This window comes from Manis pentadactyla, chromosome 17, assembly GCF_030020395.1.
Source record: "Manis pentadactyla isolate mManPen7 chromosome 17, mManPen7.hap1, whole genome shotgun sequence".
In the NCBI taxonomy this organism is placed as follows: Eukaryota; Metazoa; Chordata; class Mammalia; order Pholidota; family Manidae; genus Manis; species Manis pentadactyla.
In genome coordinates, this window is record NC_080035.1 from 35,813,583 (window position 1) to 35,885,671 (window position 72,089).

The following is a 72,089-nucleotide window of genomic DNA, read 5'->3' on the forward strand; positions in this document are numbered from 1 at the left end:
CACATCCCCCACCCTTAGTGCCCACTAAGCCCACACACTTCCTTTTGCATCCTGGCCCCGTTCCTCCAGACTGGGGGATGGTTAGCCTTTCCCTTTGCCAAAGCCAATCCCTCTGTCTTACCCCTTCACAACATCTGTCCCTGTCCCTTCAGGAATATAACTCCATCAAGCATTCCCTCTTGCTCCTGAATTTCCCCCCTTCTAACTGTGCTTGCACTTTTTGTGCTCATCAAATTCCCTCCTCCTAAAAAGAAATCTCCTGGCCGCATATATATTCTTCTTCAGGAGACACCACACTGTCTCCTTCATCTCCTGCTCAACAAAATTCCCCAATATGGGGCAACTACTTACTGGTTTCCCTTTACTTTTTACTTTCAATTTCTGTTGTCCAGATTCTTGCTCTTAAACAATAACCACTTGCTCCCAAGTTATCCAAGCTTTTGGCCACAATTTACTCCATTTTTTTACATTAACTTATTAGTAATGTATTTGACAACCTTCTCAATTCTCAAAAATTCTATTTTTTGTTTGTTTCAGCCTTGCAATCTTCTGTCACATTTCACTGATAGTTTCTTTTCAGGTGTTTTTAACTCCTGGCTTTAGGAAGGTAGGGTTAGGTTAGCTATCTTCTGAGCTCATTTGAAAATTGCTGGTTTTGTGTGAAAGACTGACATTTTTCAAGGTGTGGAAATGAGGCCCTTTAGGGGAAAAAAAGTCTTCAGTCAGAATCAGGTGTTTGTGTAAAACAATTACACTTCAAGTAATGCTACCGAGTAAAGTCACCTGAAGGGTGCCAATTTCAAAGGTAGTTAGTCCACTGTCACCTAGATGTGGACTTTGATGATTTGAACTACAGCGATTATCATATTATTTTTAATAACATTTAGTTTCATACCCCATTTTCTTAATTGGAGAATTAAGTGAGCCCTGTTTCCTAGTCAAGAATCTAGGAGAGTATTTTAATAGGTTTTCTGAATGCTAATAGGACCAATGAGTAGTATTTCCATGCTCACAACCTGAAGGCTCCATATTCCTCAGCTGAGACCATCCCATTAGAGGCAATTGCTTTTCTGAATGGAGCCACCTTCTACAGGGAGTCTAGGAGAACCTGAGCAGAGTTGCCCCGACTATTAGATTCAGTCCTAATGCAAAGCTAAAAGCAGCTCTTTAGTTGCACACCACAAGTCAGTCAATAATTTGAACTACTCTGGAAATTAGCCAAACTATATCCACAAAACTGGAGCTGGCCAGAAAGCCACAGAAAGGTGAAGCTCTGCACCCCTGGCAGTCCTGACGGCATTGCTGGCTTCAGGGCACCTCACTCTTGTGTTTCCAGCTGGCATGGTTTTGGCTGGCCAAAGTCTCCCTCATTTCCGCAGATCTTTATCCCCCTCCATACATTAAAGATGGGATACGCTGTATGAAAAACCACCAAGAAACTGCCAGTTTAAAGTTTCCAGCAGCTTCATCCTTTGCACATCATTATTTGCTGATCTCACAGATGAAAAAAAGAGTTTATGTTAAACTTAGTAGTCATATCCAAACCATAACTAATGTCAGATGATGTTTCACGAGATGGTGCCCTGAGTTAAATTATTTCACTGAATAAGTAAATACATAAATGATTACATTAAAAAGTTACATCTAGTATAAAATGAAATATATATTACAATATATAGAAATATGAATAGAAGTATACACTGGATACATGTATTCAATATGTATATGTGTATAGATGCAATATAAAATCATTATGTGAATAAAAAATGGGTATCTGCCACATTTTTTCCTAAAGAGAGTACTTGGTTTCCAAGAAATTTATGCTGCAGCAGCCTTGTAATAATAAATAAGGATTTGAGAGTTAGAATGTGATTCAGAGATATCCAGAGTCTATAATTTATCCCCAAGTAGAAGGAGTCAATATAAATTCTGTGAATTTCATTGTCTGCTGCCAGAAAACCTATTTAATTATGAATAAGAAATGCTTAGGAATGTTGCCTCTTTAGGGATTACAATCCTTATTTGGAACACAAGACCTTGTAAGCCCTTAAAAAAAATCACCCATCCTAAGTAGATCACTGTCATCTCAGTTCATCATTAGGGAACGCTGAACAGGAGTCACCCCAGGGCTCTTAGTATATTGAAAAGACAGTCATAAGAATGCAGTGAGGTTTCCTTGCATTCTCAGAGATTTTGGTTCCTGGACCTGTTTTAGTTATTTGTTCACTTGAATTGGCTTGGTATGATTTTCATATTATGAATTGGATCCAGCTATTCAATAGTAATTTAGACAACACTTAAAAATGAAGCTTTTTTACTGCAAAGATATGTCCTCTGAATATGTTCTCCACCATAATATGTCAAAGGACTTCAATTAAAAACATGATATAAGTACAAAGATATTTTATCCCTTTCTGACTCAACACTCCCAGGCATATTCCCAAAAACCAAGAAGTTTCCAAACTCTGCTTGAGTTTCAGTGATCACAGAGTACAAATGGGAGCCTATTTATCTCAGATATTATCTGATAAGTTGGTTAGGTGGCCTCCATGACCAGAAATATTTTGCATGGGTTTAAATGTGCACATAGTACGTATCATAGTCAGAACGTATTCAGCTTCAAATCACAGAACGTGTCTGAACCAGAACTTCTCAACCAGTGTGCCACAGTGTGCCATGAATGGATGGCAGCACCTAATCTTAGGCACCAGCGTAGTGGCCAGGAGAGGCCGCCTGAGGCAATCCAGATCCCTAAGCAACTTACTTGTCTTTGCCTTGAGGAACCTTATCTTTTTACTCCAGTGTGCCTTAAAAATATGATTTTACAAGTAGCTGTGATATGTAAAGACTGAAAGGCAAATAATAGACATTACTTTTTACTAAAACAAGACGTTTGGAAGGAGGCTCATCAGAATTGACTCTAGGATGGGGTCCATGGCTCAGTAACACTCTCAAGGACCTAATCTTATTTTTTTCTTCTATTTCACCACAGCATGTTGAGATTCATCTCCATGCTTATCCCCTCAAGGTTGCAAGATAGCTGGCAAAGCTAGACTCCATCATCTCAAATAAGAGCATCCACAGCAGGAGGGAGGGAAGGGGTCAAAAGCAATCTTTTTTGCCATATGGCCCTCCTTTATATGATGGAGAGAAACTCTTCCTGATAGTGCCCTACTGCACATTGCACTACATATTTACATTGTATTGACTTAGGGTTACTTTCATGTGGACATTGGCACAGCCAGTATCCTGAATGGCTTGGGCCTTCATGATCCATTCATGGAGGTGGGCATATTGCCAGGAAACAGAATAAAGCAGGAGTGCAGTTAACAAGAATACAGGAGAATGACTGCTGGATAAGCATGAGCCTCTGCTGCCAGGAGATTAATCAAAAAAAGGAGCAAATGTTGCTTATAATTTTAAAAGTCAAAACCAATCTCAAATTGAAGGGAATATATAAGTTTTTAAGTCTGACCGTCCTTTTCTCAACCTCTAAATTTACCTGCTTCCATTTTTTTAATAGAAAATTTGGAGTTTTCATTAATGTACAAATAAGGTTTTAATATATTGTTGTAGCCATAGCAATATTCACAAAAATATTTGCAAAACAAATATCCTAGAAGACCTTTATCTAAAACATACAAAGAACTGTTAAAACAGTAATAAAACAACTCATTTTTTTTTTACTGGGCAAAGATTCTGAACAGACATCTCACCAAAAATGTTATATAGATGGCAAATACGCACATGAAAAGTTGCTCACAGTATTTGTCGTCAGGGAAACTAAGCAACAGGCTGCCACACACACCCATGAAATTGGCAAAAATCCAAACACCTGACATTATCAATAGCTAGAGATGATGATGTGGAACAATAAGAACTCCTATTCTGCTGTCGGGAATGAAAAATGGTAGGACGGCTTTAGAAAACAATTTGGCAGCTTTGTAAAAAGCCAAATATAGTCTACAGACCAACAATTATGCCCTTAAGTATTTAACCCATCAATTAGAAAGCTTATGTCCACACAAAAATCTGCATGGAAATGTTTATAGCACCTTTATTTATAATCACCAAAAATTGGAACATGCTTTAGTAAGTGACTGGATAAACAAACTGTGGTACATCCATATGACTGAAAACTATTCAGCCATAAAAAGGAATGAGCCATCAAGCCATATAAAAACATGGAGGCATTTAAACGTATATTGCCAAGTGAAAGTAGTCAGCTTGAAAAGACTATAGAGATAGCCAACCAATTTGGACTGCCAGTAGTTAGGAGAAGAGAAGAGGGTTGGATAGGAGAAGCCCAGGGGACTATTTTTTTAGAGTAGTGAAATTCTTCTGTAGTGTAATGGTGGTTAATGATGCTATGCATTTGTCAAAACCTACAGAACCTCAAAAGCAAAAAGTGAACATTTACTACATCACACGTAAAAAGAGAAATGCAAATTAAAATGAGATGCTACAATGCTCCAACAAAAGGCCAAAATCCAGACACTGAAAACATCAAATGCTGGTGAGAATGTGGAGTCACAGGAACTTTCATACATTGCTGGTAGGAAAGCAAAAGGATATAGCCACTTGGGTAGACAGTTTTCCAGTTTCTTATAAAATATATTCATATGATATGATCCAGGATTCACATTCCTTGATATTTATCCAAAAGAGTTGAAAGTGTATGTCTACACAAAAACCTACTGAAACTTGAAAGCAGCCAAGATGTTCTTCAGAGAGTAAACTGTGGTATATCTAGATAATGGAATATTACTTAGCATATAAAAGAAATGAACTATAGAACTATGAAAAGACATTCAGGAACCTTAAATGTTTATTACTAATAAAAGAATCCACTCTAAAAAGTCCACATACTGTACAACTCGAACTATATGATATTCTGGAGGTAAAACTATGGAGATAGTAAAAAGATGAATCAGTACTCTCCTCTTCAGGAGAGAGAATGAACAGGTAGAGAAAAGGAATTTTAGTAGAGTGAAAATACTCTGCATGATACCATAATGATAGATACATGCCATCATATATTTGTCCAAACCTATAGAATGTACAACACCAAGAACAAACCATGATGTAACCTATGGACTTTGGGTGATTAAGATGTGTCATATAGTCCATCAGTTGTAATAAATATACCACTCTAATGTGGAATATTGATACTAGGGGAAGCTATGCAGGTGTAGGAGGAGGAAATATATGGGAATGTCTTTTGCTCAATTTTGCTGTGAACCTAATAGCTCTTCAAATATTATCTTAAAAAAATTTTTTTAAGACATTGAGTTTATGTAGATTTAAAAACTTCATTCAAGAACTCAGGAAGCCCTATGACAGAATACAGACTGTGGCAGAAAGAATCTGTGTAACCAATGTGTGGCATAATCTCACTGAAGGAGGATGGGCAGAAGGTGCTGCCCTAAGTAATTTAGAAATGGATGGTGACCCCAGGGCTAAAGACAAGAGGAACTGTACATAAGAAGGTGCTCCAGTTGATAGAGTTCTTTTTTTTCATAGAAGTACAATAATTCTGAAAGGACTACACACTTATATTGAAATTAAACAATTAAGGAAGTACATGGCAGATTGTAGGAACTAAATTTCTCACTGTTGACATCAAAGATTACACACAATCAAGAAAAGAAAGCTGGACTGATCCATGTGGCAATGGATTAAAACTGGAGGCATATTTACCTTGACATAGATACAGGTGGCTACATACAGAAATATTTAAAGGCATGTGTAGATAGATAGATAGATAGATAGATAGATAGATAGATAGATAGATAGATAGATAGATAGATATGCAAATTTGTATTTCCTTTCTTTGCCAACAGAGGGGGTGTCTTGCCTGAGGGTTTCAGCCCTGGGCAAGTTCACTATGGATTCAGTGAGACCAAGAAATGACAGTGGAACATTCTTGGGGTGAAAGCATTTATACCCAACTTTATTCCCATGGTGGCAGGTCAATCACTAGAATCCCGTCCACTCAGAGCGAGTCTGCATGCAGCAAGCTGGTCTCTGCCTCTGGGCCTCAATGCCCCCGCAGCTGTCTCAGTCTCTGTCCTTGCCGCTGCCACCACTCCAGCCTCTACTCTCCTGCAGCCCTGTAGCAGGTCAGAGCACTGGGCGGAGCTCTTTATATACAGTCAGTAACAATGCATTGCTCACATGTGGGTAGTGAGCAAGCTGACCAGGGCCAGGTGAGAATCCTGGCCACAGGAACCTTCACTTTCTCCACACATCACCCTAGCCAGGTAACTGTGAGCAACGTCAACAGGGGTGTCATGTAAATAATGGGTACCATTGATATGATGTGATAAAAATGGTACTTTGTAGTCTTCTACCCAAAATCCATATCCCCATGACAAAAACATGAGTTAAATATCACTTGAGGGACAGTCTACAGAACACCTGACTAGTACTCCTCAAAACTGTCAACATCATCGAAAAAAGGAACATGTGAGAACCATCACAGTCCAGAGGAGCCTAGGGGGACATGCTGACCAAATGTGATGTGGTGTCCTGGGTGGGATCCTCAAGGAGAAAAGGGGCATCAGATACAAACAGAAGATGTTAATAGAACTCCCTCTACTATCTTCCTAATTTTTCTGTAAACCTAAAATTATTCCCAACTTTTTAAAGTTTGTATACTAACAAAATGGGAGAAAGTAGTGTTGCTACTTTGAGAAGAGATTACTTACTAAATTAATCATGAAGTCTCAAACCACACACAAAAATCAGATTAATGAAGACTGGCAGGGAGTAGAGTGCAGTGAACAAGACTATATAGTTCCAGACCTGAGTTATAGTGTGCCCTGCTAACTACAGGTTTGACACTCACACAAACCCTTTAATCCTTCTGTACCTTGGTATTTCCTCCTAGAAATTGTGGAAATTCGGTGCCTTTCTGAAACAATTCTATAAACAAGCAACAGACATAACCAAAACCAGTAAGAATGCCAATGGGTTAACTCTATCATATTACACATAACTTGGAAAGTACTTAATGGCTTTGTCAACTAATGCTGATTTTAATTCTATTTAATGAAGCTATTTTTTTTGAAATTTGGATAGTAAGTTTGAACACGAAGGAACAATGCTGCTTTATTCTGGTGAATAATAGTATCTCCTTTAAACTTATACTTTTCTCTTGAAAGCATACAAGATAGGGGTAAAAGAGAGAAGACTTTTTATATTGTTCACATATTTCTGAATATCATATTTTAAATAATATCCCTTTTAGCCACATAAGATGTTGTGCTGCATTGAGAAACTAAGACACTAGGGTATAAAAGCTAAGTGTGACATCAGTTTTCAGTACAAATTAAAAAATCAGATTTTCCTTTTTGAAAGAAAAAGGCATGATGGTATAGATTCAATGGAAGTCTTTCATGACTCACTTCTCTTAATTTGGTGGCCTATACCCCAGGAGGACCACAAGGCTACTTAGGAGGCCCACATGGAAGGAAGTCAAATGAGCAGCCCCGAACTGGAGTCAGAACACCTGCCCCTTTCATTACTTAACTAGCAGTTTCACCTTGAGCAAATATTTTTAATCTTGCTGAATTTCTTGTTTGAAAAATGAGGTGCTGGATAAGAAGTCATATTAAACAAATGCATGTCAAAAATGCTGTGGATTTGCTCCTCTGTCTTGAAGAGCAAAGGCTAGGGATGGGGACATTGCCAGTGCAGAGCTGGCTGAGCTAACCCTTGACCTCTAACGAGAGTGACATGGTTAACAGTCCAGACTTGGAGAGGCCACAGCCCACCTTGAGGGCAGAGGAAATGGTCCAGGAGCAATTGTTTCCATATGCATTTCCAGAGATGAGACACAGGAGTGCTTTGGAGCTGGCAGGAAAGGGAAGCAATTTATCCCCTTTCACTTCCTTCAGAAAGCTTCCTGGGGAGTTCATGACCTTGGTCTATCCAACACCTTTCTCTGTGTTGATTCTTGGAAAGGAGTCAGAAGCACCCTTATGAGTTAAGGACATTTAATTTTGAACTTCACGATATAAACCTTGTTTAGTTATAGCTTGTAAATCAATCTCAGCTTTAACAAACTCTGTTAATTTGGAAGAGAAATTTTGTCTATGATATTATTAGGCAATGCACATGAATGCCATAAACAGTGAAGTATTTAGTTATTGCACTTTGTTTAGTCACAAGTAATGTTCACCCTAGTAATAATTTTTGAGGCTTTGCCCATTGTATTATTTAGTCCAATTGCAAATCAGCATGTAAAAATTAGCCATACATTTGCTTCTTTCAATTAAGCATATGAGTGTCCAAACAATGTCATGTCTAATACACATGGAGGAACATTCATTTTCTGACTTTTCTTTATATTATTTTCCTACACACAGGTTCATATCAACCCACTCCCTCCCAACATAGAAAAGGAGGAAACTGAACCCCCACTAATAACATACATTTTTTTCAAATTCTCATAATATTATGTATACCAAAATATGCCACCTTGCAAATATAATTAGAATGTCCCATTTAACATCCCAGAATACAAATAACTGATTGATATATAACAGCCATGTTGGAGGCAATAAAACATGCTTGATTTTGCATGAACATAATTAAAGTTGTGGCTTGGCTGTTTTCAAAACTAAATGTGTATCAGTAGGGAACACAAAAATCAGTGTCTTCCTTTAGACTAACCAGTGTCACTTCCAGTGCAGAAAAGGACATTTTCATCAATATATATTTTGGAGATTGAGAAGTTAACATCTTGTTATTGGGCAAACATCTTTAAGTAGGTGTTTTTCAATTTCCATAGAAATTGTTCTATAGAAATTAATTGGAAAACACTATAACCTTAAGCTTTGCATTAAACAAGTACCTCTTAAGGAAAAGGTGCCATGAGACAGAGAGAAAATATTATAAAATCAAAATTATGTTAAAAATGAAACAACAGAGCTGATATATTCTAATGGGTAGTATAGGGCATTCCAGAGCATTGTGCATAGTAAACCACATCTTTTAAACAGGTTACTGAAACAAATCTCAAAGGAACAAGATGTCACCAGGGAAGACAGGGACCTGAGATAGTTTCTGCCAATATCTGGGGAATGATTCTTTCGGGAGACTGTAGGTGTACCATTCAGCTCCTCTTAACCCCTGGGGTTTGGACAGGAGATATAACCAGGTATAGCATTCTACAGTCTTTAATAAAGGAAAACCTAAGTCTTTTAATATATTTTAAACAGGATGTTACTTTTCTAGATTGAGCATGTCATGTACACGGTGAGAGGTACATTGTTCTCTCCTGAAAACAGACCTACAAAGTAAGACTGCTGAGAAAAGAAGTAATAGGGAGTGACAACTAGAGAATTGGATTGCCTTAGTTACCAGATGTCTAGATTTTTTATTTATTTATTTTTTTAGTGTATTGGTTTTTTTGTCTTGTTTTATTTTATAAGACTTGTGTGGAAGAACAAGATCATCAAATGTGAATGGCAATGAACTGATTCCGTAGGAATGGTTCTTAAAAAGAATAGTCACCTACATTAGGACAGCTTACTGAATCCTAATAAAGAAAGTGAACATTTAAAAATCATGGTACAAGATAACATTAATCAAGACATGAATATAGGTCAAATATGATGTTTTCTTGAGAGATACTCTTAACTACTTCCTCAGCTCCCTCCTGAATACTTGTATTCAGGTACTTAAACATTATTTCAGTAAACACTCAAATATTTCATCAGTCTCTCCCCAACACACAAACACAAATATGTCATAATATGATGTTGAAGCTAGATGAAGGCAGTTTTTATAAAGAAATTAAGAAACATGGGTTCATATGAATTAAGTAACTCCATGATGACACTCGGCTTTTAGGGACCTTCTAAATGACTGGAAACATTGAATTCATCATAAATATGTTTCACTTCATTTCTTGATAATTCCAGAGTATTCATTAATGTGCCAGCTAACTAGTACCTAAATGCAACCATTATGCAAAATTGCTTATTTGAAAATATACACTTGGAAAAGAAACTTGCATGTGGGTTCTGTTTTAAGATGAGTCATCTTGATTTAAACATAAATAACTAGGGACAATGCTATTAACAAATTTAAATGTATAGTATGTTTCAAAAAGTGAAAAGTCACAGAAAATTTCAAAAGCTGCTTTTCTTTATGTTTGTCATTTGGGGAAAGTTTTCTTTTGTCTGGACAAGGTTAATAATCCCTTTTTCTTCTAGTTTCAGCAGTAACTATGTTAACAAGGGCCAATCTAGCCAATCTCAAAGTTCTCACTAGCCAATCTCAGAGTTCAACAAAAAACATATAACTATTCAAAACCACTAAGAAATAAGGCAGGAGAGGGTTGAAGTACTTACATGTGATGTCATCACATCTCTGAAATACATTCTCATTCTCTCTCTCTCTCTCTCTCTCTCTCTCTCTCTCTCTCTCTCTCACACACACACACACACACACACACACACAGTTTTACTTATCCTTCTACTGATGTTATTCTTAGGAAAACTTTCCCAGGGTGGCCAGGCTAGCCAAGTTTGTTTCCCAGAACAAGTTCCAGAAGGTATTAACAGGAGAGGGGTGACTACAAATAATCAAATAAATTTGAGACATGTTAGCTTAATTAGAGTTAACTGTCTCCTTTGCTACAGGCTTCCCTGAGCCTTTAATACACTGATAGACTTATGACTCTCCAAGAGGTCTACAAATCACACTATGCTGCAATGGCCAAAATTAACTGCTACAGAATCTTCACGTTTTCCCTCTTTCTGAGGCAGTTCTCCTAGCACTGCTATGAGGTGGAAATAAATAACAAAGCCCATAATAAACTATCTTTTCAGAGTCACTCTGGGTCGCAGTTGTGTGCCCCGACTTTCTTGGAGGTTTGTCTTGTTCTTTGAGGATAGTCAAAAGGTTTGAAATGCCCTTGCTGTCTGAGTCCTATTGGGAGCCCCCAGCGCTACCACCCCTCCCATCAGAGAGGTGTGTCTCCAGACCCTCCTGCTTTATTTCCTCCCCAGACCTTGTTGGAACCGTATGGGTGGAAGAAACAAGGGGAGAGGATGGGAAGGGTGTCTGGAGATTAATGACTCACCTGCTTCATCTCACTAAGGGACAGATACCGTTTCACATGAACTATTTCTCTGACCATGTACTGTTCACTATGACAAATGTATCTCGGGAAATTTTAAAATAAAGCATAAAATGTAAATACATATATTTACTTTATTACTTAACATAGATACCTCAACTTATGTATCAACTTATACCTCAACTCTAGGGGAAAATTTCATCATATTCTGTAGAGAAAATCCCAAGATATAAGATGACATTACAGCTTCCCTTCTCATCCAAATTAGATAATCACAAATGGAACATTAAGAAATTTTATATTCAAAGACCAAAGCTCATACAAAATAAAACAGGAGTTGAGGAGAATTAACTTATCTTTCTTTTTCATAGTGTTTTCAATCACATCAATGACATTTTTCCTATGAATTCATAGATATTCTTTATTAAGGGTTGTACCTTATTTGCATAACTTGTTTTATATCTCTTGGCAAGCTCCAAGCCATCTCAGTTTGTATATTTGCATGTAACTCTGATCGCAGGCAATGTGCTCATTTTGATACAGTGGGTATGGTGCAATTAATCAAGGTAGGAGATGTAGGCACAGAATTTACCATGAGGTTGGCCATGATCCTAGAGCATCTTTCTGTTCTGTGCTTAGCAGAATTCCTGCCTTTAGTATAATCTAATATTTATTGAATTAATTGAAGATAATTATAAAGCAACTGATCACATATCAGTATTATCAACTTTGGATTTTTTATTTAAAATTCACTTCTTTGGTTTGCCTCAATTGGGCTCAGATTCTAACTCATTATGTGAGTCTTTTAATGGACATTCACTATTCTGGCTTATGCACCTTATAGTTGACATTAACTGATCTGCAGGCTAGAAAATTTGTAGATTTCTGTATTTTCTCACCATTATTCCAGTTATACCCAAACCTTTTTCCACTTTTTTCAAGTAATACCACCAAAAAAAGCAATCAATTTCTATTAAGCATTATGTGTTATAATTTTAAGCACTTTTACTAACATCAAGTATCAATTTAAATGATTCTTAAAAACATAATGATCACAGTTTTTTACATTCAGAAGACCTAGTTAGAGAGCATGAGAATTTGAAAGTATTGATTGCATTTGAGAAAATTCCAGAAGTAACAAGCTACCACTGCCATGGAACATATACTATGTGGTAATATAATGCAGTGAAAACATCTTTAGTAATACTAGGATATAAAATTAGTAAACTAACAAAAACCAAAGTCCTTGAAGAGCTAATGACAAATTCACAGAACTGAAATGGAAGGGCTCAGTGTACCTGATATGCTACATAATGACTGTAGTTATGTTTTATAACCAATAAGTAAGACACTAAATACATGCATACCAATTTATATTTCATGATATGCTTACTGGAGAGAAATGGCTTAATAAGGGTTTTATCTATGAGTCCACTCTTCCAATTGCTATTCAGAAAAGGCAATTTTCTTTGTGGTCTAAAGCCACATGCCAAGCACATCTACCAATCCCTGTAATATCATGTTTGTAACATATTTCCCTTATCTTTATTCTCTTTAGCATATTTATTTCAAATTCCATTTACTATGTCCTACCTATTCCAGGAATTTTCTTTCTACTGTAAACTTTATTTCAATTTCTGATTTTAACGCCTTCAAAATATTCCTGAACTTAATTACTGACCTCTAGTCTTATGTATACTATTTAACTTTGATTTGTTATTAAGAACAGCCCGGTTAGAGGGCTCCTCCATGTCTCGCCATGCCCTTTGGAAATGTCTGCATTGTACTTCCAGGCTCTTAGTTTCTTCCTACTCAAAGCCCAGCCCTAGGATCAACAGCATAGGCCATCACCTGAGTTTGATTGCCAGGCCTTGCCCCATATCTACTGAGTCTGAATCAGCATTTTAACGATATCACTGAATAACTTGTGTGCCTATTGAAGTTTGAGAGGCAGTGTTCTAGAACACTCTTCAAGGATTATTAAAAATCACTGACTACATGCTTTTTAGAAACACTTTTCAGTACATACTTGAATGTCCCTGACATTCTACTACCCAAGCTTTTAGAGGGGATGGACCAGATGAGACCAAACCAGCAAATATATCCCTTGTCTACATTTCCCTAGAGCCACATCAACCTGAATGACACTTGGATACTTACGTGTGTGGAGACTTCTTCAAATGGCCAGTTATAATTCATTCAGGAAATAATCTCTAGGCTGTCATTCTGTTTCCTTTTTGACTGAGTGTTACTCTGTTTTTTATGTTTAACCTGTATTCACTCTAGCAGCATTTTATTTATGGTTGAAGTAAATTCCCTTTCTTTGGACTATTTCTTCCCCAATTTGTGAAATCTGGCCAGTATGCAATATGCAAATATAAATATTCAAAATAGTCAGGTGTGGGCTATGCATAGCATAAAAGAACTGGTGTGGGTGCACTGGCTTGGAATATACAGCCTTCTTTACTTTTTAACTGTTAAATGGGCAGCACTGCTATCTTGCCAATCAGTTTCAACCCTGGGCAAGTTCACTATGGATTCAGTGTGACCAAGTTCACTATGGATTCAGTAGAACGGTCTTGGGGTGAAAGGGTTATACCTAAATTTATTATTTCCATGGTGGCAGGTCAAACAATAAAATCCCGTTCACTCTGAGTGAGTCTGCATGCAACAAGCCTGTCTCCCTCTGGGCCTCTCTACCCACACAGCCATCCTCAGCGCTGCCACCACTCCAGCCTCTGCTCTGCTCTCCTGCAGCCTTGCAGCCCTGCCACCGTGTCACCCAGAGAATTGGGCAGGGCTCTTTATATAGAGTCAATACTGATGCATTGCCCACATCTGTGTAGTGAGCTAGCCAACCAGGGCCAGATGAGAATCCTGGCCACAGGAACCTTCATTTTATCCACAACTGTGCATCCTAGTTATTTGTGCTATTTATATGAGTGCATGTGTATATTCAGTAACCGTAACTCCTAGGAAGTCAAAGAATTGCACCAGTCCATTTCTCCAGTAACTAGCAGAGGGCTTAATACAGAGTGCACACTCAAAAAAAAATTTATACTTTCACTTTTCATTCTAAAACACAAAGGATTAAAATGGTGTTAAGTTAAGGAGAGGTAATAGATATTTTGGGGTTTATAATACATGCAATATAACAAACTCAAACATCTTTTGATGGAACTATCACTTCATTCCAAAAAATGAAAAAAAAAACACTACTGAGGCAGGAAAATAAATCTGAAAACAAGGAGTGGAAATAGTTTTGCTAATTGCTTCTCTTTGACATTTAAACACTGACTAACATTACAGTCAGGTAGTGGTAAATCAAGCTCATGGAAATACCAAGTTTTATGTTTAGAAATATAATTCCCTCTCACTCTGAAAAATCACATTTGATAACTGACATAGAATGTACTTCAAAACACAAGTGAGTCATCAGACATCAAATAAAAACACCCACCAGCTCTGATGCAGATCTTAAAACCCCCAGCTAATAAACACGGTTTAAAGGCCTAATAGCCTCCAGCAGCTGGGAGAACATAAGGGGGTGGAAGAAAAATGCTTCCCCTTTCCCATAACCCTGTTCTCCAATAGTTTCCCATGCTGCCCACCCACTCAGTTAATTTACCGAAAGCTTACTTACATAGAGGACAGGAATAAGAACTCCCCAGTGCAATAAAACTCAGACAGTGATGAAATTAGAGGAATAAGCAGACTTTCAACCAGGTATGTGACATTTCACACTTCTGAAAAGTCTTCAGCCAGGTAAAGGCACCATACTGCCTCTTATATTAGCCTTGATGGCAAACAGCTGGAGCTCAGCTGAATTCACACATCTCAAAGTGACAGCACTGGCTTTGGGCGACCTAGGCTGAGCCCTTCACAGCTGGAAAGAGTGTAAACCAAATACAAAATGTGGGCAGAATTCCTAAGAAATCCTTTGCATTCATTCATTATATCTCCCAAATATGCCCTATGCCCATAACAGATTATACTAGTAGCCTGTCTAATCACCTCCAAGCACCCACACAAATCCCAAAGATGTCAGCATGTGTTTTACTGCCCATGTTTCTACTGAAAATCCTGCCTAGGTGGCAGTATCTAAAAATACTCCCAAACCCTGTTGCTTTTTCTGAAGAGTGCTGCTGTGCAGTGGAATTCCAGAAAGATTGTTTTGCCTGTTCTGCTCATTAAGGTCAATTTACTTTATGTTAAACATCATTCACGATGCATATGTGTGTGTGTTTTCAATTCATCCTGGAAAAGGTAGAACAGGAAAGTAATAACTTGCATTCACATGCCATTTATTTTCCTCTATTGATATCAAAGGAATTAGACAAAATGACCTAATTCCATATTCTAATGCTCCTGTGAATTAAAAAGGAAAGTAACATTTCCCCCCTTTTTTTTAATATAGGAGGGTCTGAACCTGCTGTTTCCAGTCATATCCACAATCAGGCTGTGCTATCTTCCAGCACACAGGCTCACTGCCCAAGATCTAGTCCCCAGCTGAGCCAGTACGAGGGGCTGGATCTTGTTTAAAAGGATTTTTTTTTTTCTTGACTCCTTGCAATTTCTTAACAGGATTAATTTACCTTTTCTTTATTTTTTGTCTTTCCCCCCATCCCCACCCCCACCCCCATTTCTAACTCTGGATCTCCATTTACTATCAACTTCTGAGCACTTCCGGGCTTTGACACCTTTGCCCTCTGGCTGCATGCTGCTTACTATTCCTCTGAGGATCAGGCCTGGAAATTTAACATATGGAGCTAATGAGAAAAACCTGTTTTATAAAAAGGATGAGAGTTTGAAGAAAGTTTTAAAAGGAGTCATGTACACAGAGTGCTTGCTACTGCTGAGTAAAACATGTTGCTTTAGCATCCTCTTTAAGAAGTAGGACTTCGGTGAGTTTCAGGAAGGAATCATTGCTGTGGCAAAAAGAAGATATAATAATGCTTAAGACAAAAAGCTTTTCATTTTAACTAGAGATAAGGTGTCTAAACTTTCATTCAGTTAGAGCCATTTTACTTGGTCTTAGAAAATACACGTGCAGTGCAAAGAATGCCCTATCACATTCTCAGTTCTCTAAGTGTGTGGCCTATTAATAATGCTGAAGTGCCTCATGTAATCATATTAATTTTTCATTTCAATTCAATTAAGAGCACTAAATATCTGCAAAATGCAAAGCCCACACAATGGAGTACCAAGATGTACTAGTCTTCAAATAAGATTTTAATCCAATAAGAGAGGTGGAGGATCCCACTGGGGAGGGTGGTGCTGGCGGGAAAATGTTCTAGCAGGAGTTTGGTTATGACTAATAGCTGTGTAATTATTTATAAATTAATATTAAACTTTTATTGAATACTTATCATATGTCAGCCTCTGAGAGGACACAAAGGCCAACAAGAGAAGATACAATGATATGATGATGACAACTATAATAGTAGTGGTGGCAGTGAGGATTTGGAACTTATGTGGTTATTATTCAGTCTTTCACAAGGGGTACAGGTAAAGGGGAGCCTTGGCAAGTTTTTCAGAAGTGTTCTAGGAAGGTCATCAGTACTTAGGTTGGGCTAGAAGAGGAAAGTTAGAGGCTACTGAGAACCTATTTTGATAGTTCTGGTGAAAAGTAATGAACCTCTACATTCCAAGTAGTCATGGAAAGGGTGAAATAAATTGTATTCTTTTTTGAAATTGGCATGTGCCTATCAGTTTTTGAGAATAAAATATTCAGCCATGGTCCTAAGATTGGTGGGAGAACAAGGGTTTGAATGGGACACATCTGGGCTTGATTTCTGGTTCTGCCACATAGCTGCATAATGTTAGACAAGACAATTTACCTCCTTAAGCTTCAATTTCCTTATCTATCTATACATATATATAAGTAGTTATATACATGTCAAGGGGTCATTTTGGGATGAATAACTATATAAAAGGTGTAGCACAGTCCAAGACATTTAACAAGTTCTCCAAAATAATAGCTACTATCAATGCCATGCTACAGCTTTTATTCTCACATGTTGGCTTTGTAATGCCATGCGCCAAGACGGAACAATTGGATGGGGATAAACCTGTCTTTGCAATTGGGTCTCACTGATCTGTTCAGATTATTAGCCAGAGGATCTGTCATATGGTTATGCTAAAATAAATATTGAAACAACTGAAAGAATAGATAAAAGAGATTGAAGATCTGGGTCCCTAAACTCAGCTGCTAAAAGGGATGAAGCAGGTAAAATGTGAGTGTAAATAAAATTAATATCTGATGGGACCTAATGAGTCTGTGCTATAACTAATGGAATTCAACTTTAAATTTTTTTGCTGGCCAAATAAAATGCCTGGAGTATCTGAGCTTGCAGCTCTTTATCAAGTGTAGTATCATTTTGACTGTGATACAGTTAAGAAATAGATTTTAAAAATCTGTCACAACAGCACATATATAAATATATCTGAAACAAAATCTCTCAAAACAATACTTAAAACATATGAATCTTATTGATTTTTCTCCATTTTATTCTGGTTCATTCCATTCCACTCATTTTCTTTACATTAATTTCTATCTTATCCTAGCCTATTTCATTCAAATAAAATTCCAGGCAAGATATTCTAAATGTCATTTTTTTACCTCTAATGGGTCACAACCCAGCTTTTGAAATTCTGGTTTATAACAGTGGATTAAAAAAAATTTTGTTTGTAATCCCATCAGTAAACATTTTTGAAATGTTTGAAAAAAAGCATAGGTATAGGTATACATCTGCTATTAATCTGCTTATTAACTGTTAAGCAACCAACTTTTTAGATAAAAGTATAAGCAGAAGTTATATAATTTCCCTTGACACCTCATAGGGGCCACTAGTCACTCCCCAACTGAACACTTTGAGGCCTAAGTTAAACTCAAAGCTTAGAATTTCTTATCTTTAAACTGGGAATGATAGTATCTATTTCATAGATTTGTTGGGACAATTTAATTAAATACTGTGTTTAAAGCAAATAATGCAGCACTTGACCTCCCCACAAGAAAACAATGTTATTTTAAAATTCATATTAATTAAACGAACATGTATGGACTACCTACTATGTGCCAGACACTGAAAGGATACAAAGATCTGTAAAAGACATGATGATGACAAAGTAGATGAAGAGGATGACGAACAGCAAAGAGACATATATAATCTAGTAGGAAAGCCAAATTATAGGCAGAATATAACATGTCTTACCATGCATTAATTAAGACATATTTAGCACTGTTCCTAAATTTAGTGTGAAATAATATTTTTGAATACAGGGATGTAATCATAAATGAATTAATTAATTAATTAATAAATGAATGAATGAAATGAGCTCCAGCTATGACCATGGTCCTGCCACAAAAAGAAGTAACATATTGCAGACCCCTCAATTAATGTCAATTCCCATCAAAGACAAAATATAAATATGATTAATGACTTTCCCACAGTAAGTTTTGAAATTAAAAATGCCACATCAAATGTGTACATTTCTAAAAAGAGTAAAAGGAAATCACAACTCTTTGTTTTGAACAGATTATTTCACTTGCATCAAACCATTATGGAGAGGAAATAATGGCAGTTAAACTTCTATTCTTCTGAGTAATCACAGAGCGAAGGAATCTAGCCAAATACCAGTTAGGAAAGTTAAGGTCATATATCAATAGCCCAACAGTTTCTTCAAATAAATTGAAAATTAATTTTAATACTTTTAGAGATGTCACTTTATAAATCAACAGACAAGGCTATTTTATTACTAGTTCTTTTCACATAAATATAAAAGGCCATCTCCAAACATATGTTCATGTTTTTGTCTCCTCTCTCTTACCACTCTTTTCTATTTCAAAGCTGATAGAAAACCTCCTTAAATAGGTCTCACATTATGGAGAATGCAGAAATGGGTTTCAGATTTACTTTTTGATGCAGTAAATTATGTTTTATCATTCAGAGGATGCAACCTATAAAGTGACACATTGTAGCCAGAGAGAAAAGTGGCATTTTTCAATTGCTATTGGCTTTAGCTCTGTTTTTATTAACCCTCTTGCTGGTAAATCTAAATGCAAGCTCTATGGAATGAGAAGTGAAATAATAACTTTCTTCAGTGCAATTCAGGCAATGGAGAATGATTTTTCCATTTGTGGAAATGTCATCTAGGATGTAACCTGCAATGGCAATTTGTCAAGAAAATAAATCCATCACCAAACTGGGTAATGCCAGTAAAGAGTGAGGCATGTATGTATTTTCGAAGTTACCATTTGACCCTACGTGGCCCCAAGATTATCAGTCTCCCTTCATCCCTCCCACTCCTGCATTTTCCCAGCTTCCTTTCTCCCTTTGTCAAAGAGGCTGGCAACTGTATTTCTCTATGCAGCATGTGGAATGCATGCTATAGCCTTCAAAGCACTATCCCAAATACATTCTCATTCACTATAATAATCCTGTGAGGTTGACAAAATGGGATTATTATCTCTGTTCAATAAAAGGGGAAACTGAAGCCATGATTAAGTGACTTGTCTAAGCTCATGCATCTAGAATGAGGCAAATGTATGGATAACACCTCTTTTTGGATCACTGCTTTTAGACTGACACTCAATGAAGCACTAGGGAAAAATAAAAGGAGCCATAAAACCCAAGAAACCTTGAGCCTGTGAATACTGCCTTACCACTTACTTACTACTATGTCATTGTTTGATTACTTTTGAGCAATTAATTTATTTTAGAAAGTGTATCAGTTATCTATTACTACAATGATGCTGTGTAACAAGCCTTCCCCAAATTCAGTGGCTGAAAACATCTTGACTGCTCATGAGTTTCTGCTGATCATGCCTGGATCCCCGTCCACATTTAGGTGTTAACTGAACATAGGTTGGTTTAGGATGGTATCAGCTGGGACAAGTGGATTCTCCTCCACCCAGAGATCCTCCACGTAGAATCCCCTCCTCTCTGTGTGGAGGAGAATCCAGCAGGTTAGCTGGTCTTGTTGACAGAGTAATGACAGCGTTCCAAGGGAGTGAGTGAGGTACAGAAGACCTCTTTCAGGCCAAGGCTCCAAACAAGACCACCATCACGGACATCACACTCTGTTGGCAAAGCAGATGAAGACAGCCCAGGTTTAAAAGGTGAAAAATAATAGACTCTACCTCTTAATGGGGAGAGCTAAAAAGTTACATAATAAAGGAGCATGGCGACTGGGTAGGGAGTCATTGAAGCCACTTCTGTAATCAGTATAATACAGAAAAAACCCTTATCATCTCCACTGTACCAAGGGTTTGGGGGCAAGGATGACTAAACCACTGCTTTAACATGTAGAAGTTTATAGTCTGGTAAGAGAGATAAATAGAATGTCATTACAATACAGAGCAATACAAGTAGAGAGGCGTGAAAAAAAAAAAACGATCTGCAAAGCTCAAGAGTGTAAGATGTATCTTTCTTAATTTTTCTGTAACCAAATTTATGTCTTGAGTCCTACCTTAATCTATAGCCAGATTCAATCAATTCTAGGTAGCAAATCAATCGCAATTTTCCTAAATTAATTCAGTGTCTTCTTAGTGAGGTCAGAGTTTCCCTCTCTCCTCCTTGGCATGGCTTCAGGGTCCCAGACCTTGTCCTTAAGGGTCTCTTACTGGTATCTACGGAGATTTAGTATCCAGTGTGGTCCTCATCCTAAATACACAGATCCTTCCTCAGCCTTAAGGGGTTAGTACCTAAACTCAAATATGTATGACTATTGTCACAAATGTTAGATTATACAATTTATTCACCTGGGACTGAAGATGAGATAATAAAAAAGACCACGTAAATTTTATTTTGCACTAATATTTAATATGTAAATATTCATGGATATGATGATTTTGATATGTAAGTATAATTTCAGAGTGAAAAGATATTTATTTATTAGAAAGCTACATGAAATTGAATATGGAAAGAACACTGAGCTAGGAGTTAAAAGAACATGAACTCTAGCCCATATTTCATCATTAATAAGCCATGTGGCTCTAGCAAAGTCCTTTTGCTACTCTGGCCTTCATTTACTCACTTCTTTATTGAAGGAGTTGGACTAGAGAAATATTTTAATCCCTCTCAGCATTCAAATCCCATAGTTCTTAAGACATTGAAAAGAGCCATTTGTGGTATTAGGGAGAAAGACAGAGAGAGAGACAGAGAATCAAAAGAAAAATCTAATATTGCAGATTATAGGACATCTGAGGATGATTTATTAGCCTACCTGAGCTAATAGTTGGATTGAATAATACATATTTTAATATTACATAGGGACATTTCTTGTTATGAAAGGTAAGTTTTAGAACACTACATACTCCATTATAGTACGAATATTCAAGGTAAAGTAACAGTTTACTGTGATTATCTTAATTAATAATGTCCATCTCTACTCTTCAATGTTAACATACTTGTCAATAACTAAAATATAGAAGGAAAGGAAGTCATTCTTAGGTCTTTAATATGAACCATAAATGCCAACACAGTCTAATTTGAAATATTATTATTATTTTATAATATAGTCATGAATCATTCCTAATGGATTTACAACTGTTGAAATTATTTACTAATTAAGGGGACATATTTCAATACTGACAAATACTACTTATTGACCATATGATTGGTTTCTCAATTTTAATACCATACAGTTATTTTGAGAATATTTAGTAGCCATAATCAACTATGACACAAATGAATTAGACCATGATTAATGCTGTTTTAATGTAACCATAAGTAAATAAAATTTCTAGCTAAATTTGGGAGAAAAGCTCTGGGCAGAGAACATCTAATATTATTGAAAATGTTGTGAGCTCTCTACTTATCTCTAGCTACACATCTTATAATCTCATATTAAAAAGCATTAACTCTGGGTTTTTTGTAACCTTGACCTTGGAAACAGACTATGGCTCATGCTCTAGTTGTCAATTTTTAAATCCCACTACTCCATGCCTTTAAGATTGACCACTTTGAAACATCCATGGTGCATCTTACTTAGTCTGCTGCCAGTATTTATCAGGCAAGCTTAAAAAAAGAAGTATAAGAATGGTATCAAAGCTAATTATCAGACACAGTTCTTACCAATTTTATAAAGCTATTGTCTTGTCAAAGATGAGGAAAGACAGCTGCCTTTTACTATTTCTCCCTTCAAGAACAGCTAAAAACCTAGCAAACTGGTGCTGCAGATGGGAGAACCCATTTAGCTGATACAGGCATGGTTGATTTTTTAAAAGAAAAAAAGATGTAGATAAAAACACTCCCAACCCCACCCACGGGTGACAGTTTGGAAGGGACTGGGTATTGCCATACCTTTGGCAGACATTCAATAAATATAGGATAATGATGAATTAAATACCAACAATTGGTGTTATAAAAGTTACTCCCATCCTCCAATAAAACAAAGCACCGAAAAGCCATTTTGCTTTGATTTCAGGAATGTATTTAGGTAACCATGCCATTTGTCTGCCTTTTACTTTTGTTTTCTCTCATCCTCTTTATTTCCTTTGGTTACTTAGGCTACACTGTAATGGTCTCAGGCATTTGGATTTGTTGGGGCCCTCGGCCACCCCAAGCTTGCTGAAGTATAAGCTAAACAGGAATTTCTGCATGCCACAAGGCACATGCATCTGTGAGTAAAATAGTAACTTTCTCCCAAGTATCCACTGAGAAAAGGGCTCCACTACTGGGAAGGAGCGGTTGGCTAACAGTGGAGTCATTTCCCCTCAAAGACAAATTTCCTGAAAAATAAAATGGGTGAAAGTGGGTTGGTGGTCTGTCCTTCTTCATGTACCTGTTAGGATGGAAATTGCCCGTGTACAAATGCATTCTTCAGAAGTAATGTCCCCTGAGGAGCCAGTTCAAATTCCCTGGGTTGCATAGGTAAGCAGATTGCCTCGGTCTCTCGCATCTCTTTAAAGGCCTAGAGCCACATGGTCTGATCAAAGTTAGAATGCTCTTAAGCAGAGATATGTTGTGTAAACCACAGTAAATCTATGTAGCAGATTACAATGCAACTATAAGAATCCATAACATAGAAGAATATATATTGGAGATGAAATAGTTTGAGATAAATTGTTAAGGCTACAAAATCTGTTGATTCAATTTTTGTAAAAACTCTAATAGGCCAATAGAACTCTTATTTCCTCTTATCTAAGGTACATTATTCTATATATTGATTGTAAGAGCTATTCTAGTTTTAGAAGATGTTAAGTTGAGGTTAAATATGCATTTTAGAAACAAGATAATATTGTCTGATATATATAGGGCATGTTATATGTTCTTATGTTGAATGCTACCAATTACATTGTAATATATGATGTCACACTTGGCAAATAGGTAAATATTAAATAATATGTATTATCATTTTATTATTTATTATATGTTTTATAACTATATCTTACATTTTCTGTCAAGATGGGCATGAAATCACATTTGAGGGTTTTTTCTTGACCTCCTTCAGTGTTCTTGAGTTTTTTCTGCCTTGGCAGGTATCACTCTTAGAATTAGGAAAAACATGTTTAAACTTCTAAAAAATGAATACATAGGCTACTAAATAAATTAACCAGCCAATAGACTTGCAATTTTTTTCTTCTCTCCTGATGACAACAATGAGATAGAAGGACTGTGGGAGCACAGCCCTGATCTCTGCCTTGCAAATCCCACTCTCTGGGGCTCTGCAGAGCCCAACGTGCTATCTTTGCAGAGAATGGGGAAGGGGGAATTAAATCAGGAGACAGTGAGAAACAGGCACAGTGGCCCAAAGCAGGCTGTTTCCCCACCAGTGGAGCATGGCAGCCTGCCATGGTCGGGTTCGGGCCCATGCCAGCGACCATCCCTGTGGGCACCGCAGCCCCTCCAGGAGCGGGTGGTTCTCACAGGCTGGCTGCCCCTCTGTCAGCAGCAGGAATGGAGACAGCTGCTTGCTGGCTGCAGGCTGCAGCAGCCTGGACAGCTTCTGAAGCACAGGAATCACATCTCCTCCTCTTCTCAGAACACAACTACAAAACCCGAGTGGGAGAACCCTGCAACGAGCCTGACCAGTCCCTCCCGACTTCCAGAATGAGGACAGCCAGAGTTCTCCTCTTCAGACTGCTGGCTGTCTCTCATCTGTCTTCTCTCCACCCATTCCTTAGTCACTTCCCCTTTCATCTACTGGTAAACCCCCAATATCTTCCAAATGTACCCTCCCTACCTGACCTTGAGGTTCATCATACCACTTCTATGAATCAGGATAGGTTGTTTTTTTTTTAAGGGAGAGAATAAAGGTGGATTGTTAAAGAAAAAGAAGGAATTTAGACATGCTATTGAGTATAGATATGTACTTTCAGAATGGAGACTTTTAGCCAAAAAGCTGGTTTGACTTCCACTGCACTTTGCTGGCTGGAGATATCACAAAGTGTTGGAGGAAAGCTTTATTTAGCAGGAATAAGACCAGAACCATGAATCTGGCTGCCAGTATCAGCTGGTCGAGATGAAGTTGGCCAGGCAAGGCCGGGGAGGAGGAGGAGTTTCACAAGTGGATGAAGAAGACAACTGCTCACATCCAGAGAAAGCACCAGAAGATAACCATCAGCAGGGCTCCCAGAGTCTGACACCTACACAGGGCTTCTGCCTTCATTTAGTCAAGGTTAGAGATGTAGGAGGAGGTTGACTTAATGTACACAAGGCAGGCTGTGTGGAGAGAAGAGGGGGAACAGCTGATCCAGGCCTGGTGAGGAGACCCAAGGTGCTGGGCAGAGGCCCTGGTCATCAGAAGAATGTCAGAGACAGGGAGTGTGGCCAAAAGCGACCATAGGAGAGAAAGAGGAGCAAAGTGGCTATTAAGGCAGAAGAGTAAAAATAATATTAAAGGGAGCAAGGAAACTGTACTTCTGTTCCCTTCTCCACAAATAGGGGTCTGAGGGAAGAGTTTAAAAATAAACATGGAGCAAGTATGTGTGTGTCACAAACACAAACACCTCTCCATCTCTGCAAACGTCTCAGGAAAGGCCTACAACGTGACCTCCGGGAAGGATGACTCAGTTCTCCTCACCTGCCCACCCCCGAGTTGAGTGAAGGTATGTTTCTCAATCACAACTGTCAGCTCAGCTCGAGTAATACCAGATGAAGAATTTATGTGGATTGAACTGTGAAGGGCATAGAGGGTTTTGGATTCCACATGAAATTACCACTGATGTTTGCTGTGTTTTCCTTCTGAATCTAAAAGTTCTGTTCAGAGAATTGTGTTAAAATTGCCATTGCATATTTCAGATATCCCAATAATGCTCAGATAATACTGAGCAGTGTGAGGAGGAACTTGGGTTAGGAAAACAATTTCTTCAATGTATGCAACTTCTTTTTTGGTGTGAGTATTTAAGTTGGTGGCTCGGGTTCAAATTTATTATACATGATTTCTTCAAAAGGATAGAAAGAAAGGAGCGAGGTGTCCGTAATTATGTCCAAGCCATCTCAAGGGGCATTTATGAATCATCACATAGCAATAGGGTATGAACCTTTGAAAGAAAAAGAATACTCAAGTTAAATCAATTGTACACAATTATTTATTGAACCCTGCTATATGCTAGAACTGCATTGGGTGTCAGTCATACAACATTGAATACAATGTGTCCTCACATTTATAGCATTCAGAGGTAGTGGAAAAGACAGGCTCAAACAAGCAAAGGATTAAATGCCATACATCGTGACAGGTTCTCTTTAGTTAAGATTATAAGGCAGCACAAAGGAAGAGATTCTCAACTCTACTGGCTTACATTTTTCATGGTGATAAAAACTCTTGAGTAGATTTTCAGTGAGGAAAATAAATGGATAGCTTTGGTAATGTTAATACCAAGATGCTTCTAATTTTTTACATCAGTCTAATAAATAAATTTTATGGGACATAACGTATTCAATCTATTTATGGTTCCTAGGGCAGCAAGCAAACTTACATGTAGTCTTAGAAACGTTTATCAGATAAGTTTGTAAATGATATAATGTTTTCTACGTTTTAAAAAGGTATCTTAGGATTTGTCCTACAACCTATTATTTTCCTACCTATACCCTCAGCTCCAGGAATATCTGAAACAGACATTCCCTGAAATATTTTATTTCATATCCATTTTTAAAACTATCATTGTTTATTCATGACTTGCCCCTTGTGTAGCTAAGTTGCTTGAAGCAAGAGAAAGATAAATATTCTAACCAATGTTTCAGGTTGAGTTTGAACTTCACTGTATACCTGACCCTCTGTGTTTAACAGAACGTTTTCTCAGTAATCATCACCTCTTGCCAGCTTTTTTGAATAAGTGAGTGACTTATTCTCTTGTAATTAGGTCCCTTTGGTTGTTTTGAATAATTCTCTAAAGCTTTCTTCTTTCTTCTGTGTTTTCCTTCATAAACATTTTAGAGGGAAATGCCATGGAAACACATTACTTTCATTAGAGACAATACTCATTAAAAACTTCAGAAAAATGCATACTTCTCTGTATAAAATGTACAGTGATTAATAAATTCTTATAATAGTTTTCTATTTAAGAAAAACTTTAAATAGCCCTTTTTAGTCTAATGATAAGAATATTTTAAACTACTATTATATATCTCCAAATGTTAATAGTAAGCAGTCTTACATCAACCTGCCCATCATTTGAATAAAGTAATGTGAAAAACTCACATAAGGTTTAAAACATAGATCCAGGTCTATCAAAAGGTAACATTGGTTATTAAGGGGTTGCAAAATGCCAAGGTAGAAGGGCGTTACTCAGTGTCTACGTATCCAACATGCAGTATCATAGTTGTTAAGATTTGACAGAGATGGCATAATATGGCCATTGAAATGGAAATTCTCTAATGGCACCTAGAAACATTAGATGCATAAAATATGGAGACAGCAAAGTGGTCCATATAATGGTAAGATTTTGTTCTACAGCCCAGAGTTCTCTTATGGATGAATCCAGAATATTTGGACTCATGCATCAGGAGATAGAGACAAGTAATGATGAGAAAAGAATTGGAAAGAAAAGGAGAGGAGATTTTCAAAAGAAGGTGAAGAAACGAAAATTTTTATTAGGCAATTTCCAAGGGATACAGCAGGCAATAGTCATCACTGCTGGTGTAATGTTATCATGTTACAATATTAGGCATATCCCTGATGCTGTGCCAAATGCTGGGTAATTCCTTTCTTCAGAGAATGTAAAAGCCAACATAAGTCTTATGACTTGCTAGGTGTGTTCAATTATCCTTTATTACAACATTTCTAAAAGTTATAATTTACATTAGCTAGCTTACTAACCTTAGTACAAATCTCAGTCCACATACTCAGGTGTGCATGAAACGTGGTATCATGATTTCATTAAAATAATTTCTCTTTGAGCCATAGTTTCACTGGATGGTAGAAAATTAATATAATTTCTTAAGGTTTTATAAGTGTTGAAGCATGGCAAGTAGGGGGCACAGCCAGTCGTGTGCTGGTAACACAAATCTCTGAGAAAGAACAAAAGGAAAAAAGAGCCCTGATTATTATGGTAACTGCCAATTTCCATAGTGTAAATACTCTGATAAAGGTCTATTTCATATTATCCTTCCCATCACTAAATACACATAGCTGGGAGGAAATACACACAATTGGCCCCCATTGCCAGAGAGACCAGTTCTCACACCACACTGCTCTGCACCTGGTCCTGAGTGTCATCAACTACCCCCTTTCCAACTTGGTCTCCTCTAGGTGCTCCCACTGGAGGCCTTTCCAAATCTTCCACCTGTGTTAGGTCCACAATGCTCTCAATTGTGCAAGAAACATTCTACTAGGTCCCGGGACATTTTATGAAGCTCACTCAGGTCTAACCACATGCAACAGACATTTTCTCTTCTCCAGCACTGGGGTGGAAACTGAGGAACTTGTGGTTCTATGGCTTTAGCTCTATGCTTTCAGATTCTCAAACCCATCTGGAGTTCCTTTGTCTTCTCAAGGCAGTGGATCAGGAGATGGATGCCTGCCAACTTCACAGTTCTCTTTGATTCCCAGGTGACTCCCTATACATTTCCCTTACTCCAAACACCTTTTAATTTTCAGCAGGGATTAAAATATATACTGCTTCAGCATACATTCTCCCAAATGTTTTTTGTCCTGAATTCTAGGCTGTGGATGATATTCTAAAGCCAGGAATTTTATTCCTTTGTCACCTGCATTGTTCTGTGATGTGGAATGCTTGAGATGCCAGAGCTGGGGAATGTCCATGGAATATGGGGGTGTATGGAGATACAGGAGAAAATTCTCTGTTAATATTTTAAAATATTATCCTCATCTACTTCCTCTCCTATTAAATTTGGTTCTGGGTACTCTAAGTAAATAAATATAATACACACATAGAGAATATGTGTGTGTATATATATATATATATATATATATACACATACATATATATTTATGCTAAGTTAATTTTTTTCATAACTTTCCTAATATAGTCATTTATCCTTGGAGGACATGCATTGAAACTCCTTTCTGATACAGGAGTCTTTCCATGCACATTACAGATTGCCATCCCACCTGTATTTAAATAAAAACTATGTTAGAAAACTTAGTTAGAAAAAATGTCTAACACTGTATGGAAAAGAGGTCTGAATGTTTAGCCTCTCTTCAATTCTTCTTTGGTCCCAATCCTGGGTGTTATTTCCACATGGTGAATGCAGCTCTCTGGTGTCCTCTTACTCTAAATCTCCATGGAATAAATACTTTCTCCAACTTTTAACTGATTCTGTAACTGTATATTATTATTTTGACATCCATCCCTTTCCTGATCCCTCCTTCAGGCACATTTCATTTGGCCAGTACTGTTAAAGATGGATCCTTTGCTTGGAATGAAGACCAGTAGCAGCCCCCTCCCCTACTGAACATATGTACTTTTCCTACCAATAGCTCTTTTTTCCTTTTAGAATACAAAACTACCCTTTGCAGGCTGGAGAAATTTATGGGAAATCAGAGACATTATCTTCACAACTGCAAAGATTTTGATTTAGTTTCACATGGCATGGGTATTTATATCGAAGACATCATCATCATTTGTGAATATCTAGTTTTGGGATTCTACCCTATAAAATGTCTTTAATGAGTAAATTAAAATCAAATTGGAGGGGCATCAAGAAAATTATATTCCACTATGCTCAGGGATGTGCTCAATGCTCTTCAAAGTTTTAATCTGCAGTGGTCAGAGGGAACACCCACAGGTAAGTAACTTGGCGGAGTGCTGCCCTTAATGGGCATGCTCAGCATTTCAGAAGCTCAGTGTAGAGCTAAAGTGACCTTGTAAACTGAAGACTTAACACAGGAGGTTCACATAGGATAACTGCTACATCCCAAGAAAGGAGACTGCACAAGTTCAGCAGGGATAGGTTTGACAAAGTATGGGTTAAACAAGAAAGTAGGACATGGTGAGTGATCAGCTTGCTTGGAGTCTGCAGTGAAGCCCTATCACAGAGTCAAAAACAAGCATGACACTGCATGTATCAAAAAAACACCTCACATGGTAGTCTAGCCATTTTCTTGGGGAAAAAAATCAGTGAGAACATTACTGGCCAACATTTGACATACGAATGAGGATTATGAGGATACATAGAAGAGCTGGAAAGATTTTCTCATGGGAAGAGATACACCTGAAAGGAGTATTGAAAAAACAAAGTTTAGTCTGTTTGCAAAAGTAAAACTGAGGAAAAAGGGCAGTCCAACAAGGGTGTGATAAGCAATTCTCTTGCCCCACAGCTGACAAAATCAAAGAAAATTGATTTAAACTACAACAGCCTGAGAGAAATTTACGATCACCTCCCTATTCAGCCAAACTTGAAAAATTCACTCTATTCATGAAGTACAATTACTTCTTTGATTAATAGATGTGTGTGTATGTGTATAATGTGTGTTATGTGTGCTAAATGAATGCCATAGGAATATTACTCAATTTTTTAAAATTCAAGTCCTATCATACAGTATTTAACACAACATTACTTGCAATTAAGCCTTTAATATGGTCTTTGGCTGTTATAATAAACAATGAAGATTTCCCAGTCTTATAGTTAGAGAACACTGGTCAGGTATGGAATCTCATTCCCCAAAGCAATTCATTCTGTTTTTAACTTAAGAAATTTTAGGCTTCCTTGGATATTGATTTACAGAGGAAGCCAAATAGAAAATCAGTTCGCATGTATCTGCTTTTAGGATGAAATACTTTGGGCTAGGCATTATTGCCATTTTTTAAGTGGTCATCATCTATTATGCAAATTAATCCTTCAGGGTCTAAATTACACCAACATATAACAATATAACATCCTGGTATACTATAAACATTCATTTCTACTTACAGTGTATATATTACAACTCTAATGTAACTGATCTACAAAGTTATATATTTAATCGTTTTTAAAGATGTGTTTGTATAAGGATGCTTAAACAGTACATGAGCTGTTCCAGGGGGTCTTCTTGGTGATCTTGAAGAAGAGAATGGATTCTCATGGTCTGCAATAGAGTTTAAGAGGAGGTAGCACTGTAGTGGGGAGAAGGGATGCGGTATGTACTTTTTAGTTCTGTGTTTAGTCTGTTATTATTACTATAAATACATTAGAAGGAGATGACTGATGATACAATATAACTGAAAGCTCATGGGTAGATAGATAAATAGAAATATTTTAGACATCTTCTTCTCCAAACTATTTCACTGACCAGTAAGGAAGAGAGACCCAGAGGGGTGCTAAGCCCAGGCTAGACCTTAGAATTTCTTATTCATACTTGTAAGACATGGTGCTGTAAAAGACATTGCCTTTTAATAATACTAGAGAATAGAGATGCACCGACTTCTTTCATAACTCTGCATCTTTTAACTAGGGTAAAATAATTTACTTTAATTGTTAATACATTTCTAGTCTACAAAATGTAACTAAATTTCAATCCAGAGAACAAGACACCTTTGAAAATTATAATGAACATTCTAACAGAATTGTGCCAGTAGTTAAACAATGACTACATTTTGTTTATATCAAGTAATTTTCAAAGTTTAATAATTTTTGGAATGTTACTTAGCATTCTATTAATAATAATAATGCTCCAACAAATACCCCCATTCTTACATTGCACCTGATATATGCCAGATTAGCTGTGAAGGTTTGGTAATAAACAAAGCTTTGCCTTCAAAGTGCTTATAGTTTCAATAGAGAGAGACATGGACACAATGCACATTATGAGGTCTTGCAATTACAATGATTAAAGTAGGACATTTATCAGGTAGGACATTTGGACTCCTACAAAGGTATGAATCTGCATGGCCTCTTGGCACAACAGCCAACTGATCTTCACATTTTGACACCCAGACTCTTCAAAGAAATATTTCTTGACCCTCTGCCCCACTCGAATGCTGCTACCACATGCAACCTGTAGTTGTTATCTGACTCATGCTTCACACATGTCTAGGATTGTTAAGGGACTCAATAAAGGTTGGTCTGATGAGTTTTCTTAACTCACTTTGGCTCAGGAGTAGGTTCTCAACCATGCAGGTTGTAAATTTGGTAGAACCCTTACTTGGAGAGTGTTTTTCTACAGAGTCATTGTGGAGAAAATGGAAATTCCTATAGCCAGTATCTTCACCTGACCCTAAACTACTCAATGATGCAATTTGCCTACTGCTAGGCTAACACTTTCACCCTATAGGCAATGAGTGAGTCACTATATAAAGAGCTCTGCCCAGTGCTCTGGGTGGAGGCAGAGATGGAGGTGGATTACAGGCCTGCAGACTGCTGGATGCAGATGTGATTCTAGTATTCGACCTACCACCAGGAAAATAAAGCTGGTATAAAATCTTTTTATCCCAAGAATGTTCAAGTCATTTCTTAGTCTCACTGAATCCATAGAGAACTTGTCTGGGGCTGAAACTCTCAGGCAAGACACTCATACTTACCAGAAAATGAAGTTTGTAACAAAATGATATGACCAATCAATGAGTACCCCCTTCTTATTTCTTTGGGGTACCTTCTAGCTTCTTCCACTCATATGCATAGAGAAAGTGCAGAGAAGAACAAATATGTTTATATTTAACTTCTAAATTTCAATGAAGTCTTTTTTCCTGGTATCCAGACACTTTGCCCCAGGAAGAGTAAATGAATAATTGTTTATGATGTTCTTATGTCAATTCTCTGAAACCATCACCCCTATTAAACCCTGTTCCCCATTCCATGACCTATATACACAATTGGGAAGCTGGAATAAATAAGAGTCAGAAAGAGGAGATGAAGAATGATATGTATGGCCTCCTTCTGGGTAATCTTGATAATGAAGGCAGTGGATGAATATCCTCCCAAGTTTGGGGGTGATCTTGAATATGTGACTGCTTCTCTCATGGTATTTGCTATTTAGAAGAACTCCAAATCCAGCTAGAATAGTTGGCAATAGGTAAGGACAACAGAAAGAAAGTATAGAGTGGCAGAGTGAGGTGGCAGAAGGCAAAGACTACCTCATGTGTACAAGGTAGGCATTCCAAGTTTCCAGTGGCCAGAGAGTGGGGGATAGATGTTAGCTAAGAACATGAATTTGTTGTCAACCAAAAACCTGATCAGGAAGACAAGGACACCAAATTAATAGTAGATCTCTGATGGGTAGAACATTCACTGGCTGGCGGTTGGGGAGAACTCGGAAGGTAGAAGCATCCCAGTCATGCCTTATTAAAATTATCATCTCCAATTAATTACCAAGGAGACCCAGCTAAGAGTGGCAAGAGAATGCACTTTGCCTTATGAAAAAGCCAGCAGTGGGCTCCATCCACACTGAGAGGGACAACCATTAAGGCTTTAGACGATGGGAGTCAACAGAGCCCTGGGACAGTGTTGGCTTTTGGTTCTGCTTTTCCTCTGAAAGCTCCTTCCTGTACTGTGCGCAGCTGTGTGAGGATACCATGCAACCTGGAGGAAGCAGCTCTGAGACTGACCTGTGCCTACAATAGTAATGCCCAGCTTACACTGCAATCTTTATGGATTATATTAAGTTTGCCAAAATCGGAGAGCATGGCTAACTTGCTGTAAATAGATGGTGGGCTCAAGAGTCAAGGGAAGCATGTCAGCTGAAAAAAAAAAGGAAAGTCTTTGTATGCAAACAGATGATTTGTGAAAGTAAAATTTATGCTTATTATATGCTGGAGGAATAGTCACTGCTTCACTTTTAGAAAATGCAGTAATTAACTATTTGGAAGAAAAAGATTTGGACAGAGTTCCAGTTCTTCAATTCTAGGGGAGGAAAACTCAAGATAAAATTAAGATGAAGCAGGGAAGGACATGCAGCAGTACAAAAATATAAAATGTTTTCTGTTGTACTCTTTCCCACTAAATCCTCTCACCAGCTCATGGAACCCTCACAAAGTAACCCCACAGGCCTGATCACCCACCCCTCCAGATGCCTCTCTCTTTTGGAATTCATTCACACTAACAGCTGTGGATAACCACTGTGGAAAGAGAAACAACGGGCAGATACAGTTGGAATTTGAAAGGTGTCTATCTGCACAGCCAGTGTTCCTGTGAGGGGAGATTTGAGGAAATGGCTACAGGCCAGGAAAGAAAGGAAGCCCACAGAGGAGGGTGAGGAGACATCTTAACAGCCCAGGAAATGGGGAATTTTGATTAAAAGTTCCAAAGAACTGGACCTGGTAAGGTGACTCAGTACCAAGCTGGCCTCACAGCCAGCAGATGGAGAGACATTTTCCATTTCATTCAGTCTCTAGGACACTGGTTCTAAAAATGTGATCCATGGGCCAGCAGTGAAGCACCACTTGGAAACTTGTTAGAAATGTGCATCCTTTGGTCCAACACCGTGTCAGGAGCACAAACTCTGCGTTGGAGTCTAGCAGTGAGTGTTTAACAAACCCTGCAGATCATTCTTATAGACACTCAAGTTTGCGAGCCACTGTTCATTAATGTGAAGGGTGCTGGTGGGGAAGCATGTCTTAAATGCTTCGCTTTCATCTTTGGCACTTCTTCTAACCTGCAAGCACTCTTACTGCAAATTTTGATGTTGGTGCTTTCATAAGATTACTGAAAAGTGCCAGATGAAAGAACTGGTCAAATTAGAACTCATATGTCACTTTAAAATGGTACCAAATGTTCTGTTGACTAAGATATCAAGAGATTGCAGTTGTCTAGTTATGAGACTAGAGATAACCACCAAGTTTGAGAAATAATGACCATATCACAAGCGCCATCTAGCCTAAGGTGCCATTGATTATAAGACACATGTGAAAGATGTTAAAAGGTGAGAGACCTTAAAAGATGGGAAAAGAGGGAATTAGAAATGATGATGTATGACAAGCCAAAAGAGCAATACATTTTCAAGTATAATTAACAAAGTCAAGGTAATATTGGTAAGAAAACAAAGCAGACATACCATGCACTGGGGATAAGACTCTGTTCTTGGAAAGCAACCAGAACACAACCAGATGTCTAGAATAACATCCAAAATGGTGGGATTCTCAACTATGGATCCTGAGGCCTGGGGTGAGGTAAGTCCATGGGGTAGGCTTGTGGCCTGGTTATTGGAATTAGGAAGACCCATTCAGGTCAGAATGTTTGGAATGGGATGCCACTTAAAGATGAAAAAAATGAAGAAGGTCAGCCAGAGGCACCACAGAATAACATTACTTCCTTCATGATTCTGCCTTCAGATAGCCCCATCTTTCTCCACAGAGGCCCAGATAAAAGAGCTGTTTTTATCCTGCCTGTGCAAAGATTTACATACCTCAACTGGGATTATAGGTATAATGGCATTTATTGGAAGTAAGGGCAATGTCTTAGTCTGTTTAGACTGCTGCACATAAAGTACCACAGACTGGGTGACTTAGACATAACACATTTATTTCTCAGTTTGGAAGGCTGGAAGTTTGAGACCAACATGCCAGCATGGCTGGGTTCTGGTGGAGGCCCTCTTCCTGACTTGGAGAATATACTTCTCATCGAGCCCCCATAATGAGAAGGCTAGCTGGCTCTCCGGTCTCTCATAACAGCAAGAACCCCAGTCACAACGCTTCTACCCTCACGATCCAGTTCCTCTCTAAAGCCCACCATGAAATACTAAAACATTGGGGATTAGGTATCAAAGTATGAATTTGGGAGGGACTCAAATATTCAGTCCATTGCTGATAGCAATGCTATGGAATATATGTATTTTAAAATTGGAAATTAGGGTCAAAAAATGTCAGCTAAAAGCAAGTTTGAATCTCTGATCTTTATCTCTTACTAAAGCCATCTTTCCTAAATACATGACTTCAGCTTAGGGGGTCAGTATCTGTCCCGTTATCCTCTCATGGGTCACATCACACAGAGCATGCAGGACCTAATTTTCTCCTTAATCATATGTTGGCAATTTTGAGGCAGGTTTATTGCAAGTTCATATCACCTTCTCATTGTTAGTTTCTGAGGAAGCCTAAAATTTTTAACCTGAAAGCCATATTCAACTCTATGAAAAATTCCAGTATTTTAAATTCCAGGCAACTCTGCAAATTAAATTACTCATTATATTTCTTATAGTGTTTTTAAGGAGAGTTTTAGAATAATTTTATTAAATATAATCATCGAATGAATAAATATTATATTGAATGAATACATAAAATCAATGAAAACCTACAGTTAATTTAAAATCAGAATAATATTTGGCATGCTTCCTGTTTCCTTAAAAATTAATCCCATTCTACACTAGGGGTGAATTAATATCATGAAAACACAAAACTGGGACATACGGAACATATCAGACATGCCATACAGAACGTATCAGAAGATCAAGTATCTTACTCCAAACAAGTCTTCAGTGACAGTGTGCTTGGCAGCAACAATCTTTTTATAGAATAAATAGTTGTAATTCTCAATTGGTTGGTCATGACTACCCAATTAATCTTTCAGGCCAAGTTTACCTTTCAGCCCTGTGTTCAATGACATGTTTTGTAATCTAACCAGAGGGTATCTTGTTGTAGGGTTGGGTTGGTGGATGCCGGGTAGTCCCTCTTTTGCTTTCAGGAATGACAGCTGTGGAGAGGGTCTCCCAAGTCTCTCTCTCACAGTCTCAGCTCTCTCCCTCTCTTCTGTCAGTTTTAGGTCATACATACACCCTCAGTTGAATTTTTCATTTTAGCCTTTTTCAGTAGAAGTCTCCTTTGTTTGAAAGAGGCAATGCAGCTATAAAAATCTGTTGAGCAAAAAGCAGTTTATCCTCAGCAGAAAGCCAACTTCAGAGAAATTATTCATATTGGTGATACTGGCAGAGAGGTAGAGTGTGAGAAAGAGAAGAATATGGGTTCTGGAGTTCAAGTGATCAGTGTAAGAATCCCAACTCTGCCACCCAGGACCTAAGCACAGTACCTATTCTAAGCCTCTGTTTTCTTTGTATGATCGAGCTCACAACAGCTACCTCATAGAATTATTTATTGTAAGAGGTAAAATGTATTTGTGATGAGGTCACAAAATTTAATCCACCCTACAATTCAGATACATAGAGAAAAATGTAGTACTTTCACTTCATTTAGTACTCTGCTCTTTCTCCTGAGCTCCCAGTTATGATTAAATGAAAAATAAGTAACAAATACCTATATTAAAGTAATACTAACAGACCAGATAGACTGTCACATTTCAATGACTTCATCTAGAAAATAAAGTGTATTTCTCATTCATGCAACAATCCAGTAAGGGAATGGCACAATGACTCTTCCAAGAGGTAACTCAGGGATCGAGGCTCCCCCACCTTTTATTTCTACCGTTCTCAGTACTCTCACAGTCACCCTGGACATGAACATCTAACTGGTGGGTGAGGAAAAGAAGTTGAAGAGGATGTACTGACACTTAACCATCTAGGCCAGGAAGGGATACACACCACTTAACAATCATTGATTATAATAATGCTTTTACTAACATTTCATTGATCATAGCTATTCAAGCAATTAACCTGGATGTAAGAAGAATTAGGAAGACATCTCCCAATTATATTTCTACAAATGGAAGAATAGCACAAATCTTTGCCATGACTCATCTCTTCCAGAATCTAACCCTCAAATATCCAGGCACACCTTTCATACAAAACATACGCACCACCTGAGGAGAAACTGAATCCAAAGTTCATCCAGTTACTATAGCTAGTTCAAAGTCCAGGATCTGAAGGATTTGTTCAATACTCACCAAGAATATATATGGCTTCATTTGGTCTGGCAATTTATGAACTAAAAAGTAAGTTACCTAAACCTCTTCTCATCCTCTCAGCCCGACACCCATACTCAACCAGTGTGCAGTAATGGAAAAGGAACAGGATAAGAGCCACAGGACTGCCCACTGAATGACAATGGGAGACCCACAGTGGACGCTTATCCCTGGCAGTGATAAAATCCTGCTATGCAGGCATCGGGAAGCCTCCCTTGTATGGAGGCAGGGAAAGTGCCTGGACTAGACCTCCATCTGTTCTCTGGTAAGAAGCTCCCTGTTGCTCTCTGTGGTCCCTGGCTCTGCATTCTGGGAAATTAGTCCATGTTCATTATTCTCCACGCCCACATTCCAAGTGAGCACTAGGAACTACAGCCTCCTTCATGCTGATGCAAGTTTGGAGGCCCAAAGGCTTTTGAAGCCTCAAGCAGTCAAAGGGCATGTATCTTTGATATTATAGTTACCTCAAAAACCTCTCTGCTCCCAGATAGTGCTATATGGCAGCAATTCCACTCTCAAAGTTCTCAGTTAGACATAATTACAAACCAAATAAAAATGAGTTATTGTCTTTACCTATAGACTTTCTTCTCTCAACTAAATGCTTATTATTTTGAGATCACCCCATTTGGATGAGAAGTCCATAAAATAATGCTTGTCCCTCTCTCTACTGTTCAGAGACCTCCTGAGGACCAAACAAAGTGGAGGCACAGGGAATGGGGGACACCAGTCTCTCCTCCAGTACTGAGGGTTGGAGAAATTCTTTCACCTCTAATTAATGCTTCAAGAGTTTAAGTTCCCCTCCACAAGACTGGTGATACCATTTAACTATGACCTCTTGGAGAGCAAAGCTGATATTCAATTTTGCATCTCAGTACCTTGTCCTGGGCATGCAGAAAATGCTTAATGATGTTTGTAGAATAAATTAATATATAGTTGGCTATTAAAGTCATCAACAATATATCTTGCTTTAGGTCAGCAGCTTCAAAGTATGGTCTCTGGACCAAAAGCTTCTCCGTTATCTGGGAACTTGTTATAACATAAACTCTGGGCCTTACGCCAGATCTACTGAATCTGGGGTAGGACCCCAAATCTTGTGTTTTAATAAGCCTTTCAGATGACTCTATTGCATGCTAAAGTCTAAGAACCATTGCATTAGCTCATTAACATTTTCCCTAAAAATGTCTAGTTTAAAAACTTTTATCCACAATGAAGCTAAAATTGTTTTTCCTTTTCAAGTAAATGCCTATTGAATTTGATAAGTAAGGAATTTCCCTAGATATTTTTAATTTCTTTTTATTTGGTGGGCAGCATGTAAAGATTCCATGAGTTTTATGAACAATGTGTTTTGAACCCTGACTTGCTGTAACATTTCCAGAGACATCCTGTCATTGTTTCATGTACAGGATTTCCACTGGAGTTAGGTGAAGTTCACAGAGTAGGTCAATCGCAGGATGCAGTCTCAGATTATCTAGGAAGAGATTATGTCGCCCCTCCCACTGCTGAGATCTTCCATACATCATGCTTCATTGTGTGCAGCTCTGTTCATTTCCTCATCCAGAGTCACAGGGTTGCCTATAATCCCACGTCATCCACTTATCGCAAAGTTGAAGTTTGAGTCATTTTTCACCATTCTTTGAAGGGACTGTTGCCTTCTAGGAAGATTACTATATCTTCTATTTTCAGGTTTATTTAATAGACAATATTTAAGTTATCAATTTTTCCTGATAGACTAAGTTATCTAACAGTCTATCTAATAGACTATATTTAAAATCAGCTAATACAATTTTATCTGAGACATATGGCTTCAATTCAATTCACACTGAATATCATCCTGAGCTGACTTTATGACAGCTAATCAATAGCTTTAATGGGATACTTCATGATGCCATCATTTCCTTGAAGTAAATGACCTACAGTAACAGAATAGTGTCTAATGTGATTGAAGCAAACACATTTAAATGGCAATGGTCCTAAATGTGCAAATACACATTGCTTTACTTTGCTTTTATTATTATTAGAGATGTAATTCTTCCAGGGTTATCCATTTCAGCCAAAGACCCTTAGAAGGTTTTTAACTTTTCCTTTGAATCACCACTTAGTTTGAGATAGTGACTGATGGTTTGATTATCCAGCAACTCTTGGTAAATATTACAATCAGTATTGTCTGAAATATAGGTGTAACTAGTTACAGAACTTAAGTTTTCCTGATGATATAGGACAGTTTCTCAAATTTTAATCTGCATTGTAATCAGCTGAAGATCTTATTAAAAATGTAGATTCTAATTCAGTAGGTCTGGGGTGGAGTGAGAGATTCTGCATTTCTAACAAACTGATGCAACGATATCAATCCACAAGTTACACTTTGGGGTGGCAAGTCCCTAGAAGGCATCATAATGGAAAATAAAAAAAACTGAATGCAAACTAATTTATAGATAGCTACTCTGTCCTGATCATCTTTATTTGAAAATAAAGTTATTAAAATAACTCATGCCCAGACAGAATATTGCCACTGATCTTAGTCTTACAAACTATTGCAATTTCTTTATTTGTTGGCATGCTTCAATTCATATTTATTAACAATCCAATTTTTAAGAACTTTTGGAGTATTGTACTTTGATGGTAACATATTCTTGATTACTGGCCAATATAGAATAAAGGTGCTCATATTTTTCACCTCCATGCTAACATGAAAACAAAGGTGAGTATAGGATGAGTAGAGATGGCAGAATTGTTTTCAAGCTTGTAAAGGTAATCAGCATGTATATCTTTTGCTCTAGATTATTTACTGTCCTTGTAAGAACTGGCAGAGCAGTCACTTACTCTGAAGTGCAATTTTTTCCTCTCATAACCTCATATGCATTCTCCAGAGCAACCCTCACTTTAAAGATGATCACAAAGCTATGCTTTCACAGAGAATTCTTTCTAGCACTGTGTTGGCCAGTTTTATTTGGGCTTCCAGGTATTTCCCATTTCTCCCCAGTTACAGCAGAAGCCAATCTGTTTTCTTGCTTCCACTGACTTCTCCCTCTTCATCCTGTCCCTCACCTGTGGGTTCCTCTTGACGATCCTGATTTAACAAGGAGCAGTCAGTTTTGAGTGGTGCTCTTCTTTCTTCATAATTAGTTATTTTTAACTTGAGAAATCCACCTAGCCAGATACTGCCTGTTTGCCAGGCAGAGACAGCTGCTCTTGGGGTCTGCCACAGCCATGCAGCAGCCTGCTGGGAAACAGGCCACAAGCAGGGGCTTGGCGTGGGGTCAGTTTGGAGAGCAGGCCTCCCTGACAGCTCATATTCACTGTTGTTTGTTGGCATCACGAGTGATGTTCCAGCCCCAAAATAATGCTGTTGTTCTTTTGTTCTGTCTCTTCAACACACACACACACACACACACACACACACACACACACACACACACACACACACTCCTACACATTCACTTTTCACATATTCTCTTCCAAATAAAAAGGAAAGTCTTGTAAGGAAACTGGATGCATGCCACATGACCACAGGCTATATACTATAGGTGCTTTGGATAAAGCTTGTGAAGGAACATATGGGCCTCATGAAAGAAACACCTGCTTGTTCAAAGTAGAAAATAAAAAATAAAAGTTGCCCCACTGTTAATTTGGAACCCCTAGAAGGAAGGCTGACTGTGAGTAAATGAAGGAGGCCACTGGAGACTCTTTTCTGCCCATATCCTTCCAGCTGAGACATCGCCATTCCCTTGATTTGTAAACAGATATCATGAAGGATGTGCTCTGTATTTAGATTTTGGGAGTCGAAGTAAGAAGTCCTCATACTAGGCAAGTTCCAAAATCAGAACTTTCCCCTGCAAAGATATTTTTTAAGAAGTCAAGATTTAGATTCTCACCAAATATTTAATGGGGTCAAGATTTTCAACAGAATCCTTGCACCTGCTTCTAAATTTGGTGACATTTTGAAAGGAAATTAACAGCTGCAAGCAGCTGATCATTGTTTTCAAAAGTACAACTCAAAAATGATTTGGTAGAAGGAAAATATACATTATAATTTTTTAAAAATTTACTTGTGTGCTTGAACATGATCTAAAAATATAGTACATCATGCAGACTATAATTTGCTTTCGATTAAAATTAGAATTTAAGATCACAAGAGGGAATAGTAAGTAATTTTTAATCTCTCTATTCCAATGTAACAAAGGCTAGTCTTTCACTTACACTTAATAATAGTAAAATATACAGGAAAATCCATTGCTACTGATAAGTCAAGTAAGGGTCTTAGAGGCTAATGAAACATTATGTGTCTACCAAATGGGTTACCAAAGAAAAAATCATACACACACAAATGTACACATATATATGCATGGTATAATCTAATTTTTTGGTAAATAAAAGTGTATCTATATAAATACATGTTACTTCTTCACATAGTAAAATATGTGAAATAATATAAAACAAGATGTTTTATCTGAGGAATGTTCTACTTCTTTTTGTTCGGTTGTACTTTCTGAATTTTCTAGACTCAGCATTTTTCACTCATATAATAAAACAACAATAAAGGATAAGAGGAAGGAAACAGGGTATAAGACACATTCCAGGGTAACTGAGACCTGCTTTCAGGTGATGAGATATCCTGGAGTTCAGCCTCGAAGAAGAGCTGTCAATGATCTTCCCTATAAGGTTGCACTTCTATTTCTTGTTAGGGATCTTTATTTAGAGTAAACTAATGCCTATGGGTCAAATCCAGTCTATAGCCTGTTTTATAAAAATAGTTTTCTTGGACATAGCTGTACTCATTTATGTTCTCTCTATGGATGCTTTCATGCTTGTAGCTCTGGGGTAGCTCTGGGGTAAAGGGTGTTCCTGGCCCAGGGTGAGTCCCCCTATGAAACCAGTGAAACTGAAATAAGTCAAGGGAAAGGGTAGGTTGGGAGGAAGGATTTTATTCCTTACAGTGACTAGCCAGGCTTGGCACCATCTGTCTCCTCCAGTTACGGCTTGTGCTCCACTTCCCTTGCCCACCCCTTACAGCAGGAACTCCACGGGCGGGTCCTTGATGACTGGCAGATGCCAGGCCAATTACATATCAGGAACAGAGGGGAGGGGAGAATGGCTATTTTCTCTCCACCCCTTACCCCAAAGGCTGCAGAAGACTGCAGTGGTAAACACCTGTTGATATGTAAATGGACTAAGGACAGGCAGGAGATTCTGGAATTCTGCCATTTACCCAACAATGCTACAATAGCTGAGTTAATTAGTTGGCACAGAGACGAGGTGGCCTGAAAAGTCTACAGTATTTACTATCTGGCCCTTTATAGAAAATCTGCTGACTCCTGATCTAGAGCACATCTCAGGGCAAAGGACTTCTAGGATGTTCTTGTATTCAATACAGAGCCCATGATTACAATGTTTAAAAGCTGTGACTTCTGATATTGTCAAAATCTGAAACACATCATTAAGCTCTTTAGCCTCATAATTTTCAGTATCATTGTTTCAACTAAATTCAATTTATGTGTGTCCGGTTCAATTAAATCTATTTCAATAAGATGTGCTTTCAAAAGATTTGTTTTATGTTCAAAAAAAGTATGCATATGCCATTCCCAGATACTGGAAGCTGTGCTTCTGCTGGAGGGAGTGGACTTTAGACCCTAACAAATGAGTTGTAATTAAATGCAGGATCAACACGGTCATGTACGTATGAGCATTTTTGCTCTCTTTAAAGATGATAGTTTGAGTAAGGACTATCCTCATGAAGTTGGAGTAAAGATTATGCCTTGATAAAGTTAGCATAGGATGTTTCTATTTTAGAATTCAAGTGCCCCATGTTTTTATTCTTGACACTGAGATAGGCGCCTCAATCAAGCTTCCTCCCTACCCTTTATTTAGCTTGGGCAGGGACGTTAATAAAATAGTGTATGTCAAAGTATTCACTTAAAATATACTGTTCTAATCAAGTAGCACTATCAGCTCTTCAAATTCAGAGCAGACAACCAGAGGGAAGCAAGCACAAATTTACTGATCGCAGACCCAAACCCTGAGCATCCCTATCAAACTGGCAAACATGCATTGTTCACTCGCCTATGTTGAGTGTCTTAGATACTCAAAGAAAGATGGTTTAGCATATAAGAAGCTCCAATCTGGTTAATGTGGGGATCTACAGTATACCATTCCTTTATGGTATGTACAAGACCACCCTAAAGGACCTCTCCACCATTCTTTTCATAGCTTTCCTTATATCTTAAGTATTATCTTATCAAATCAGAGAAGTTCTTTTCCCCAAGTCTCCTGAGAGGATCATTCGTTTACTATCTGTGCTTCATGTTCTGTCTCCTGTAATTATTTAACTGTTGGCTATTGTATAACCCAAAAAACTAGCTTCCAATTAACCTATTGCAAAAAGAAGAAGATTGTGACAAATTATAGAAATATTTCTATGGACATATTAAGGTAGTGTTATGAATAGAGTTCTTAGCTTTAGAAAACTATTAACATGAACTCATTAATAATAAAGTAATAATAATAAATTTGCATTGAGCTAGGCAGTTGACACAAATTATCTCTCCCAAAAGATTTACAAGAAAATTTCTATTGTCTGCGTTTTACATAAGACTCAGGAAAATTTAATAACTTTCTGAAGATCTTAGTAAAAGTTAGAGCGAGGCCTCACAGCCAGGTCTGATTGCATTGCCTATGGTTTACGATATCCCAGCTCTCCACCTTGTACATTTTCACATGTACAGCTCATGATTGACTCCATATTTTATTTTTGTTATACAAGAAATGCCTGTTATTTTTAGAATTCATAAACTAAAACAACCTCAGAATGGAGGTAACTGGGTCGGTCTGAAATAAGTCAACAAAACTTAGATACATTTTATATCTTCCTGATATTAGAACAAAGTGTTAGCAGGTAAAGAGAAGAGATGCTTAGATAAAGTTGATGCTAATATTTTTGAAACTTAAACAGTTAAAACTGTAATTTTAAAGGAACAAACAGTTTTTTTTAAATCCTAGAGTGGAGACTAGAGTTTATCCATTCAACATGGACCTTGCCCACCAGAGGAAACTGTATATACAACCCATGTTTCTCTCAAAGAAAGATCTTTAGATTTCCTCTGGCAATTGTATAACTATTATTTGAATCTCAGAATTACATCATGAGTGTAACTGGAAAAATGTCCCAGTTATAATGGGATAATGGGATTGTGTCAGCTATTAAAAACAAACAAAAACATGTGAAAAACCAGAACCCAAAAACAAAATCTTTAGTTTGGCCCCTGTGGAACATTTAATTCCACAGGAAGATGGATTTGTCTTCTCTCTGGGTCTGCCAGTATAAATAAATTTCAAAAATATTCCAAACTTTGGCTTAGGTAGCTAAAATAACTGATCCACTGATAAGACTTTATAAGCTTGTGAATGGCTACAAAATAATAGTTTTTGTGGTAGTTGATTGGAGAAGTGTCTCAGAAAATAAGCCCTGTGGTTCTCCCCATTTATCTTAACCGTTTCTTTTTCAGAGAAAAACAAATAACCCCAGTTTCAATTTTTTCCCTGTATTTCAGGCACTGTACTGGGTATTGGGCATGCAATGGTTGGAAAACTCTCATCCTGCCTCGAGAGACTCAAAATTAGTATGAGCACCTTCCTGTTTACTATTATCAGAAATGCCACTTGAATTTCTCCTAAGATTAAAAAGGTGAGTGCACAGCAAAGGAAATGGTCAACAAAATGAAAGGGTAAACTACTGATGGGGAGAAAATATTTGCAAATCAAATATAAGAGGTTAATATCCAAAATATAGAGAGAATCCATACAACTCAATAGCAAAAAAACAAACAGTCCATCTTAAAATGGGCAGAGGAACTGAAGAGACATTTTTTCAAAAATGATGTTCAGATGGACAACAGGCACATGAAAAGATGCTCAGCATCACTAATCAACTGTGAGATGCAAACCAAAATCAATATCACTTTATACCTGTCAGAATGGCTATTACGAAAAATACAAGAAAAAACAACTATTGGAGAGGATGTAAAGAGAAGGGAACCTTAGTGCACTGTTGGTGGGAATGTAAATTGGTGTTGCCACTATGGAAAGCAGTCTGGAGGTTCCTCAAAAAAATTAAAAATAGAACTACTGTGTGGCCCAGCAATTCCACTTCTGGGTACTTATCCAAAGAAAATGAAAACACAAATGCGAAAAGATACAAGCACCCCCATGTTCACTGCAGCATTATTTACAATAGCCAAAAAAATGGAAACAACCAAGTATCCTTCAACAGATGGATAAAGAAAATGTGGTACAATGTTCAATGGAATATTACTCAACTATAAAAATAATGAAATCTTGCCACCTGTGACAACATGGACAAACCTTGAGGGCATTATGCTAAGTGAAATAAGTCAGAGAGAGAAGGACATACTGTACGACCTCACTTACATGTGAAATCTGGAAAACAATACAAAAAAAGCAGCTCATAGATAGAGAATAGTGTTGCCAAAAACAAGGGGTGGGCAAATGAGTAAATGGGGTACAAAAGGTACAAACTTCCAGTTATGAAATGAGACAAGTCCTGTGGATGCAATGTACTGCATAGTGATTATAGTTAATAACACTGTATTAAATGTTTGAAAGTTGCTAAAAGTAATCTTAAAAGTTCCCATCACAAGAAAAACTATTTTTTGGAACCATGTGGATGATAGAGTTAGATTTATTGTGGTGATCATTTCACATTATAGACAAATATCAAATCATCATTTTGAACACCTGAAACTACTCTATTGTATGTCAATTATACCTCAATTTTACCAAAAAAATAAAAAGAGAGAGATGAGCCCCAAATAGGCAAACTTCTACCACTTAATGGTTCTGAATGGATCATTTCTGGGATGTGGCAGCAATATAAAGGTACCAACCCAATCACAGAGTCCACCAAATTCCAGTTTATTAGCTATGTGTAGGTCCATTTCAAAACCGTATCCTGCTTATCCCCAAAGAAGAGAAACATGGGCCTGTCTGATGGCATTAGAGCACATCTCCCTTCCTGAAAAGCACTACTTTTCCGGGCAGTTCTATGGGCCAATGGGCTGTCCTTTCTGTTTCAAGAACCTCAAACAACCCATAATTCACTAGCCTGTTTCAGCGTTTCAGTCCAATGCTCTCCAGCTCCTGCCTTTCTTAACTCAAACTGTTGTATGTTCCTTAAGCTCTTATAAAAACCCTCCTCATCCTAACATACACACACACACACACACACACACACACACACACACATGCTCCCTACTGCTCTGGTGAGCTTTCTTTGCCTCACAATAAATTAGAATATACAAGTACATGTGTGTGTGTGTAAATATATATATATATATATATATATATATATATACACACACACACATGATATATGAGAAGTAAATTAGGATGCTAGGATGCACATGGCTCACATGTGAGTGTTCTTACCTAGTATTGTGCATTCTTTCTGTCTGGGAAGAATATTTAAGAAAGGTTTTTGAGATGTTGGAAAGACAAAAGGAAGAAGTTTTTAGCACAGAAGACAATAATGGGAAACAAAATGGAATTGATTTAAAACACATGATTTTATTTTCCATGAGCTGTAGAGATAAATACTATTACATCTCTGTAGTTTAGGGTTAGAAAAATGACACATTTTTTCCCACTGAAAAAGGCAAAAGGAAAACATTTTTTAAAGATATAAAGATTATAGAAGAAATCATCAGAACAACAGTGGAGCTTTTTGTTTGGTTTTTAGAAAGAAATAAAAAGATAACTGCAGGTTATAACAGATCAGCTGATAGAATATGCTTGGAAGAAAAAAATATTGTATTATAATAACTTCTTTTTATAATCTGACCTACCCACCCACCTTAGAGCACGTTCCATCTCCTGTGCAATCAGCAGTGGCTCCATCAAAATCTTCCTTGTATAAACATTAACTCATCTTCAAAGAAGCATATAAGTACTAAATTCAGATTTCTTTTGCTTTTCTGGCAGGTAATTATAACTATCTGTTTATTTCCCTGTCACTGGCTCCCTGTGACCTTCAGAACTGAGATCACTAAAACCCTAGGGGTTCAGCCTTAAGCAACGTCTTAGATTAGGTTGGTCATCCAGTACTTGGGGAGTTGTAAGGAGCCCAAAACTAACAGCACTCTGTCTCAACTTCTGTTTGGAATTGCCACAGGTTTGGCTCTGACCATGCAGTCTAATAAAGAATTTGGATGCACATTTTCTGGCCCTTCCCATTCACTAAATGATCCCCACTTTTTCTTCCTCCCCATATCATCTCACAATTGGAATTCTGCTCATGAGCTCCAGCCTCTAGGTAGATACCTGCTACCTTCTGCCTGAACTTCCTAGTGGCCTGAAACAGATCCGACCCCTTCCCCAGTGTGAACTCCGATGCTCCATGAGTTTCCTCCTGTCACTCGTTCTGCCTCCCAAGTTCAGCCTGATCTCTAGATTCCACCTTCCCATGCAGGTGTTCTATGTGACTGACTGAGCAACATAAGCTCTCCTGCCAGAATCATCTAGTCATCCAGGCTGAGTTTTTCATGGTCTCTAAAGAGTGGTTACTCAGACCTTCTATGATTAGACACATTCATAGATATGGAAACACTCTTAGGAATCATGTATTCCAACTCTCGTAATAACACAATCTAAAACTGTATACCTGTGTATATTTTTTATACAAAGGAACACTTAAGGAATGTGTTATTAGGTATTTCTGGTCCTCTCTTTCTTCCAACACTAGTAGCTCCCACTCTCTACTGTAGTATTGCAATTAAAGTGCACAGGTTATGGTGTCCAATATTAAGGTCTACAAACAATTGGATCAATCAATATTTATTTCCTCTAGGCTATGGAAATCCAAAAGACAAAAATTAAAATTCCCAAACAACTTGGGAACAAATGATGTTAAGCAGAATAGAGCAGTATGTGCTAAATATTAGGATTCACACCATCAGAACTGAAGGAGTCCTCTGGGACTCAAGCTGGGCTTTGAAAGATGCAATGGATCCTGAAAAATGGGTACAAGGAGAGAGACAAGCAACCCCAGAGGTAGGAGTCAGAGAGTGGGACCCTTTAGGGTGAGCTGGATCCAGCAGGGGACTGATGAGAGTGGGGCTTTGCGCTGGAGCGAGAACAGATACCTGTCCGAAGCTATGTATCAAAGCTCCTACTGCCACAGGGGATTTGGTGAATGGCTTTTGGATTCAAAAGCAGAATAAAAACTCATAATATTTACATATCTTTTTTGAGCTCCATCTCAATTGTGACACTGAACTAGAAGTTCAACCTCTGGACTTCATTTTTTTTCTTTGGTTATAGTTCTCAAGTAGATGTGAGGAAACCAATGCTGCCTATACGTGGTGCCTACACACAAAAATATTATGTAAAATGTAAAAAGAGAACATCTCTTAAAGGACTGTAATATAACATTGTAATATGCACTGACAGGGTCTTTATTTCATTAACTTGACTCCACTGCAGTGTCTCCAAATACCAGACTCAGTTTTGTTTAGGGAACTGAGTATCCACTGTGTGCCTCTCTGTTCAGGAATCGTCACTTAGGAGTCCCATCAGACACGTCAGGATTTTGTGTTCATTCTGTTGCCCTGAGGAAATGAGCCTCCGATAAGTATCTCCACAGAGCCTGGGATAGTTCTTGGCTCCTAGTGCCCAAAGCACCCACACAACTGTTGGGCTGCTAGCCATGAGCCCTTACAGTTGAATCTGTGCCTCTACTTTGAGTGAACTCAAGTGCCCTGTGGGAAAGATAAGCTCGGACTTGAATCCAGGCCCTCATTCATCAGAGCGTGACCCTGACATTTCCCTTGCCATCTCCTTGTCCCTGAAAACAGGGCTCTTCCTTCCATGACCCAGACTCAGACTAACATTCTAAAACCTATTGCCTGGGGACTTACAGAGCTTTATCTTCTCACCATAAATTTATTAATTACTTATTATCCCCTGGGCAGCAAATCCTATAAAAAGTACTTTTGCCAACCTCAGGAGGGCCACTTGGGCTCCTCCCATCTCCCTGCCTAAATGCTTTGCAGACAAGCTCATGGACCAGACACACCCATGCTGTATGCATAGGTCATGACCCCAATACCAAAATCAGACTCCAGCCTCTTGTAAACGTAGAGGCCTAGTTGCACCTTGGGTGCTTTTCCTAGTGGAAAGGCCCCAACCAAGCCCAACGTCTGCTGCTTTTTAAGCGTGCCATGACTACGTGTTTCTGCACGTTCCTCCTGGATTTGGTTGAGAAGGATCCTGTTTTGGGTACAGTACTCTATCCATAGAAACTAGACTCTCAAATCTGAACTTTAGGGCTTCCATCAAGTAACATACACACAATCTCAGGGGCTTCGCGCCCCATGGGATGGCCTCAGCCCTACAGTGCTTTCAGATACCATGCTGATTACACGGTAATAATTCTAGCACCTCTATCAGTGATGGATTTCACACACAGAGCTGGAAGATTCAGACTGGGTTCCAGCACCCTGGCTTTTCAGTGAACAGTGCCTGAAATTAAATTACCTTGCCTTGACCTAAAGCTGAAGCTGACGCTCAGCATTTCCTTTCCGGAGCCACACTGCACATTTGGAGATGTTCTAATTTCCCCTTTAGAGATGTTGTTTGCTCTTGGCACTTTCAGTGCCTAAAGGAGATTTGCTGTGTTGCCAGACAAGGTCAAGCTTCTACAGAGCAGCTGGTAAAGTATGTGTTGATTGTGGGAAAGCAACACTTGGGCTGATTTTCAAAGCCTGACCTTGTGATTTCATCAGATCATTGTGAGGATTTTCAATCATTAATGAGCAGAATGCTCAGGAAAAATTCTGATTATTGTTATACTTTCTGATCTCTGAAAATAGCTCTTTTACAGCTTCATATTAAATATAGCTTCAGGGAGAAGTATTGGGAATAGGTTTAGAATACTTCACATCAATAGGTATAGTTTTATGTGCCTAAACTCTTACAAGTGTGAATTTCTGGTTTAGTTGACTTTTCAGTACGCTTTATTTCATTTGGATGGGAGAGAAAAAGCAACCATTTACTCTATAAGAAGAAAATATTAACAGCTGCCTTGCTGGACTTTTTCATACTAGTACAAATTTTTTTTTAAAAGGAAAATTTCAAAGTTTGACAAAATTATTAGATTGGTCATGATGGATTTCAGTTATATTGAATTAAGTTTCTTGTTCACATAGCTAAAATATTTACTAAGGATGTTGCTGTTTGAATGTAAATAAACCATTCATCTTAAATATAGCACTAAAGCTATCTTGTAAACTCCGTATATTATGTTAGCCTTGGGGCATTAACCATAAAAAGGGAATTATTATGATTTAGATAGCTTAAGCCAAAGCCAATTTTTAGATTTGTCTGTAAACACAAGATCATGGCTGTTTTTTGAAGACCCGCTCTGCTTCCCCAGTTGTGATTAGACCACAATGAAATGACTAAGATAACAAGACAGGGAAAAAATAAATCTCACACACGAAATTGATCTTGGTATTTATTATAGGTTTGAAACTGCACAATCCTCTTACCAACTTTAAATTCTATTTCCAGGTTGACTGGACCTTGTTACTATATATCTAACAGGAGGGCATGATTTTGAAGAAAGAGTACAGAGCCTATACCTCAGTTCTTGCTCTCCACTCCCTAGAACAGATGTTCAGGCTCTTTAGATCAGAGGAGCACCCCTGGAGAATGGACAGAATGAATTCTGAGGATATATCAGTGTAAGGTTTTTTGATATTTCCTGAAAATTATTACACTATCTAAGATAGCACCACCTAAAGCCCTCGCTATTAATATGCAAGCACAAAATATTTGATTTATCATAATAACAAAGGTCTGTGTTACACAGACCATCAGTGTTTAGTCAAATGGTGCAGTTCCTCAGCATTTTTGTCCTAGAAACCTTGTCTTGAGTTGATCATGGAGACATTGCTCTGAGTATTTTGAAGGAAAATATGGTTTACCAAGAAACCAAATAATAAGGCCCCCACAAAGAAGATGAGTATAATGACAAATAAAGCACTATGCTAAACCTGAATATAGAGATATTAGAGTTCTGTTTTCCTTGAGCCTTTCTACAGGAAAGCCCCAAGACATTCTCATTATTTTGCCCACAAATTTGAATTTTTTTTTTTACAGCTTCTGGTATCAAATCCCAAAAGTAGAGGAAAATGGAAAATTTGTGCAATCCTACTGTATAAAAATCAGACCTGAACAAAAAGTACTTTCAGGTTTTATTGTTCTACTTGGCAGCTATTTGCCAGGGTAAGAGACCTCAAGGGGACCTAGGTGGACACATTTTCTAAAATTTCTAATGATTCACCAATGTGACTGTTCTTTTAAGGACAGCCTCATGGAAAAGGAAGCTTTAGCTATACTGAAAATGAAAGCAGTTAAGAGGGAGATAAAAAAGAAATTCCACTCGAAGATTAGCAAAGAATTGTTCTAGTAGGTGGGGATGTCTTTGGGAAATTCAGGAGACCAGAGGCTAAAAGTGTTCAGGTCATGGAAGAAAGTGGAGAAAGGTGACTCCCCTCCTTTGCCTATTTCCTGACAATATTATCCAGATAAATTCAAGTTAAAATCTACAAGGTAGTCTACCATTTGATTTTGTACAAGGTTTTTCTTGACCAATGCACAGCACATCTAAGTATGAATGGGAATAGAGAAATGGAGCTAACATTTGTTAAATGGTTTTTATCAGACACCACTGGACATTGGTCATCTTTTTTCCTTACACTGAACTTGTGAAGAAAGTATTATTAACTACATTTACAGTTGAAAAGGCTCAGAAAGATACATAACCATTAAGTATCAAGATTAGGATTTTTCTGGCATAAAACCCCTGTCATTTCTGCCATGCCTTGCCGTTTCCTGAAGCAGTCGGAGTAAATTAAGCTTAGGGTTTGGCAAAGGCAGTACAATGAACAGACAAGGGGTCCAAGAAATGTAGCAGATCCAGAAAATCTGTGTCCAAGGACAGTTTGTGGGATGAAAAATACACCCATCTTGCTTCAGCACTACACATTTTTTGTAGAATTGTATGTTCCCTTTTCTCTTCAGAGAGGAAGATTTCAGAGTGCTTACTTTCTTTTTCAGGGACCAAAGGTGAACTCTCTCTACAGAGAGGGCAAGGGAGGTAAGCCACCGTCTATACCTAGGATTCAATGCATCACATACTACAAGCAGAGAGAAATCTTTGTGTTCTCTTGCAGGCAGGGGACTTAAGGCCTCAGCACGCACCTCCACTCTTGTTTAGCACAACAGCTTAAGAAGAGCCCCTCATCACCCTGGAGTAGGAATCCCCTTAAATGGGCTTTTGTAACTTTATCATTAGCTGTCCTCAGGGTCACCATAGTTACAACCCCAGGAGATCCAGTTACTTGGTGGGCTATGTGAACGGTGGTCCCTGGAGCTGGGCAGTGGGCAGTCTGCACAGCCAAAAGCAGTGACCTGGCAGGACTCAAGGGACGAGATTTGTTCCTGTGTTTGGGAGCTAAGTCATTTGCCTAACAGTGAACATCCTCAGATGTCCAATGTACCAGGGCACAGATTGAAACATGTATGCAGGCAGGCAAATAAGCATCACAAGATAGAGCTTTTCAGTCACTGTCCATACCTTTCCGTGTCCCTTGTCTTGTATTCATTCCCACCCTTCAGAAGAGCTACTCAGTCTTTGTTGCTCTTCTAGGAATCTACGTGTCATTACAAGGTTGACTTTGTCTTCTCAACAGAAAACAGAGGTGGGCAGCGTGCCTTTCCAATAGCTTCCAGCTTGCCCATTCTCAAATGGCTTTAAGCTTGAGGAGAGAGCCCCATCACCTCTAAGGCCAACTGCTGCACCTGTGCTCTCCACCCAGCCCCTCATTCATCAATGTTCGAGTTCCCCTTCTCATTAGGCCCTGATTAGCTCCCACACAAACAGGCCATAGCCTCCAAACTCATGTCTCAATTGCCAGGTTTTTCCTCTTCATGTTTATTTTCTTCCTCTCACTAGAGTTATCTTTCTAAAAATATCTTTTCTTCCTGTCAACTCACCAGTGTCTTGCATTTCATGTAAGACCCTTTGCAATTTGTTTACATCATTTCAGTTACTTTCCACCATGTTTTATCATCTGCCGGACATTCTGGCCACTTTTTTGCAGAGGCATGCGCAGTTTGTGTCGCTTTGAGAGTAGACACTGTGTATCCTTTCTTTGGGATTCCCAAAGCTAATCCCCTGGAGCTAATAATCCTCAGGCAGATTATAAAAAACCAACAAATATTAAATGAATTTTATGCCATTTTCCAAACTTACCTCCCTGACCTCAAGCCTTCTTCTTCTTTCTGCCACCAGAGTCCTATTCCTACTAATAGTCCTGTCACTTCCCTACTTACAAATATTCAGTGGAGCTTCATCACTAATACACCAAGAACCTTTCCATCCTGGTAGCCAAGGGGGCCATGAATTTTCCTTCATTCTTACCTCCGATGAAAATACCCATCTATTCTGACAGCATACCTTATGAATTGTACTTCAGTAGTTCCCTGAACATTCTAAGTTATTTCATTCCTGTCTTTATATCAATTACTATCATATCTTAGATCGCCATTTTCATTCCATGTCCACCTGTTATAGTCCTAATCTTCCTTTGAAGCTCAGATCAAATCCTACTTCATTTAAGAAGTTGATGAAGATTTCCGTAAGCAGAACTAAACTCCTCCTACTCATGCTGTCAGCTGTACATCTATATCTTTTTACTGAAATGAGCCATTTATGCCTTCAATTAGAATGTGTTACTTATGTCTGCCTCCCCTACTAGAATTTTAATGACTTGTTTGTATAAATCATATCTTATCTACATATTCCTCAAAGCACCAAATACAGAGCTGTGAGCATAACAGTTTCTCAACCAGTATTTGTTGGTTTGAATTAAAAAGTCGCAGATATCAAAGCAGGGCTCTTGGTAAGAAAAGAATAGTATGTATTTTAATACTTTAGTAGAATTGTGAGATTTTCCAAAGAATGGGCATTCATACAGTACTATGACAATAGCTAGTTCTAATTTCATGATACTTCTAAAGTGTCAAGTCATAAATCTAAACATCTTTACATTTGAGGGATTCAGAAGCATTTTATTGTGGTTAGTATTAATAAAACCAGTGGAAATGCATTGCCTGTTTACAATACGAACCTTCTCACATCTATTGATCAGGTGTTAGAACCTGGTACTCTAACACCCACATTGGAAAACAAGTCACCCAAACAGATTTTACACAATACAACACAGAAAACATTGACTTAACAGATGCATATACATGTGCATTTTAAGCAGAACTTATTCCTTTATTCACTTACCCATTCATTCATTCAAAAGGAATACTGATAAGTATGAATGAAAATATTCTTGCATTATTCTACCCATAGCATCCCCTGAGCTAAAAATTTTTCTGTAGCTAACCTATCCTTAACTCTAACCCAGTTGTCTGATTAGGATGTGTGTTCCTTCTATTGTGATGGCTATTTTATGTGTCAATTTAACTGGGCTATGAGGTTCACAGATATCTGGCTAAACATTAATTACTTCTAGGTGTGGCTGAAAGGGTGTTTTTGGAAGAAATTATCATTTGAAGGCAGATTATCTCCACAGTGTGGGTGGGTAACATCAAATCTGTTTAAGGCCTGAATAGAGCATAAAGGTGGAGAGCTGGGACATTAGTTTTCTGACCATAGACTGGGACTTAGACCATTGACTTCCCTGATCTTCAGCTTATAGACTGTATATTGTGGGACTTCTCGACCTCTGTAATCATGGGAGTCAAATCCTTACAATAAATCTTTCTAAAATACAGATATAAAGACAGATGGATAATCTTCCATTAGTTCTGTTTCTCTGGAGAACCTGACTAACACATCTGTCCATACCCAGCTCTCCTCCTACCTTGGTCCTGAATTGCCTCAGGGTTCTTACAGAACTCAGGTTCTGTATTTCTTCCCAATCCTCTTACATCTTTAAATTCTTCCTCTCTTCTGACTCCTCAGAGCTTGGAGGGTTGTGCAGGTAGAATTCTAAGATGATCTCCAAGATTTCCACCTTCTGGCATATGTGCCTTGTGTAATCCCCTCCCCTTTAGTCTGGGAAAGGACCAGTGGCATGCTGAGAGAGTCACTCTTGTGATTTTATTAGGTAAGACCCTGTCATAACAGATTAGGGGGGGATTCCTGGACCATAAGGGTGATGTTAAAAGTGGACAGTGGGAGGAGCCAAAATGGCGGCATGAGTAGAGCAGTGGAAATCTCCTCCCAAAACCATATATATTTTTGAAAATACAACTATTCCTAAAAGAGAGACCAGAAGATATAGGACAACAGCCAGGCTACATCCATACCTGTGAGAACTCAGCGCCTCGTGAAGGGGGTAAGATACAAGCTGCCACCCGGCGGGACCCGAGCACACCCCCTCACCCCAGCTCCAGGTGGAAGGAGAGGAGTCAGAGCGGGGAGGGAGAGAGAGCCCAGGACTGCTGAATACCCAGCCCTAATCATCCACACTGGGAGTGCAGACACACAGTGCATGGTGTGCTGGATACTGGGGAAACGGGACAGTAAAATCTGTGAGCAGGTCGCTGCAGTGGGCACCCCTGGGACAAAAGAAAAACTAGTGCTTTTTGAAAGTCTTAAAGGGACAGGGGCCTCACAGCTGGAAGGAAGCATTCCAGGACACTTAGCCCAGCCGCTGGGAATCCCAGGGAACTCTGGGCGCCCTAACCCCCTGGGCAGCAGTGCAGCTCTGAGGGCCCTCACAGTGATAAACAGCCTCATACCCATTCCCCCTCTGGCAAGGCCCCGCCATAGCAGAGCAGCAGGCTGAGGCTAGCCACCCGCACAGCAGCCACCCGGGCCAGACTTAGAAGACCCATCTCTGTGCAGCTGCCCAGCACAAGCTGCTATGGGTCACCCTTCTCACAGGAGAGGAAGGCCACAAACTAGCAAGACGGGATATTCTCCCAGCTGACACATGTGCCAACTCCCCACAACTACCTCTATTACCATGAAAAGGCAGAAGAATTTGATCCAGACCAGACTAACAGAGACAATCACTGAGAAGGAGCTCGGGGAAACAGACCTAACCAACCTTCCTGAAAAAGAATTCAAAATAAAGATCATAACCATGCTGATGAAGCTGCAGAGAAAAATGCAAGAGCTAACAGACAAAGTAGGGAGGGAGACTACAGAAATAAAACAATCTCTGGAGGGACTTAAAAGCAGAATGGATGAAATGCAAGAGGCCATTGATGTAATAGAAACCAGAGAACAGGAACGCAGAGAAGCTGACACAGAGAGAGATTAAAGGATCTCCAGAAATGAAACAATATTAAGAGAAATGTGTGACCAATCCAACAGGAACAACATCTGCATTATAGGGGTACCAGAAGAAGAAGAGAGAGAGAAAGGGATAGAAAGTGTATTTGAAGAAATAATTGCTGGAAACTTCCCAAACTGGGGGAGGAAATAGTTGCTTAGACCATGGAAGCACACAGAACTCCCAACAGAAGGGACCCAAGGAGGACAACACCAAGACACATAATAATTAAAATGGCAAAGATCAAGGACAAGGACAGAGTTTTAAAGGCAGCTAGAGAGAGAAAAAAGGTCACCTAAAAGGAAAACCCATCAGGCTATCATCAGAGTTCTCAACAGAAACCTTACAGGCCAGAAAAGAATGGCATGATACATTTAATGCAGTGAAACAGAAGGGCCTTGAACCAAGAATACTGTATCCAGCACGATTATTATTTAAATATGAAGGAGGGATTAAACAATTCCCAGACAAGCAAAAGTTGAGGGAATTTGCCTCCCACAAAACACATCTACAGGGTATTTTAGAGGGACTGCTCTACCTGGGAGCACTCCTAAAGCTGAACAGATGTCAACAGAGAAAATAAAAATCACAGCAAACAAAGCAGACCAACTAAACAATAACTAAAGGCAAAAAATAAAGTACCCACAAAAGCAGGCAAAGGAAACACAAAAGAGCACAGAATAAAACACCCAACATACAAAGAGTGGAGGAGGAGGAATAAGAAGGGAGAGAAACAAAGAATCATCAGACAGTGTTTATAATAGCTCAATAAGTGAGTTAAGTTAGACAACAAGATAGTAAAGAAGCTAACCTTAAACCTTTGGTAACCATGAATCTAAAGCCTGCAATGGCAATAAGTACATGGCTTTCAATAATCACCCTAAATGTAAATGGACTGAATATACCAATCAAAAGACACAAAGTAATAGAATGGAAAAAAAGGAAGACCCATCTATATGCTGCTTACAAGAGACTCACCTCAAACCCAAAGACATGCACAGACTAAAAGTCAAGGGATGGAAAAAGATATTTCATGCAAACAACAGGGAGGAAAAAGCAGATGTGGCAGGACTAGTATCAGACAAAATAGACTTCAAAACAAAGGAAGTAACAAGAGATAAAGAAGGACATTACATAATGATAAAGGGCTCAGTCCAACAAGAGGATATAACCATTATAAATATATACATGAGCACCAGCATATGTGAAACAAATAGTAACAGAACTAAAGGAGGAAATAGAATGCAATGCATTCATTTTAGGAGACTTAAACACACCACTCACTCCAAAGGATAGATCTACCAGACAGAAAATAAGTAAGGACACAGAGGCACTGAACAACACGCTAGAACAGATGGACCTAATAGACATCTATAGAACTCTACACCCAAAAGCAACAGGATACACATTCTTCTCAAGTGTACATGGAACATTCCCCAGAATAGACAACATACTAAGCCACAAAAAGAGCCTGGGTAATTCAAAAAGTTTGAAATTCTACCAAACAACTTTTCAGACCACAGAAGTACAAAACTAGAAATAAATTGTACAAAGAAAGCAAAAAGGCTCACAAACAAATGGTGGCTTAACAACATGCTCCTAAATAAACAATGACCAATGACTAAATTAAAATAGAGATCCAGCAATATATGGAAACAAATTACAACAACAACACAAAGCCCCAACTTCTGTGGGACGCAGCAAAAGCAGTCTTAAGAGGAAAGTATATAGCAATCCAGGCATATTTAAAGAAGGAAGAACAATCCCAAATGAATAGTCTAATGTTGCAATTATTGAAATTGGAAAAAGAAGAACAAATGAGGCCTAAAGTCAACAGAAGGAGGGACATAATAATGACCAGAGAAGAAATAAATAAAATTGAGAAGAAGAAAACAATAGAAAAAAATCAATGAAACCAATAACTGGTTCTTTGAGAAAATAAAAAAAATAGATAAGCCTCTAGCCAGACTTATTAAGAGAAAAAGAGAATCAACACACATCAACAGAATCAGAAACAAGAAAGGAAAAATCATGATGGATCCCAAAGAAATACAAAGAATTATTAGAGAATACTATGAAAAACTATATGCTAACAAGCTGGAAAACCTAGAAGAAATGGACAACTTCCTAGAAAAATACAACCTTCCAAGACTGACAAAGGAAGAAACAGAAAATCTAAGCAGACTAATTACCAGCAACGGAATTGTACCGGTAATCAAAAAACTACCCAAGAAGAAAATCCCCGGGCCAGATGGATTTACCTTGGAATTTTATCAGACATACAGAGAAGGCATAATACTCATTCTCCTTGAAGTTTACCAAAAAATAGAAGAGGAGGGAATACGCCCAAACTCATCCTATGAAGCCAACATCCCCTAATACCAAAACCAGGCAAAGACCCCACCAAAAAAGAAAATTACAGACCAATATCCCTGATGAACGTAGATGCAAAAATATGCAACAAAATATTAGCAAACTGAATTCAAAAATACATCAAAGGATCATATACCATGACCAAGTGGGATTCATCCCAGGGATGCAAGGATGGTACAACATTCAAAAGTCCATCAACATCATCAACCACATCAACAAAAAGAAAGACAAAAACCACATGATCATCTCCATAGATGCTGAAAAAGCATTTGACAAAATTCAATATCCATTCATGATAAAAACTCTTAGCAAAATGGGTATAGAGGGCAAGTACCTCAACATAATAAAGGCCATATATCATAAACCCACAGCCAACATTATACTGAACAGCGAGAAGCTGAAAGCTTTTCCTCTGAGATCGGAAACAAGACATGGATGCCCACTCTCCCCACTGTTATTTAACATAGTACTGGAGGTCCTAGCCACGGCAATCAGACAAAACAAAGAAATACAAGGAATCCAGATTGGTAAAGAAGAAGTTAAACTGTCACTATTTGCAGATGACATGATACTGTACATAAAAAACCCTAAAGACTCCACCCCAAAACTACTAGAACTGATATCGGAATATAGCAAAGTTGCAGGATACAATATTAACACACAGAAATCTGTGGCTCTCCTATACACTAAGAATGAGCCAATAGAAAGAGAAATCAGGAAAACAACTCCATTCACAATTGCATCAAAAAGAATAAAATACCTAGGAATAAACCTACCCAAAGAAGTGAAAGACCTATACCCTGAAAACTATAAGACACTCTTAAGAGAAGTTAAAGAGGACACTAACAAATGGAAACTCATCCCATGATCTTGGCTCGGAAGAATTAATATTGTCAAAATGGCCATCCTGCCCAAAGCAATATACAGATTTGATGCAATCCCTATCAAATTACCAACAACATTCTTCAACGAACTGGAACAAACAGTTCAAAAATTCATATGGAAACACCAAAGACCCCGAATAGCCAAAGCAATCCTGAGAAAGAAGAATAAAGTAGGGGGGATCTCACTCCCCAACTTCAAGCTCTACCACAAAGCCATAGTAATCAAGACAATTTGGTACTGGCCCAAGAACAGAGCCACAGACCAGTGGAAAAGAATAGAGACTCCAAACATTAACCCAAACATATATGGTCAATTAATATATGATAAAGGAGCCATGGACATATAATGGGGAAATGACAGTCTCTTCAACAAATGGTGATTGCAAAACTGGACAGCTACATGTAAGAGAATGAAACTGGGTCACTGTCTAACCCCATACACAAAAGTAAATTCAAAATGGATCAAAGACCTGAATGTAAGTCATGAAACCATAAAACTCTTAGAAAAAAACATAGGCAAAAATCTCTTGGACATAAACATGAGCGACTTCTTCATGAACATATCTCTCCAGGCAAGGGGAACAAAGCAAAAATGAACAAGTAGGACTATATCAAGCTGAAAAGCTTCTGTACAGCAAAGGACAGCGTCAATAGAACAAAAAGGCATCCTACAGTATGGGAGAATATATTCATAAATGACAGATCCAATAAAGGGTTGACATCCAAAATATATAAAGAGCTCACGCACCTCAACAAACAAAAAGCAAACAATCCAATTAAAAAATGGGCAGAGGAGCTGAACAGACAGTTCTCCAAAGAAGAAATTCAGATGGCCAACAGACACATGAAAAGATGCTCCACATCGCTAGTCATCAGAGAAATTCAAATTAAAACCACAATGAGATATCACCACACACCAGTAAGGATCACCACCATCCAAAAGACAAACAACAAATGTTGGCAAGGTTGTGGAGAAAGGGGAACCCTCCTACACTGCTGGTGGGAATGTAAATTAGTTCAACCATTGTGGAAAGCAGTATGGAGGTACTTCAAAGAGCTCAAAATAGAAATACCATTTGACCCAGGAATTCCACTCCTAGGAATTTACCCTAAGAATGCAACAGCCCAGTTTGAAAAAGACAGATGCACCCCTATGTTTATCACAGCACTATTTACAATAGCCAAGAAATGGAAGCAACCTAAGTGTCCATCAATAGATGAATGGATAAAGAAGATGTGGTACATATACACAATGGCATACTATTCAGCCATAAGAAGAAAACAAATCCTACCATTTGCAACAACATGGATGGAGCTAGAGGGTATTATGCTCAGTGAAATAAGCCAGGCGGAGAAAGACAAGTACCAAATGATTTCACTCATATGTGGAGTAGAAGAACAAAGAAAAACTGAAAGAACAAAACAGCAGCAGAATCACAGAACCCAAGAATGGACTAACAGTTACCAAAGGGAAAGGGACTGAGGAGGATGGGTGGGAAGGGCGGGATAAGGGCGGGGGAAAAGAAAGAGGGCATTACAATTAGCATGTATAATGTGGGGGGGGGGTACAGGGAGGGCTGTGCAACACAGAGAAAACAAGTAGTGATTCTACAACATCTTACTACGCTGGTGGGCAGTGACTGTAATGGGGTTTGTGGGGGGGATTTGGTGAAGGGGGAAGCCTAGTAAACATAATGTTCTTCATGTAATTGTAGATTAATGATAACAATAAAAAAATAAAAAATAAAAAAGTGGACAGTGGCTGGGACCTGAGGGTGGTCACTAGGAGTTGAGACTGATTCTCTGCTGACAGCCAGCAAGAAAACAGGGAACTCAGTCCTACAACCATGAGGAACTAACTTCTGCCAACAACCTGAATGTGCTTGGAAAAGGACTCAGAGCTTCAGATGAGAACACAGTCTGGCTGACACCTTTTTTTCAAACCTGGTGAAAGGCTGAGCAGAGATGAAACTACACTATGCCATGCTTTTGACATACAAAAACGGTCAAATAATAAATGTATGTTGTTTTAAGATCATAAACTTATGCTAATCTGTTATTTAGCATAGAAAATTAATACAAGAGAATGGGGAATTAAATTTGTCAAGTTAATCAGGCATCTGCTATGAGTCAGTTACTGAGTTAGGCATTGTGCACAACTTATTTAGTCTTCACGTCAACCCTCTGAAGTTGGTTTTATCATCTCCATTTTATAGAGTAGGTAAATAGGTATTTCTCATCATATAAATGAGGAAACAGACTGAGGGCAACTAAGTGATGCAAAAATGACACATCACAAGGAAGATATTTGGCTGCATAAAATGTATATCCTGGAATGTCAAGTTCAATGTAATTCCTGCTGTAATCCACTTACTTGAAAATATAGCAGGCCAGTAATATAAAGTAGCACCAAATGAATCAGCCAATCATTATGAAAGGAAATAAGGTGGAAAGACAAGGAGTTACCACTCCAGGCTAGGATGACTGAGAAATCTCATGGAAAAGATGGGATTCAAATGACCCTTAAAGATGGGTGGAATTTTCCAAGAGGAAAGATAAGTTGAGTGGAGTCCAGACAGATGAAAAGGCAGGTGCAAGTTCTGAGAGTCTAGTTCACAGTGCAAAATGTTTGGGGAGGAGAGTTATTAGCGGAAAGCATTGGAAAATTGGTAAGAAAAGTTCAGTGTAGGCAAGTTCATGGCATTATCATGGAAGTAATGTGGCCTGGCCTTTGAAACCCTTCAAGTACTGTATAAGATGAAGAAGACTGTTTTATGTACTATGAATTAATATCATATATTATTATTAATACATAAGGTGAGAAAAACATTCATCTTAGTAGTTAATAACAGTTTATTAGAACAAGATGAGAAAATACATTAATCTTAGGAGCTAATAACTTAGGTTTACTTGGAGGGAGTGGAAACAATGTATGTGTTGGAAAAGATATTTAGTTAAATATTTGGCAGAGCCCATGGGTCCTAAGTGGCTGCTATCAGCTGATACCAAGGATTCAGAGAAGAGAGAGAAGCTGCTTTGTGTAAGGGAAGGAGATCATTTTTTGCCTGGTTCAAGAAAGAAAAAGGAAAAAAGAAAAGCATGAAAAAGGATTGAGGGACCTAGGGCTGAGCAAAATGGATGGAGGAGCTACCAGTTCAATTAATTGAAATGAACCCCCATGCTTAACTTCTCAAAGCCATGGATTACATGAATACAAACAGAAACATATTTGCAGACAGAGGTGTTCATAAATTTCTCAACAAAGAGTGCACTGACTGTGGAATGTACAGACGAACAGTGACCTCAGCCTGGTATGCACAGAGGGGACGGCTGAGGATTGGAAGAAATTCTGTCCAGGATGGAGCGCTTCATGTCGAGAACTAGCAGGTATGGAAAACAAGAGAGTTGGGACAGAAGTCGGGGCAATTAATTAAAAGACTGTTTTAAGAAATAGCTGTACAATCTTTCCTTGAGCTGTGAGGATCGCATGAGGTCCTCCCCATCCAAAAAAATTAAATAAAATTTCCTTAAGAGAGTTCCATTCCCAATGCAACTAAACAACTTGCTGAGTATGAGTAGTTAGAGCTCATCCATTAACCTAAGTGAAGCCTGCAGTTGACCGGTCTCTTCTATTCATCCCTTTCATTCAGAAAAGTGATATTTTTGGGCAAAAAACCCATACATAGCAACCACATAATTAATCAATGCAGTCTTTGATTTGTTATTTTTGGGTAAGTTGGGGTTCCTATGGCCAGGATACTCACTGAACTTAAGCCACCTGATGATGTAACTGGCCTGTTGCTAGGCTACCGCTTCTGCCCCTTTAGGCAATAAGCTATTATTGTGCTACATAGAGAGCTCGGCCCAGAGCTCTGGGTGGTGGCAGAGATGCTCGTGCTCAACCTGTTGCTCGGAGAACAAGCAGGGTAATAAACCCTTACACCCCAAAGAAACATTCTACTGTCATTTCTTTGGTCACACTGAATCCATAGCAAACTTGCTGGGGGCTGAAACCCATTGGCAAGATATTATTAGAGATGGAAAACAAAAAATCACCAAACATTTGAGAAAAATAAATAGCACCAAAGAGAAGATAAACAATTCATTCCAGAAATAATTAGATGACTAGAGCTTTTCATAAATACTTATTAATAAATACAGCGAGACCCAAGAATATGTCACATATCTGAAATAGAACAGGTTACTGAAGAAGGAGAACCAGGAAATGCGTGTTCTTACAAACTCAAAAGGAAACACTGGACTTTGCTCCTGCTTAGGATGTAGGAACCCACAAGCGTTGCTCTCACCTTAACAAGAACAAGTCTGGCAGCCCACAAAATAATATTTTTTCTCCATCACGGGGACATGATCATAAGGCAAAGTGCAAACTGAAATTCAAAGGGCAGGGGGCCCCTCCAGGGAGAGAGGGGACACACACTCTTTCCCTTTGCCTAGAACATAGCAACTAGAAGAGTAGGCCGCCATAGAAGCAGGTAAGAAAAGCAAACAAAATGTTGACAAGTCCTTTGAGGTCGAGGATGAGCTAAAATGACAGTTCAGAATTCCTAGAATTCCAGGCACAAGAAGGATCTCAGCCCTTTGCTAAAGCTCTTCAACAGCCCTCCACTGAGTTCTTAAAGGAACAATTGGGGCCTGTCCAGAAGACTGGACGGAGACCACCCCCCTGGTGCAGGAATTCAGGGCTGTGCCTACATGTGAAGCTGGAAAAGGAGAATCTAGAGAAAATCCCACCTGTACTCTCCATAATCCGGGTAAGTACAAGATAGTGCTCACCTGCTTGCTGCTAGGTGTGTCAGTCAGGAAACCTGCCCCCTCATTCCACCTTGTGCTGACACCAGCCAGATGCCCTCTGACTCTGAGGAGGGGCAGAAAACCCACTCCTATGAGCCCTGTACAGATACAAGGTGGAGACTTTCACCACTGGGGATGGGGCAAGAATGCTGACAGAGTCCCATCTCAGAAGCAGGTGCCTAAGACCTGCCCAAGACAGAGGCAGGGGTCGGGAACTGAGAAACCCCTGGCACCAAGTGCCAGAACCCTCCCTGGGGAGGAGCAGGAAGGCAGAGCCCCTCTCTGCAGCACAGCGTGAGCCCTTTGGAAGCCGCTGATGGAGCAGGAATACTGCGAGAAACTTCTGGCGATTTAAGTCTCACACTAAGCATAAAGTAGTAGCAAAAGGAATCTGAAATCTGTTGTGCCCTGTAGGCTTTCCCAAAATGTAGAGCAAATGCAAAAGAAAAAAATACGAAAAAAATTAAGCAATGTGGAGAATCAGTTGACAAGTTTCAATCCTTATAAAATAGGAGTTCCTGAAAAAGAGAATAGAGGTGTGGCTGAAGGAGTAATAGAAGATGATTTTCCAGCACGGAAGCAAGTCATAGAACTTTTATAGGGAGAGTCTGTCCAGTGCCCAGCAATATAAGTGAGAAAAAGGCCCAACCTAGACATATCTTTGTAAAATATGTGTTACCAGGGACAAAGGGAAGAGGCTTAAAGCTTCCAGAAAGAAAATTAGGTCACCTGCAAAAGTACAAGAATCAGATGGGCTTTAGAATTTAATCAGCACATTAAATGTCAGAGGACAGTGAAACAGTATGTTTAAGGTATTAAAAATTATTTTGAACTCTAATTCTATATTAGTCAAATCCATCAAGTGTGAGTTGAAAGAAAACGAGCAAGATAATCTCAAATATGGTGGCCACTCTGCCTACATCCTGCCAGGTTTTCACTATAAATGACTATTTCAGCAGGTTGTCACCAACTCTGAGAATCACCCAGTTCTGTGTGCCCCTTGTCTGTCCTCGGGGAGGTTTTGCTTTGTCAATTACCTTCTAAGGCCCCTTCTGGAGTGGGTGGGGGTCTCTGTGCCTCAGAACCACAGCTTTTATCACTCACTTTCTCCTTAAAGTTTAGGGATCTGAGGGTCAATTTAGACCAAGGTTTCTCAACCTGGGAGTTATTAACATTTGGGAACTGCATTACACTTTGCTGTGGGAAGCTGTTCTGTGCATTCTAAGTATATAGCAGCTTTCCTGGCCTCTAGATGCCAATAGCGTTTCCCCAGTTGTGACAATCAAAAATGTCCTCAGACATTTCTAAGTGTTCCTTGGGAGGCAAAATTGCCCCCATTTGAGAACCACTATCTTAGGTTAATAGCCTTTCCCATGTGGTTTGCAGCTTCTTTGGCAATAAAATCCCTTCAAAAATATGTGAACTATTGATCTATTTGTTATCAGTCATTTTCAGACACTAGTAACTATGCAATAAACCCAAAGTTTATTCTTAGACATAATTTCTTGGCTACCCAGGGGCCACCAAACTTGAGTGGGAACACAACACCTAAATCCTAATGAGCGAAAGTGGATCAGAGAGTCTTGCGATCTTATTTCCTGCAGTTTGCATTCTAGAAGACAGTTGGCTTTTCCATGCCTTTGTGGTGTCCAGTATCTGGATTCTATTTCCTCTTATTTCTGCTTGCAAAATAGCCGATTCTTATCTAAACACATCTCATTCTCGTAATACCTCCGCCCACAACAGCCAGTACAGATGCTCAGTCTGACTCCTCCCGGCCACTTGCTGAGCATTTCAGACTCAGCTGGCATACGGTCTCCTTCGAAGGGGTCATAAATACGTTTGTCATAAATGCTTTGACTGTATCACAGGTCTTCATAGGGCTCCAGCCTTCAGTTTGATTTCACACAGCCTGCCACCCAACCACGAAGGGACATATTTTAGGCTTTGTGTTTCTGCAGCAGCCCACTCAAGGTACCAATGCCTGCATTAGTCAGGGTAGGTTCAGTGCTCTAACAAACAGTCCCCACATCCCAGTGACTCAGCATAATTTACCCTTATTTCCTGCTCATATCACATTTCAGTTTGGGTGGGTGGGTGGGTGTGGGTTGTGTATTCCACTCTGTCACTCAGGCACCCAGGAGTCTTATATTTTGTGACTTTGTTCTCTCCCAGGTCTTCAGGGTCTCCTAGTCTCCTCCTTTCAGTTGGTAGATAAAGAGAGAGAGGATTACGTGGGAGATGTTTGTGCATCACTTCCGCCCCTGTCCTATTAGCCCCAAGTCTGTCAGGATGTCCTCCTAACTGCAAGGAGCCTGGAAATGGAATAGCTATGTGCCAAAGAGGAGGAGAATATGAATACTGGCAAGCACTAGCAGTTTCTGACTAAATCCAAAGGAAAATAGCAATTCAGAGGGCTCCAAGACAGATTCATTTAAAAAGACTTTCATGGATTCAAACTCAACCAATTACTCAATTGAAAAGCTGAAAATCTTACTAATGTATGTTAGGAGCATATATTTCTGTTCTTGACAAGAAAAAAACCAACATAAAAATAACATAGGAACAAGATAGCTTAGAAAAAAATGGCACAACAATGAAACTAGGAACTTCAGGAGGGAAAATAAAACTGTTCAAACGGCCATGTTCTAAAAATAAAGCAAACTGTAATCTTCATGATTTCAAGGAGTCAACTGGGTGAACAAAAAAGAGAAACTCTTTGACCTTGATATTTGAAAGATGTCCTTTATGTGGCACAAGTTTAAACAGATAGGAATATAGTTTCCTTCTTGATAAGTCCTAAATCTCACCCCAACAATGAATAATACTTACATAATGATAAAAGGTAAAACAAATTATATGCTTTAAAATGCTTAGGTTCTATAGAAAAAAGACAGAGGATTTAATTATAGTTATAGAACAGAAGCTAAAGATTTTTATATTTTTGACAATGAAAAAGAATATTCTATATATGAACACCGGAAACCACATGAACAAAGGTCTAGAAGTGTTCAGAATGAGGAATATCCTTGTACTGGGCATAGAATACTACAGTTAAAACTAAAAGAATTGGACCAATGCTGCTTGCTCTCAGTGTTCTCTTTCTCAATTGTTCTCACCCTACTATGAATATTATTATGTCCAGAAAAGTTTCCCAAAGACGTTTTCCTTTGGTGATTTGTTTATCAATAATTATCTGCTATTACTTGAATTTAGAAAATCCAGGGCGATTGTGAAAAGTAGGCAATTCTCCCACCAATTATTGCTTTGTGTGAAAATGGAGCTGGTGACTGGGAGATAGTCATGGCTCCGGATTAGAACTACCTTTGTGAAAGCCTCTCTCGGTAGGGCTCCTTCCATAGTTCAGATAATGTATCCTAGTTATTAGGGGTCTGAGGCTTGTCAAAAGAGATGGAATTAATCATGCTGGGTTGTCTGATATATTTTGGAGAATGGACATGACTCCACTAAAATGAAAAAGGAAAAATAATTTTCTGTGGGCTTTGAATCCTAAGGTTACCCTCATGTTCCCCCTATCGTCTATCTCCAGATTAAAGCTTGGAGCAATCACCAGATTTTAAAGTGAGGAGGAAGGAGGGGGGAGGCAGTCTGCACCTGGAAACCATTTTCTTGATTTGTCCTGGCTGGAGTCCTGGAGATATAACAGCAAGTATGCCTCTCTGGGATTTCTTTGAAATCTGGGCAGGATGATTTGTCTGGAGGGAGGGCTTGGGGGATAAAGGGTGGGGAAAAATTCATTCCTGGTTTCCACATTGTTGTTCTGCAATGGAGGAGTTTGGCCTGACTTGGGTTTGAGTTGAAAGGAAATCAACAAGGCAGCCTCAAGTATGCAGGAATTTGCTGCCCTGAACTTGCCAATTTTTCAAACATAACTGGGTATTGTATCCACTATAGGGGGTTGCCAGTGTGAAGTCTCACGTCTCATGTCTCACATGGTTCTATGCTGAAGATCTTTCCAATAGCTGCACAAATTACCATGTGTTTTCATCTGCTTCAGCACATTCAAAGGATGACACATAAGTATCTCTTTGCTTACATTACCTGGAAATGCACAGTAATAAATTTGTTTGTGAAGTTCCTTTTGTTGTGTCTTAAAGCATTCACGTACTTGAAAGTGGTTTTTTTTATTTGTATAAATTTGGGAGCTTGGAAACATGCAAGGTTATTTTGCCCTAGAAGGACAAAAACAATGCAATAGGATTAAAGAGATCATTCTTAATGTACAAGAATATTTCTCATACAATTTTACATAATATTCAGCATTGAGTTTGGCACCCCTATGTTCCCATCCTCAGGTAGAGCAAAACCATACAGCTTTTGAAGGCACTGACATGTGAGAGTGCCCACTATGTGGTAGGAACTTTATGCATGTTATTTCTAATGTACACAATAAGACTGCTTAGGACAGGTACAAATAACTGTGATTTAACGAGAGAAAATGATGCTAGGAAAGCCAACTGACTTCCCCAAGGCTATGCAGCTAGTAAATGACCAGATTTGCACTACTGATGTGGAGACATGAGAGCGCCTGCTCTTTACAGCAGGCCTATTTATTATGTATCATTTTACAAATCTCTTCTTCTCTTTAATAGATAAATTTTTGGACCTAAATATCACTTGTTCTCACACAAAAAAAGCCACATGTCCTGATGCTCAGATCCAGAAGACCTAGGTTTGAATTTTGACTCTGCCACTTCTAACTTGGTAACCTTGGACAAGACCCTTAATTTAATGATGCTGAATTTCTCCACCTGCAAAATGGATGTAATAAACACACAATGCTAGAAGGTCATTTTCTGATTCAGATGAACATATTCAGATTTTGATTCAGAATAAAATGTAATTCAGATAAATTGTTCAGATTAAAATACAGTAAGAAAACTTCAGTTACTTCACTAATGTTAAAGAGTACTTCTGTAAACTTAGGGAGTAAAATAATATCCAAAGAAACATGAAAAATGGTAAACATGAATCTTTTTGATCATCTCTTCCCATAAACTCCAACATGTATTGGCCTTTACTGCTTTTTTACTTCTATATTCTCCCAAATCTTCATAATTAAATGGGGGCTAATTAGCAAAAATCCAGATTCATTCTTTTGTTGACACAATCTCTAGCAGCTCGATTCATTAAATCCTTTCTTTCTTTCACTATTTCATTGTTTAATTTGTAATATTTATTGAGCAGCCACTATGGGCTAAGCACAATGCTAGCCGCAGGGAATACAGATACATAGGACCAGTTTCTGTCCTCAAGAAATTCACCTTCTGGTGAGAAAGAGAAGAAAGCACCTGCTTGTACTGCAGGGGCACATCTGCTGTGATGGGGTCCAACCAGTGTGCTGTGTCAGTGCTAAACACAGACAGACTGGCTCTAAAGAGCAAATACCTGAAATGAGATTTGATGGATGAGTGGAAGTAAATCAGGCAAAGAAGGTGAAGGAGAGGCAGAGGACATCACAGAGGGAAAAAGCAGTGTGTGCAAAGGTGCAGCACCATTAAAATGCAGGACACTCGCCATTAACTGCAATCGTTGAGATCTGTGCAAACACAGGTCACAGAGACAAGTGACAGGAAGTCTGAAGAGGGAAGCTCAAGCCCCAAGAACCCAAATGATCACATATGAATTCAAGTGTTGGTAGAAGTCCATAGATGATACCATTGTACTCAAAGGGAACATGCTCTGAAGAAGATAGGTGAGGGAGAGTAAATTTGGGGTATGCAAACAGCTAGGGCTTTCTGAGAATTCTAATCAAGGAGCCATTCTAATTTGGTGAATTGAATTGTAGCACACCCATCGACCATGCCATCAGTTGGAGAAAAATGCAATGTCAGCACCCTTATAAAACAAGAGCTGCAGAGTTTAATAAAAAGGAAATTAACAGCAGAGAATATTGGACATAGGTTTCATACATGTTGACTTGAAGTATGAGAATAATTTTTTCTTACTGAATAATATTGTAGAGTAGGTTAGCTAACAGGAAGGAGCTTTGCTAAAAGTTTATGCAATTTTTGAGATAAGCTACTCTAAGTTGAATGGCATTACCATGATTTCCCTACATCATGAAATAAGTGCTGCAGAAGATGGGCAAGCGATCACAGTGATAAGAAATTCTCTTTGTAAAAACATTTCCATTCAATTATATCTGCCTAGTTGAGACATGTGATTCCTCAAAGTTTGGGTACACAGAATTTCTGGCTGAAGGTGCATGAGGCCTTGATTTACCCAGAGAAATGTTCATTGGGAAAGTCTGTCTTGTACAGGTATTGCAATGAAAAGGAGTCATTCCTCTGATACTTTCCCTAGAGTAAAGTTCCCAACCTAGACCTAAGCTTGCTTAGAATTCAGATGTCTTTATGTCTATTATGTTCCCTATTGCTAGGAGACTATCTTTGTGGGGCAATGGGTAGCCTTTGAGAAAGAATGAACGCAAAGGAGGCATATATGTCCTGTTGAAAATAAATGCCACAGTCTGCAGGGGCTAAGAGCCAAGTAGAAGGATGCGTCTCAGCCAGATGGTTTTTCAGTCCAGACACCGTGGACTCCTGATGGAAATGGGGTTGAAATGAAAATGCGATCACTAAAACTAAAAAAGAACTGCTTGCCTTAACATCACCTTGAGACTGGGGACACAAGGTGGCACTGATTTGGCACTTAATATCCAAGTAAGTTGACATTTAGATTGTCAACCATGTGCCATGTACTGTTGCAAGCACATTTTAAATGACTGAATCCTCTCAACAGTCTTATGAGATAAATAAATATTGTTTCCATTTACAACATCTTAATTAAATTGCAACACAGAGCAGTTGAAAACTTTGTCCAAGGTCACACAGCAAGTAAGTAGGGATGCTGGGATGTGAACCCACTCACTCAGCCTCCAAAACCCATCCTGCTAACCATCACACAACTTGAGTTTGGCAGAGGAAGTCTTTGATGAGAGGCCTTTCAAGGGTCCCAGGACATTGTCATCACTAACAGATTGGTGGTTTTGCATCTCACTCGGGCTTTGGCCCGAGAGGCTTTGTACTGAAAATACTGGGAGAATATGATTTTAGTAGCCATTAACTCAGGCCAGTGGGGGCAACACTAGAGTGGGAGGGTGGGGGAGTCTGACTGAGTGGGAGGGTCCATTATAAATAATAACAATGGGCAATGATGGAGGAAAGAAGGAAGATCAAGCAAATAATGTAGTTTAGAATGGTATTCACAAATCCACATGAGAACCTCCTTCTCCCCAACCCAAGATATAGGAGATATAGCCAGGGCAGCGGGCAATCTCCTCACAGAGGAAAAGCAAGAGCCAAGGGAATATTGCTCATGAAAAAGTGGTATGATCCAATTTGGGATATGCCCTGAGAAACAT

General features: G+C 38.6%; 1 long non-coding RNA gene across 1 annotated transcript; it reads left to right on the forward strand.

The window, feature by feature from the left end:
- The first annotated feature begins 25,078 nt into the window (after positions 1–25,078).
- LOC130681386 (uncharacterized) lies at positions 25,079–47,378 on the forward strand. The gene is made up of 3 exons (XR_008994506.1): positions 25,079–25,148; positions 44,805–44,938; positions 47,251–47,378. It is a non-coding gene; the product is annotated as an uncharacterized LOC130681386 (long non-coding RNA).
- The last annotated feature ends 24,711 nt before the right edge of the window (positions 47,379–72,089 follow it).